Source organism: Musca vetustissima, unplaced genomic scaffold, assembly GCF_032173495.1.
Source record: "Musca vetustissima isolate MV318-11 ecotype Yass unplaced genomic scaffold, APGP_CSIRO_Mvet_v1 utg3185, whole genome shotgun sequence".
Classification (NCBI taxonomy): Eukaryota; Metazoa; Arthropoda; class Insecta; order Diptera; family Muscidae; genus Musca; species Musca vetustissima.
This window is the reverse complement of record NW_026880239.1, coordinates 133,607-187,659: the sequence shown is the minus strand read 5'-3', so window position 1 is coordinate 187,659 and position 54,053 is coordinate 133,607. Positions and strand designations below refer to the sequence as shown.

Sequence of the window (54,053 nt, the reverse complement as noted above, 5' to 3'; positions counted from 1 at the left end):
GCCGCCCTTCCGTCTGTTGAAATATTATAGAGATCAAAATTTAAAATCGAGCTTTGTAATTGTGTTAATATATTGCTACAACTACTACTAAAATAATATTTAGAATTGAAATAAAATTAATCGGCTTGGTTATACGCTCCCTATAACGGTACCACCTCATTATAAGAATTTTGAAGGTTTTAGACGCATATATCAACAGAAGCTGTAATTTGGATTTGCGTGTACTTAGACATAATGACAGAAATCACAGACCTTTGGACATAACACCCATAAAAATGACACCTTACATCAGTGTTGCCAAAACATTGTTGAGGAAAAATGCTAGATTTTGTTGGAAAAAATGCTAGAAAGTGCTAAAAATTAAAAAAAAGTGCCAGAAAAAAGTGCTAAAAATGTATAGAACAAAATTGTTAATATCACTGTGCTACAAAACAATAAAAAAATTTATTCTAATGTACCAATTCTGTTTAGTTGGAGACCCTGGAAAATACCTTTGGTTATTCTGGGTCACTTCGAAAATTTGTTTTACGGTAACGGTAAATGTAGAGATTTCCAATTTGAAACACGAATAACTTATTTACTTTATAACGGATTTATATTATTCTTTTTTTCTTTCGAAAAGTAGAATTTTCCCTTTCAAACAAGATATATACTTGGTAAATCGGTTACAGTGGTTGAAATATGAAAAAATACGCATAAAAAGACAAAATTTATTATTCTTTGGACTGTACGGTGAAATTATGATATCATGCCGTATAAGTTCTATTATATAACAAACCTGTTACAAACATATTATTTTTGTAACAGGCAAAAGGAAACGAGATAGACCCATAGTTTCAAACAAAAATGTGTATATGTCATCCATTTTTTAACAGATTTTTTTGATTTTTCTCATTTTCCAAAGCTTATTTAATTTTCTTCCTCTTCGAAAGAAAAAAGAATAATAAAAATCCGTTATAAAGTAAATAATTTGTTCGCGTTTCAAATTGAAAATCTATGAGACCACGTTTTTCTCTAAATTTACCATTATAAAACTGATTTTCGAAGTGACCCAAACAAAACCAAAGATATTTTCGTGGACCAGGGTCTCCAACTAAACAGAATTGGTACATTAGAACCCCTGAATAATTTAATAATGAAATATTCATCAGAAACCCCTTATTATTCTTAACGGCTATTCGTTGTCGATTTAGCCATGTCCGTCCGATTGAGGTCGCAATATTGAAGGCATAGCCTTGGAATTACGCACATACATTGCTACTACTCCTACGAGATTTGGTATTGGAAATGGAATATATCGGTCCTTTTTGGGTACATCATATAATAATACCCCAATATATGATTTTTTAAGCTTTTGGGCACATTTTCAACCTAACTTGCTGTAATTTTGTATTTTGGGTTCTCCCTGGATATATAGTCTTCTTACTAAAACTTATCAATATTGGTCCACTTTTAAGGGTAGCCTGTTCACAATTGCATTGTCTTTAATTTGATAATTTAAATTTCGGTGAGTAAAAAATCTCCTTATCAACAATTATTAATATGGGTCCATGTTTGGGGGTAGCCCTCAGAGAGCGGTACCCCCCCTTATTCGACATTTTGGGGACGTCGAAAATTGAAATCTTCCTACTAAAATATAAATACTAATAATGTCCAAATATGGTTAAGGTAAATAACTGTAATTTCACATTGCGTACAAATATGAAGACGATTATCAATTTCCGTCCCATTTGCGTACTTTTAAGGGTTTATAATCTCTTTCCCAACAGTGACTTTAATTTAAAAAAAAATATATGTTTGGCGGAAGGTACTTTCCACATGAAGTGGAAAGAAATTTGGAATGCACGGCACATGCTGGATAGCATTGATAAATCAAATTCACCGCGTGAAACATAGGGAAAATTCAATGTGTAAATATGAAATCGAAAAACGGGAATTTTTTGGATTGAAACAAATATTATAAAAAATTCCTAAGAAATAAAAAAATGCTAAAAAAAGTGCTAGGTGCTACATCAACTTTTTTGGTGCTAAACGAGTTCAAAAAGTGCTAAATCTAGCACTAAAAGTGCTAAATTGGCAACACTGCCTTACATTCATGTTGATAATTGTAGGCCGGTAGTGGCTGTAATTAGGCTTCCGAGTTCAATTTTTCAATGTAAAGTTCCTTTTCAAATTTGTGTATGTTTTAGAGCTCTTAGCTGAATTTTCCCACCAGAGTTTCTATAAGGTGTTGTTTCGTTTTCTCGAATATTGTTTTCAATTCAATTCTAAAATTCTTAATTTTAATTCTAAAATTCTTAAAAAAAATTGCTACTTTGTTGCAACTGAAATTCGCTTCTTTACCATAAATTCCCAGCTAGGAGGACTATTTTATACAAAACAAATTAATATTCCCCATGAATGCGGCAAATAAATTAAGACATACATGTGTCGCCAACCTACCGTTTTGTACGCATTAATAAATTTACTAAATAAAAACCAACAAATATGTACCCATAAATAAGGAGGAGACAAACGTGAATGGGAATTTGCGTGAATATTATTCTCCACGGAATACAAAAACAAAGCGAAAATATAGCAACTCCTATTGGACAAAATTGGCCACAATAAAAACCAGTAAGTGATAGCTGTCAGCCGTATGTCATGCTTTATTATATGTGGTTGTCCTCCTCCTACCCACCATTTTCTGCTTGGATGTTGTTTTATATTTTGCACTTATTTAAATTAATAAGTAGCATATTTATTATGTTTTATATTTCGAAAAAAATCATCAGTTTATCAGATAATAAATACGTTTGCTCAATGGAATATTTAATAATTTGGACAACAACAACGGCGATTTTTATAATATCAAACGTTGTATACGAAGCATATTAAATTTTTTTTCCAACGTGTGAAATATGATAGCAACAATCACGAAATGGAGAATCGTTTGGTAGCTTTTAAAAGCAATGGACTTCTTTAAATGACAACATAAAATTGTGAAGTTGTTGAACATTTAAGGAAATCATTTCTAAATATATTTTGATAGTGATACTTGAAGCGTATGTCTGAAATTTGACGTGCGTGTGGTGTCAACATTAAATTATGTTTCTATTAAATCTACAATTGCATGAGGGAAGCAATGGAATACAAAATATAATAAAATATTTTCAACCGAATTCGCTGAAATTTGGTACAATGGGTTCTTCTTGGATACATCAATCCATACACATGCTTCTCAGTAACCTATGCCAAAGTCCATTCCAAATTTCCAAAAATTCCAAATGCAATGGTACCGAATTATGTTAATCGATTGAAATCTAACTATTCATTATGCTACACAGAGCGCTGTTCAAAATTAAATCTAAATTGGACACCAGTCCATAGGTTAGGTTAGGGATGTACGGTTGTTGTAACAAGCGTCCACTCGGAAACTATGTCCATTGTGATCATCCTTTATGTATATACCTATAAAGAAAAGGAAAAATATTGTGGAAGATTAAAGAGAAAAATAGTGAGAAAAGGGGGGCGGAAGAGAGATTATTTTAGCCAAGTCAATTTTTTGACAAAGCCAAGAATTTGGTTAGGGTCTTTTCTTGGAGAAGAAGACTAGATTATCAATTTCATAACATCCAAACTGTTTATGTCTTTTGCTGATCAGCGATGGACATTTGCAGAGGATGTGCTCAATTTTTTCCAGTTCTTCTTCGTCCTCACATAGACGACAGTAATCCTCTCCACTGGAGTCCCACTTAGAACTGAGAGATCTAACTTTGCAGTGACCAGTAATAATCCCCACAACGATTTTGATCTCCCTCTTGCTGTGATCCAGCAGCGAAGACGTTCTTTTACGAGAGAATTGTGGCCAGATAGATTTAGAGATTCTGCAAGCAGGTTCCCTTAGCCATCTGTTACCGACTACCTCGCAATGGAACGCACGGATTCTGCCAACGAAATAGCTAATGGGGGGTTTCACAGATCTCTCAATCAGAAGTCTGGACGACTGTGACCTCCCTCGAGCAAGCTCGTCGGCTATCTCATTCCCTTCAATATCGTTATGTCCTGGAACCCAGCATAGCCCAACTATTTGTCGTATATTATTCAGAGCGGTCTTACAATCATGAACTGCTTTCAAGTTTATAGTATGCGACTTCACCGCTTTCAGGGCCGCCTGACTATCTACATAAATAGTCACCGGTCCCGTAATGTCGGCATTAAGTGATTTTACTATCTCGGCCGCTTTCGTGATTGCGAGAATCTCTGCTTGAAAAACGCTACAGTCATTGTTGAGTTTATATGAGTTCTGTATACCTACTTCCCTACAGTAGACGCCTGCGCCAGTGCCTTCCTCCATCTTGGACCTGTCTGTGAAGATTGACAGACCTGGCAGAGGTAGGGAGCCACTAGTCCAGGATTCCCTACTGAAAATTCAACTTTGATGTCATTAAAATCCCTAGGGGGTGGGAGGGCGTTGTGGAATATAATCACTGATATGACTATCCCCCCTAAAAAGGTCATAACCTGGCGTTATGTTTAGGATGCTGGCATGACCATAGTTCAGCGATTTAAAGACATCTGTTTCTCGGAGTCCTAGGGCACACCTGGCCGCCTGGAATTTGATCAGAATATCCAATGGTTGGAGATTCAAGACTGCATTCAAGGCTGCCTGTGGTGTACTTCTTAATGCTCCGGTGATCAGAATTGAAGCCGATCGCTGTACTAAGCTCAGTTTTGTCAGCAGCTTCTTTTTGTTCACCCCCTGCCACCAGACAAGACAACCATAAGTAAGTATGGGTAAGACAATCGTCGAATACAGCCAGTAAATAATTCCGGGTCTCAATCCCCAACTCTTGCCTATGGAGTTCTTGCATGAATAGAGTGCCAGCAATCCTTTTTTGGAGCGTTCCTCAACATTCCTACTTCACAGTAACTTGCGGTCTAGAATAGTGCCAAAATATTTAGCTTTTCATCTGAACCAATTTGTACAAAACACAATATTCTAGGCCTAACATAGCACACGTTAAGCTATACTAACTTTAGAAAATTGTGCAAAATTTGGTGTCAATCGAACAAACCGAAATATGGAAGCTATATCGAAATCACAACCGATTTAAATAAAACTTGGCACACCTTAGGACATTCTAACTTCAGTACGTTGTACAAAATTTCGTGCCAATCGGACTAAATTTGATTCTTTGGTGCACCATTTGCTAAAAACGGATAAAAATATATATGGGAGCTATATCTATATATCCGATTTTCCCCAATTTCAATAGAGTTCGTCCTTGGGGCAAATACATAATATGTGCCAAATTTCATGGGATAATAAATGCGGCCTGCACTTTGTTTACAATTTCACATGGATAGAGGGACGGACAGGCGGTCATGTATAAATGGACTTAGAATGTGATTCTATGCATATTCTCAAAAGGAACCATGGGTCTATCTCGTTTCCCTTTGTATGTTACAAACATAGGCACAAAGACATAATACCCTGTACCACAGTGTGGTATAGGGTATAACTATGATTGAGGGTCTAAAAATAGACGACACGCGTATCGGCATTATTATAGTTTACTTCGTAAGGTAACCTAAGGGAGAAGTGGCAACTTTTCCCAATTCTAAGGCATTTGAAAATATTCGAACTAGGAACTTGGATCCTAGTATTTTAGGATATGGTGTCTTTGGCAATATAACTGATATAAATGAGAGGAATATTTTTGTCTAATACGCTAACACTCTGTCGACACTCTGAAGTGGTATTTTCGGTCCAATTTTAATTATTTCTGGAAAATCGACAAAAATGCTATATGTTTCAGAATAGACAAAAAACTCTAAAATCAATCTAAAGTCAAACATCTTGAAAATCAATTTCCCTATACATATACGTATATTTAGGACAAAAAATTAAAAAAAGAAGATAGGAATGAAAGTAGTAAAGTCTTGCTTGGCCGACTATATGATACCCTTCAACACTTTGGGTATATTCCACATATGTATCCTAACAATTTCAAAGGAAAGCCAGGAGAATAACCTACGTACCCACCATTATGCGACGTGTTTCGCCTTTGGTTAAGCGGCTCATCTGGCATATTGGGCTATGTGGCTTTACAAAGGTCGTACGTTGATATCGAATTAAATTCAAATTTGTCACAGTTCGACATTTGTCTTCATTCTAGGAACAGTCCTTTTCAAAGCAGATTTTTGTTGTAGCGATCTATAAGTGAACCGACTAACATCAATCCATACACATGCCTTTCTGCAACCTATGCTAAAATTAATTTTATTCGGGCAGATTTAGATACGTTTGCGTACAATGGGACACATGTAAATCGATTTATAACACACTTGATTCACGTTATTCGGTATGTCGCACTGTTCAAATTTAATCTCAATCAATCTGCATCTGTCTATCATTCTAGTCTTAATTTGATACGCTGTGTAAAATTTCATGTCCGGACAAACATTAGGAGTTTGGTACACCATTTGCAAAAATCGGACGAAAATATATATGTGAGAGCTATATCTAAATCTGAATCGAATTCAACGAAAACGAAAATTGCCAGAGATTAATTTATATTATTTTAAGTACATTGTATAAAATTTGTGCCAATCGGAAAAACTTTGGGTCTTTGGTACACCATTAACATGAAATCGGACGAAAATATATATGGGAGCTATATCTAAACCTGAACCGATTTTCACGAAACATAACACACATCCCTTAGGCACAATTCAGTGCGCCACGCCAAATTTTGTGCAAATCTAAAAATATATAAGGAATTTGGTGCATGTATGGAAGCTATAATAAATATAAGTATATACACTCCATCCATATAATTAATATACAATCCATCTTATATTCATTACTGATGAAGATCGTTGAACCTAGACAATGTGACTTACAAAGGTCGTTAATTGTATTCATATCGATGTTATTGCGAAAAAGAATCTTCTACGTAAATTGAAACGTATCAAGTTCGACATTTGTCGTCACACCAGAAAATCACCTTTTCAGAGTATTTTTTTATAGTAACAACATTTTTCCATACGGAAGAAACTTGCTGTTCTTCCGAGCGTCTGAACTGGTTTAAAGCAATTTCGAGTACAAATAACGTTAACATCTCTTTACAAAGAATGTGAAATCAAGAACTGTGATTTATACAATGATCGAAATTAAATGATCGAATTGATGACGACATAATATTAATCTAACTTCTTCAGGCAATGTGTTCTATTTTCTCACTATGAATAATAAATGCTGTCTGTGGTGGGCTTTTTTTCAATTTATGATAAAAATCACATGACAGCGTCGTTTATCAATATAAACAAAAATTTGATTTTATTTATCAGTCCATACAAAACTTTAAAGTTCTAATGAAAGGAAATAAAACTGCTTTTAAAATCGTGTAAACTATATGACAATATTAATTATACTAATAGAATTTTAATAGGCAGTTTTCAAATACCAGGCCTAAATTTAGTACGACACTAACTAAATCAAGTTTAAGAATGAAATCATCTTTAGAAAAAAAATATTTGTTTTAATCACTGCCTGTAAACAATATGCAAACTTGAGTGTAAATTAAAGAATCCACACTTGGCGGTCAGATTTTGCTTGACAAATATTCTTTAAAAACCAGTTTGTTGTAACTAAAAAATCGTTTCCTTAAAAAAATGTTCTTTACGATTGGAGGCCGATTATTTCTTCCAAAAATTTTCATACAAATCCAAAAATGGAGTTCGATTATTCCTTGAGAAAAATGTTCTAAAATCCGGATATAGACGTATATTATTGAATAGAAAATGATCATACAATATCCACGCTTGAATGTCTAGTATTTAATAAAAAATCATAAATAAGCCACGTTAAGAGATAATTCACGTTTGCATGTTTGTAAGAAAAAATATTTTTACAAGTAAAAATGATATTATGTTCGGCCCGCTCGAACTTTTTACACCCACCACCGTGATGATGACAATCAAAATATCTAAAATTAAAGGGGGCCTGAACATAGCGAAAAACACACGAGAAAACGATGAATTCTGAAATAACTTTGAAAATATCTAATAAACAAATTCGGCCAAGTTTATTTGGAAACGTTTCCAAAATCCCCAAAATACCGAATACTAGGGGGCGGTACCGTTATATGGTGGCTACCCTGAAACTTGAGTCAATATTAATAATTTTTGGCACGGTAATGTGCTATACAACAAGAACCCAAAATACTAATTTACAACCAATTTGACAAAAAAGGCCTGTCTAAAATCCCTGAAATACCGAGCGTTGGGGAGTACCGTTATATGGTGGCTACCCTGAAACTTAACCTAAGTATAGAAATGTGTTATAAAGTGAGTACCCAAAATACTAAATTACAACCAATACCGTTGGAAAACCTGTCTAAAATCCCTAAAATATAGAGTGTTGGGGACTACCGTTTTATTTTTGTAACAGGCAAAAAGAATCGATGTAGAACCATGGTTCCTTTCGAAAATATGCATAGATTCACTTTCTGAGTCGAATTACGCATGTCCGTCTGTTCGTCCGTCCATGTATTTTTGTGAACAAAGTACAGGTCGCATTTATAATCCAATTTGGATGAAATTTGGCACAGTTCACTTACTTGACCCAAGGACGAACCCTATTGAAATTGGAGAAAATCGGTTCAGATTTAGATATAGCTCTCATATAGTTTCGTCCGATTTTAGGCAAATGTTGCACCAAACTCCCAATATTTGTCCGATTGGGGCAAAAAATTGCACAGCGCACTGAATCAGGTCCGTACTTATGTATGCGAAGTTTTGTAAAAAACCGGTTCAGATTTAGATATAGCTCCCATATATAGTTTCGTCCGATTTTATGTGAATGATGCACCAAAACCCAATATTTGTCCGATTGGGGCAAAACAGGGACCGAAAATAACAGTTATTTTTTAAAATGCGAACAAAAAAATCTTCATGTTAGAGACATGGGACACTAATAGTGTCATATACCAATAGATTCGTACTGAGGAGCCCATTGAGGATATTGAGTGATCTTGAGAAAACACTCTCAGTTCCCATGTTAAGGATTATTTTTTAACGGAAAAAATAAACGTTGATTTTTAACTGTTAAAAATGATTTTTATTTTTTCCGTCAAAAATAAAAGTCTTTTTGCGATTTTTATTTTTTCCGTCAAAAATAAAAGTCTTTTTGGGACTTTTATTTTTTCCGTCAAAAATAACAGTCTTTTTGGGACTTTTATTTTTTCCGTCAAAAATAAAAGTCCTTTTGGGATTTTTATTTTTTCCGTCAGGAAATAAAACTCTTTTTACGTAAAGAAGTTTATAAAACTTGTAATCAGTTATAAAATTACAATTTATAAATCTCTGTCCTTATTACAATAAGTGTACACATAAGTAATCAAGATCAAAGGTAAAAAATATTTGTTATAAATTTTTAAAAAATAGTCTAGTGTACCAAATCATGAATATAAATTAAAGAATCATTCCCCTGACTATTAGGTCAAAGGTTATATAACTGGTACCAAACTCTATATGTTTATTTACGTAAAAAGACTTTTATTTTCTGACGGAAAAAATAAAAATCACAAAAAGACTTTTATTTTTGACGGAAAAAATAAAAGTCCCAAAAAGACTTTTATTTTTGACGGAAAAAATAAAAGTCCCAAAAAGACTGTTATTTTTGACGGAAAAAATAAAAGTCCCAAAAAGACTTTTATTTTTGACAGAAAAAATAAAAATCCCAAAAAGACTTTTATTTTTGACGGAAAAAATAAAAATCCCAAAAAGACTTTTATTTTTGACGGAAAAAATAAAAATCATTTTTAACAGTTAAAAAACAACGTTTATTTTTTCCGTTAAAAAATAATTAATTAAAGTGGATTTTTTTTATTTAGGTCACATAATAACAGTTATTTTTTACCTGATTTGATATAAGTTATAACCGTTACGGTCCCTGGGGCAAAATTTTGCACATAGTACTGAATTAGGTCCAGACTGATGTCTGCGAAGTTTTTTTTTAAAATCGGTTCCGATTTAGATATGGCTCCCATATATAGTTTCGTCCGATTTTTTGTGAATGATGCACCAAACTCTCAATATTTCTCAGATTGAGACAACATTTTGCACAGAGTACTGAATTATGTCCAGATTGATGTCAGCGAAGTTTTGTTAAAATCGGTTCAGATTTAGATAGCTCCCAAACATAGTTTCGTCCAATTTTATGGGACAAAATTTTGCACAGAATACTGAATTAGGTCCAGACTGATGTCTGCGAAGTTTTGTTAAAATCGGTTCGGATTTAGATATAGCTCCCATACATAGTTTCTTCCGATTTTTTGTGAATGATACACCAAATATTTGCAATTGAAGAAAAACTGATGTGTGATAAGGTTTGTTGAAATCGGTTCAGATTTTGATATAGCTCTTATATACATTCTCCGTGTTTTTTTAATTTGCTCGAAATTTGACAGAGGGTATTGAACTGAATATAGAGTGATTACAAAAAACAAATGGTGTATGCAACGGTTGCTCAATTAGGTCCTTGTGTTTATATATAGCTCCCATATATAATTTTACCCGATTTCATACAAATCAAACATCAAAGAATCCAAGACAGCCCGTTTCACATGCAATTTTTCGTTGATTGCAGAATAGTATGTGTATGGGTTTTTTTTCAGCTGGTTCAAATATCTATCTAGATAGCACATTTAATTTCGCTCGATTCCAACTCAATGGTCCTCCAAAGAGTCTATGTCTGTTCTATCTACAGGATATTGTAGATATTAACATCTCTTGTATGTACCCAAAGTAGTGAAGGGTATCATATACTCGACCCTGTCCGACTTTTGATCTTTCCTTACTGGTTTTTAAATATTGTTTAAAAAATCCCGGAAAAAAAATTGAAATGTTTATTTATGACGTATAGTTTTATAATTGTGACTCATTTATTCACAGTGTCATCAATGAAAGTGCTCTACATTGTGGTCAATGTAAACTTGGTAATTAAGCTAGATATGCAATTTTCCCATGTTCATTATATTTTGCGTACATATATAGATATGGCTGTTTATATGTATATTTCCGAATGTTCTTAATGATAGTATTAATGCTGACACGGTGGTATGTTGTCAGAACGTAAGGCGATTTACCAACACTGTAAACTAAGACGCCTCCGACAGAGCAGCTTGGCAAAAAAAAAAAGAACAAGCAAATGCAGCACATTCTAAATTAAACAGAGCTTAACTTGACAGGTAAATGAAATAATTTTTTATTCTTGCTGTTGTTGTTGCTTTTTGCACACAAAACAAATTGCAATCTTATTTTAAATCGCATTTATTCAATGCAAATTACAATGAATTCTAAAAACAAATTCTCATAGCGTTTGTTTCAATTCAGTAAAACAAAAAATGGCAACACAAATATTTCATCAAACTGAAGCGACAACAACAAGCTGTCCAACAAACGACAAAGCAACAACAACAACAACAGAACTCAGCAACATTTACGAGAAGTTAAAATGTGCGCATGCGTAACATCTTCGCGCTTCAACCAACACCAACAATGCTGGTGTGGTGTTGATGTTTACAGCAAAAACCGACAAAAAATCTGAAAAGAAACGAGGAATTGCGAGCACTCACCAACACTAGCAGAGAACATCGTACAACACCAAACACACACACACTTACGATAAAAGAGTAACCGAAAACGACGGCAGATAAAATAACAGCAACAACGACAAGAGGAAAATGTTCGTTCGTAAAGCATCATCAAGAAGCTTTTGCTGTCGATTTGGGGAGAATACCAACCGCAAAGTAACTGCTCCACAAAAGAAATAAATACAGCAACAACGTGTGTCAAGACTGTTATTTGGTGTGATCAGACGGACGAGTGAACGTCGTCGTTGACTCCCGAACAAAATAAGAACCGAAACGGTTTAAGAAAATTTGAAAATTTTAAAAATATTTGAAAACGAATAAAGTGGGTTCTAAGTGCATATTAGTGGCAAAAAAATTGAAATAAAAATTAAAAAAAAACATAATTTGAAAATAAATTTAAAAATTTCAAAATTAAATAAAAAATTTTCATTTCCAGGTGTGAAAATAGGCAATTAAGTGTTTCAAGAAAATTCAAAAGTTCAAGGCCGTGAAAACGTTTAAAAAAAAATATTTAAAATGGTGAGTGTGAAAAAACGAATATCGAACTGAATTGTGTTAAAAATCAGAACATTTAAACAATTATAAAATAAAAAAAAAACGCTTGGCCTCAAGGTCTCACTACCAGGGTTCTTTTATTTACAATAAAAGTAACATAATTTTGGATTATAACCACAATGTCCTCGCTTTCGCTGTATAAACAAATACTTCAGCAGACCAGCCGTCTGATTAAACAGCAGCCTTGCATCAACGAATGTGTTAATGAAAAAAATTGTTGTGTTGTTTTTGTTGTTTTTTTTCGTATAATTTCATTACAAAATCCAGTGCATCGAACTGACATTGAATATTGACTTATAAACGTGAAAATAAAATTACATGACAGCACACCAATATTGTTAATCGATGGTTTGGTTATATTCGAAACTTTTGTCAAGAGAAATCGTCTTCAATTTTTTGAATTTTTTGTGGTGGTGTTGTACTAGATATTAATTAAGTGGTAGTGACAGAACTGGTGTGATCTCAGCGATTATTTTATCATAATTCAAATTCACATGAATATCAACTTTCCAATTTTGGATGGTATTAAAATGTAATGACAGTGGGCGATTCGAGAAAAATAAAAGTAAATAAAGTAATAAAAATTGACTAAAAATATTCTGAATGCGAAGAGCGCTTAAAAAGCATCGCAAATAGTCAAATTAAAGTGGATATTTAGAGAAATTATTATAATTGGTGAAGATAGTGCCAAAATAATAACATTAAAATAATTTAAAGACAGAGACTATTCTACAAGAGGATTACTTTATTAAAAAATCCTGAAATTCCAGATATCATAATTAAATTGTGTTTAAAGTATGCCAACTATCAAACAATGCCAAAAAAAAAGTACAAACATTGTTAAGTTTGGATTTATAAACTATGCCAAAACATGAAAATTTTCTAGCAGGAAGTTTTTTATCCCCTGAGAAAACAAACGAGCACCTTGGCAGGACCTTTGGATAATATGTTTCAAGAGGTATCTTATCCTCGGAAAACCCTACCGAGCACTGACAGTCCGCTGTTACAAGGTGCCTTTTTGACCTATGTAGGGGATATGTAAAAAAAAATATTTTTTTTCGAAGACGTTTTTTGTTCCTTAAGAACACGGAATAACAAACTTTCCGGTTCTATTGGAAAATGACAATGAAAGTACCTGAGACTGGAGATTTAAAATGGCGTCTATTTTAAAATAGGAAAATTTTTCCAGAGACTATGTTTACCCTTCGCTTCTATTGGAATACCCGGTTCAACCCTTTAAATGAGACGGAATTCTCATATAGTGAGCTGAACTAAGACGTGGACCGATATATGTAATCTTCAATACCAAAAATAATAAAAAAAAAATAAATAACTACATATGTACCCAATTTCAGGGGTCTAAACTAAATATAATGACGCAAAGTGTCACGATCGCTGCCAAAAATGGTCAAAACCAACTTTCTCGGAGGACAAATTTATTGATGAGAATTGATAGAAAATACTCCAAGTAGAATAAATATGAAATTTGGTATTGATACGTCAAGTAGTTTTGTCTATACAGGGGTTCAAATCTGATAATTGTTGGCAAACTGTTTTTTTCACTTTTTTTTTCAAAAATATGTTGCCAGTGTATTATAGCTTAGGGCAGTCCCAAAAGTTTGTAACGCCGCGAAATATTGGTCATAGACCCACCATTAAGTATACCGATCGTCATATCTCGACTAGATGAGTCGATCTAGACATGTGTGTCCGTCCGTCCGTCTGTCCATTATAATTTGTAAACACGATACAGGCCAGTTATGGACCAATCTTCACGAAATTTTGCATGTAGGATGGGTTCTGGCCAATGAAGACCCCTAATGTTTTTGGAAAGGATCGGTTAAATAGGGGATGGAATGGACCAACAACTTTATTTTTGTCGGTTTTTCTGGTCGCTCCAGAAGAAGGGGATCGGGCCAAAGAATAATCGTGCCTGTTTTGATAGAGATCGGTTAATATTTAGCGGGTCAAATGGACCTTAAGTTTTGTGTGACAAATAAAGAAATTGTATTCAATAACGTATATATTTACCACTAAAGGACATAGAAATTGATAGCATATCCAAAAGGAGTGGATCACCTTTAAATTGATACCAATTATATTGTCGTAGTACTCGGATGTGGGAGTTACACTTAAATATTTACAGGTGCTTACGTATTCATATATTATTTGGTAACCTATTACCACAAAGCGCTGATCGCTTTGAAAAGTTCCATGGGGTTCCAGTTATGGTCAAGGACAACGACTAAAATTTTAGGTGATGGTCAGATACTAATTTTTCAGTTGAAACTTAATTATTTGTACTTTTCGAGTCGAAAGCCGAACATCACAACACAACTCACGGTGAATGGAATCTGGACAAGTAATTAGAGGGGCTGTACTGATTATTAATAACATTTGCTGACGCCTAGCCAGTCAAAAGTGTGCAAATATCGCGAAATATTGCCCAATCTGAGAATATAGAACCACAGAAAGCTAGATTTTCATGGAAGTTGTGTAGGGTATCGTATGGTTGGCACCGTCAGACTATACTGCTCTGCTCACTGGTTCATGCTTGCTTTTGACTTAGATTTGGTCAGCTTGAAAATTATACTAATTTAGCGCATTATTTAGTCCTTCCTTAGGAAAATTATAATCTAAATTTAGGCAACGCACTTGCATTACCATTATGGAAAGTTCATACTGAAACATGTCATTGGAGATGTATAGTACAATACTTTATCTTTGGAGTGACATTCACAAGATGCTATCAAGCCATGCCACAAAATAATTAGGAACAACCCGAATATTTGGAAGAGCCGAGTCAAATACAAATTTTATTCATTATTTTATATAACAAACAACAATAAATTAATAAGAATAAGAATACAAATATAGTGGTGAATAGTGAAATAGTGATTTTATGGTATAGAATAGTTACTTATTCAGAAATATAATTACTTATTCAGGGTCCTTTGTATGGTAAGCGTTCTGAAATGTCTACCAACCAGAGATGGCCTGTCAGAAACAGTGACGTAAATGACATACATTTCCGACGTATAATACATATGTCAGAAACGTCGGAAATCTACCCAAATCTATTAGGTTTTTGACAAAATAGCTATTTCCATTAATCAATTTGGAAATTACGCATGCTTTACTCAAATCCATAAAAAATTTGAAAATGTTTTTAAAAATAATATATATTCTTAAAAAGAACTATATATGCTGATAATATTGAAATAAATGACGTTATTTATTACATTTTATACAGGTATATGACGTTTTCGACGTTTACACCTTTTTGACAGTCGAAAACCTAAAAATTCGTCACACGGACCATCCCTGTTACCAACAACTAAATTGCAGAATTTGGTTTAAAATTACACATTTTATAGGCCAAAAAGTGTGAAATTCTCAAGACCCACCAAAATTGAGGTCCGATTTATCAAATTTATTGTCTGTTGCTTTCCAGACATAGGTAGATAAAAATTGCCAATTTTAATTGAATTTAGTTGAAAATTTAAGATTTTATAGGCCAAAAAGGGTAAAATTCTCAAGACCGACTATATAGGAGGTATACCAAATCTTGGTCCGAAACATGGCACACGTCATTCTAGACTCATTTTAGTACACTGTGCAAAATTTCGTGCAAATAGAAAGATATATAGGGACTTTGGTGCACCATATTCCTAAAATCGGACGAAAATATATATGGGAGCTATATCTAAATCGGGACCGATTTTCTCGAAACTTTGCAGACATCATTCTAGACTCAACTTAGTACACTGTGTTAAATTTCGTACAAATCTAAAGACATGTAGGGACTTTGGTGCACCATTTACCTAAAATCGGAAGAAGATATATATGGAAGTTATATATAAATCTGACCCGATTTTCTTGAAACTTGCCACAAGTCATTCTAGACTCAACTTAGTACACTTTGTCAAATTTCGTACAAATCGAAAGATATATAGTGACTGGAGCCCCATTTACCTTAAATCGGAAGAAGATATATATGGAAGCTATATATAAATCTGACGCGATTTTCTTGAAACTTGGCACACGTTATTCTAGATTCAATTCAGTATCCTATGTCAAATTTCGTGCTAATTGAAAGGTACATAAGGACTTTGGTGCCCCATTTACCTTAAATCGGAAGAAGATATATATGGGAGCTATATTTAAATCTAACCCGATTTTCTTGAAACTTTACACATACCATTTTAGACCTAACTGATTAGGCTGTACCAAATTTTAAATCGGACAAATATATATATGGGAGCTATATCTAAATCTGAACCGATTTCAATAGGGTTCGTCCTTGGGCCGAATAAGTGACCTATGCCAAATTTCATCCAATTCGGATCATAAGTGCGACCTGTACTTTGTTTACAATTTAACGCGGACAGACAGACGGACGGACGGACATGCACAAATCGACTTAGAAAGTGATTCTATGCATATTTTCAAAAGGAACCATGTGTCTATCTCGTTTCCTTTTGTCTGTTACAAACATATACACGAAAACATAATACCCTGTACCGCAGTGTGGTGAAGGGTATAAAAATGATCACTGTATATAAATTACAGTTTTTGTAGGATTGGAAAGAGTTCTTATTTTGGAATTTTCCCATAATATTTTACTAATATTACTAACACTAACATAAATTGTATTCTTCCATTAAAAGTGGCATGCTTTATAGAAAAAAATAAATATTACTAACCGATCAATCAATTGCAATTAATAAAACACAACTCCCCCACAGTGTCGAACAAAAATAACTTAAAAAAAATCATATTAAAAAATATTTCAATTTTTAATAACAATTTATGAATGACATTGATTTTGGCATTTTAATACATACACCCAACAAAAAACAGACGTCATTGTACTTGCTGGAATTTAAGTCAATGTTGATTGATTAATACCTTCCGTATTCTGAATGGATTAAGTAGAAACAAAACATCAGATGAGTTGTATCTCCATCTCCTTCAAACATTTGGTTGAATTTATTACTTGTAAATTCCAAAAATTCCCCATATTAAATGAGAAGCATTTATATTTAATACAAAGGCAACTTTCATCTAATTAAATGTGCAAATATTTGTGAAAAATTAAATTCCAACAATATGACATAGTCAAGAAAATATTTGACATTTTGATGATGCTCAGAGTTACATTTATGGAGATGATGATATCTCAGATGACAATGGCTAATTAAAGTTAATATTCTTCGTTATAGAGGTAGGTGTTTTTTATGTTGTTGTATTGAATCACTATATCGTTTAATATCGATTTATAGAAAGTCAAACCACAATTTGCTAAACAATCACTGAGAAAGCCAAATATGACTTTTTTTATTAAATATGCAAATGAATGCAAATTTCTCCATATTTCTTGATCTCAACACATAAGGTAAAAATAATAAAATTGAATTGCCTAAAATTCCATTAATATTAGCACAGCCAATATTCATCTCTTAATTTTAAGTAAATTCTTCATTTGGCCAAAAATCTGAATAATCCAAGCGATTATAAACGTCATACGGTTGTTTATTCATTTTGAACTAATAAATTAATTCATGACACACACCATTATCTTGTGAGACCGTTGAATTTGATATATACACGACATACCACCCTTTCATGGGTTTGATTATATTGACCAGCATGTGTTAATTAATATGTGGGTATTTTGTATTCAAATTTTTTGTTGTCTATTGTAATTCCCATAAATAACTGGTTTTCGCCCAGTTTAGCACACGTTTGTTGGTATTTTCAATTTAATACTTTGTTTTATTAAACCAAAAAGTTATGTTAAGCTGATTTGACAGCTTGTCAAAAACTTTGTTATAGAATTTTTTTTAAACCGTTTTTTTTGCTGTATTTAATCTTTGCGATATTTATAGTTGAACGATTAATAATGTTGGCATATTGAAATTGATGATAAGAATAATTTGATGAGATCAAAACAAAAATATTTAGGTGAGAATGAGAGAAGATTTAGAGTATTCAATTTCAACTACAGTGGTCGGCACATTTATTTTAGTGAAATATTTATTTTAGCGGCATATGTGTTAAAGTGAAATAAGAAAAAATAAAATTGAAATTGTGGAAATTCAGTAATTGCTAACAATTTGTAAATAGTATACGATAAAAATAAAATTCCAATTAAGGGGACCCCCCCTTCTCGGGGTCAAAAATTTTGTTGATATAATTCGAATCTACACTAATTAAAGAATGTCCCTACAAAATTTCAAATGAAAATCTCAAGAACTCTTGAAGATATAGCCGATTTATTGTGTCAGCATCAAGTGACGGCTGAAGGGCTTCTCAAACTTTAAACGCGTTTTTCTCTAAACATTTTTTTGCGAATGGCGGGCACGATAACTCAAAAACTAATAACCCAATCGATTTCAAATTTTTACACTTTTCTCTGTGAGTGTATAGCTTTCGTATGAACTAGGATAAAGCCAATCGGTGAAGATCTTCCTTATATTTTGACTTGGGCTTTGGTAAAATATCTCCGATTTTCCAAAAATATTTTTTCAAAGGTCCACCATTTTGTTATTTTTAGAGCGAAGTCAATAATCCTAGTTCATACGAGAGCCAGACATGTACTCTTTCCAACACCGTTGGAATTTTCGGATTCCGATGTTCCAGTGAGGAGTTATCATGCCCGCCATCAAAAATAAGGACTTTTCTTTAATTACAAAAAACAACAACAAAACAATAACAAAATTTTTTTGTAAATTATTTTTCTTCTATTTTAAATCTTCCGTTACATATGTGTAAAGTTACAAACCTTAACAAGCATTGGTATTGATTTACCAGCCCATTGAAAATCTTGAAAAATTAAAATCGAGAATGGGTGGGGTTCCCTTAAGAGACACTCAGAAGAAAGGAAAAATTTATAAAATCCGAAGAAGGTAGGACCAAAAGCTTCAAAATAGCAAATATTAAAGGGTACCGTTCAATGTGAATTCCAAATGTCAGATTAAATTCGATTCGGGTTAAAATCGTATCACAAATCTCCACAATAAATTCGCATTCTGGATATTTGGGTGGAAAAACAGTACCATGTAGAAAAGTATCAATATAGATTTACATTTTTATCTAACCCGTAGTTGGCCCCATTCTAAGCACTTTTATGGTCTAAGGTTCATTTTACAAGCAATATAACGGTTCTTTTGTCGGTAATTGTTCTACATAGATCAATGTTTTTACATGCATCTGTGCAGAAAATTTTCCCTATAGATCCATGTTTTGACATGGCCGTCCGCCCATTTTGTGAGTATTTTGATGGTTTTAGCTGCATTTTGATGAGGCATTTTGGAAAAGCAAATACATATCGTTTCATGGTCCTAATTTGGAGGCTGATATACTTCTATGCAGTTAATAATCTATATAGAACTAAATATTGATATGGGACCTCTGCCCGATATTTTTAAGGGTTTAGAGGCATTTTTCCACCGTTGTCTGAATATTTATATTCCATATTCCTGGTGATTTCAATATAGGACCTTCTTTTTGTTTTTACACCCTCTATGTTGTCAGGGTATTATAGCTATGTGCAGCCCCAAGAGTTTGTAAAGCCGCGAAATATTGGTTCTAGGCCCACCTTTAATTATACCGATCGTAATATCTCAACTGGACGAGTCGACCTAGACATGTGTGTCCGTTCGTCCGCCCGTCTGTGCATTATAATTTGTAAACACGATAAAGACCCCAGTTATACCAATCACCATGAATGTAGGATCGGTGTTGGTCCAAGAAGACCCCTATGGTTTTTGGTAATGATCGGTTAATTGTAAATTTGTCTGTTTTTCTGATCGCTCTAGAGGGCACAATTATCACCCGAACATCACGAAATTTTGCATGGATCAGGCAAACCAATAAACGTAAATAACTCTTGTATGAAAATTGGCAAAGTTTACATAATATGGGGTATATTATTACTCATGAAGAACACGCCTAAAGGATAGGTGTTAATCAGATGATATTCAGGGGATTAAACTGTATCTTTTTCTGGTCGCTCTAGGGCCACAATTATAAGTCGAACTAATTAGAAAGGCTGTTTTGATAATATTCAGTAATATTCGGAAAATATGCCAGGACAAGAAAGATGAGCTTATGACCACTTATCTATCAAGAGGGTGCGAATATATTCAGGCTCAGAATATTGATCCAAAGAAAGTTAGTTAGCGGTAATTGGGTCGGGTATCATATGATCGGCCATAGCCGCTCACTGTTTTTTAAATAAATATATATCCTTTTCTTCGCTTCAAACATTTTTTTGAATTTTTGACAGTAGCTTACGAAGAAGTTGCATTCATCACTTTTACTTATTTATTCAGGTTACTGACTCTCCTTTTACAAAAACTTTAATACTGTGCACATTTTTTACATTTTACATAAATTAGGGAACGTCGTGTGTTCTTAAATTGTCGTACCTCAAAATTTTAATTGCTTGTAATGAGTTTGTGCGAAAAAAATCAAATTTCTGGGTGTGATGAAACAAATGTTGTGTATGACAAAATATACAATATTTTTGGGCTTAACATTTCATCATAATAAGACAACCTCATTATTGTCTCACATGTCTTCAGTACGATAATCAAATTATATTCTGTAATTAATTCATAACAAATGTCATAAATATAATTTGGAAAATACATGCTTCGGGAGTTTGTTGACATAATATTTTAATGAATACATTGAATTTGATTTTTAAAAAATGTTTCACGAAATCTTTGTTCGATTTTATATTTCCCACTACTAAGTCGTCAGTCAGTCAACAAATATTTTATTTAGAATCACGTAAGTGTGAAAATATTGATTTAGTTTTTAAATATATTAGACATATTTACAAAGTTGAATGTTTCCTCATTTAACCTGAAAAAATCGGTTTGTAGTTATTTTTTACTGATTTTCAAGTTTAACCTATTCCAAATATAAGCAAATAATAAACCAAAAACGATTTAAAATTATTTACAACAAATAAACCATAAATTAAAAAGCCTATTGAAAAAACAAAACATCTTTGTAAATTACCTTATTAGGCTACCACATTTGATTTAGTTGTCCAACCCCCCACACACAAAATTTTTTTTTTGAATTGCCTTGTAAGATCTTAAAAATAAAAAAATAACCGGATTTCTTGTTCATACTGTCATCATGATTGTATGTCAACATTTGTGCCTCAACAGTAGTCTTGTAAGTCATTTATTATCTATTGTCTTACATTAGATTTAGAGCAATGACTGGATATTTACAATTAAAACAAAGAAAAAATAAAGAATGACAAAAGCTATGTAATCTTGTCAAAGCATGACTTTAACTACAATTGATGAGTCAACAAAAATTTATCAATATTGTTTTAATTTTGTTTTTCAATTTCAATGTCATTGAATATAGAATACTTTTGCTTTTAATCAGCAAAAATAAAAATTATGGCTATTGTTTTGTTTTTAATTTGTTTTTATCTTGACATTATTACGCTTTCTTGGGAGTTAATTGATTTAGGGTTCCTGTTTATTGCAGTGATTGGATTTCTCATCGGTTGCTTTGTTTTTGTCTTTTTTTTCTTTTCTGAGATATATATTTTGTGTGCCCAATATGGCATGACACGACTTGTTTATAGATTACGACTAAAATAAATTAGATTGTCGTGGTTTTTAATGGAGGGTATTGATTTTATTGTCTTTTTTGTCAACATTTGATGTTGGTTGTGGATTTTGTTTTTGAAAAAAAAAAATCATAACGCCAATCCAATAATTGCTAATTACTCAATTTATAAAACAATTGCATTCCATATGCACCAAAATAATTGAAATCAATTTATAATTATAGCGATTCGTTAGGGTGCAATAGAATGGTGGACCAATTAAATCAAAAGACTTAAGACACAAACTTGTTGCTGTAAATTCATATTTTATTACCTATTCATTATCAAATTGTCCGATGAAATTTAATAAATTTTAATTTGTCTTTATTTTTAATCGCTTTTAAATGGCCTGGTTTAAAAAGTCTTAATATTTATCGCAAATGTGGGACACGTTTCTTCAATATTTGAATATAAATAAGCATATGTGGTTGATCCCAGAGCAAAAAGATTTATGTACATTTGTATAACAATGAACGAGGTCTAATAAAATGAACCATTTATTTATTCATCTTTATGCCATCCTTTATTATTTAATCCTAAAAATACTTATGAAACGCTCTTTTTGGAGTAGCCGTAAGCTACTGCTTTCCGAAGAAAGGAAAACAGACCGCTTTCCTTTCCTCGGTGTTTCGGTAAGAGGAAAAAGTCAGCAAGTTTATAAAAATTGATATTTTGGACAAAAATTCACACAAAAGCATCGGTGCGTGAGCTGGTGCGTTATCAAATTCACAAATGACCGAGCTTAACCTGATTTTGATTCTTCAAAATCACATACAGCAGAGTTATATCCCTTGTAAAAATAGGCAATTACCGCACAAATACCTAAAATATGTTTTTATCCACTAAAAGGAGGTTGATATTTTATTAACATATTTATAATACAAATGTGGGCTATTTCAAAACATGGTTCATCTAGAAAATGTTCGGCCAAAAATCAATAAAAACGAACAAGGAAAATAGTAAAGTCGGATGGGGTCGACTATATGATTCACTTTACCACTTTCGCTATATTCAAGAGATGCATCCTAACAGACCTCGCATTATTTAGGGCAACCTTTAATTCTTTGGTGCACAATTTGCTCAAATTGGAAATCTGAACCGATTTCAATAAAACTTGGAAAACTTTAGGCTATCATAACTTCAGTTTGTTGTGCTAAAATTCATGCCAATCGGACTAAATGTGACTCTTTGGTGTCCCATTTGCTAATAATCGGACGAAAATATATATAGGAGCTATATCTAAATCTGAACCGATTTCAATAAAACTTTGCAAAGGTTAGGCCACCCTAACATCAATACGTTTTGCAAAATGTTTATGCCAATCGGCCTAAATTTGACTCTTTAGTGCCTCATTTGCTAAAAGTCGGACGAAAATGTACATGGGAGCTATATCTAAATCTGAACCGATTTCAATAAAATTTGGCACACGTTAGGCTACACCAACTTCAGTACGTTGTGCAAAATTTTGTGCCAATCGGACTAAATTTGACTCTTTGGTGCAAAATTTACTAAATATCGGACGAAAATATATATGGGACCTATATCTAAATCTGAACCGATTTTTCCCAATTTCAATAGGGTTCGTCCCTGGCCCAAAGCTGAGCTTTGCCAAATTTCATTCAATTCGGATAATAAATGCGACGTGCACTTTGTTTACAATTTAACATGAATTGACACCTTTTGCCTGTTATGTACATATGCACAAAGACATATGCATCACAGTGTGGTAAAAGGTATAAAAAGGAAATGTCAAAGTACAGCGAAATATGTTGACAAATTCGACTAGGATAAAACATTAAGGCCCTTTAGTTAGGCAATCGAAATACCTAAAATAGGGGACACCCTTATAATTTACTGCTGGGAAAATATGATCTTATATTGAAAATATATTGAGAAGAAATGTTTTACTCACCAACAGCAGAATGTCAAATTAAAGCCATTTCGTTTGGAAAACCCCTCAAAAACCATGAAAATGCCGAAAATGTGGCAGGGCGTTTATATGGATGATTTGTCAAAAAATTTACACATATAGAATAATTTCTGACAATAGGAAATAGGAATATACTTAAAAATAGAATAGGCCATAAAAATGCATAAAGCGTTTAAAACAGGCAGACCTGGCAAAATTTACTTCGAATTTTACTCTAATCAACACTATGTGGGTTTCCGATTATTATTTCCATATTGTGGAGGCACAACGAAACATAAATACAGACCACCATTCTGATATGCTATAATCTTAAAAAAAGGGTTGTCACTCTCTCTAAAACTAAATTATTTTTTGCATCTTTTCCTTCTGAAATTGTACTAATCTATTAGTAAGAAGTACCATGGAGTCAAGATTCCATTCCATTTATATAAAATATTTACTTCCTATATCATTTATTACATTTTAAATATCATATATATTTCTATAATTAATCTAAATTTTCCAGAGCCATCATACTTCCTCTTAAAATTAACAAATTTCTTAGTAAATTGTGAAAATACAAAATAAAAAACCCAAAACCTTTTGTTTTTGTTTTGGAATTTTGGTAGCGGGTGGGGAGAAGCCAAAGGTTTAATGTCTGAGTCACGCAAACAGTGTGAATGCGTGTTACCCATCATCGGTCAGCATCAGCGTTTTAAATTATAACACAAAACAGTTATGTTAATTATATTATTAACTAAGACATTAAATGAGTCGTTTATTTTGAAAGCGGCTTAAGTCCATTTTAGATTTTAATACAAATCATGGATGTTTTCTAACATGTTTAAGGGCACAAAATTAACACCACTTAACAAAACTTTTGAAGCAACTCAAACACAAACCCTTAAAAGTCTCAATATAAGAAAAAACGGACTTACACCACTTTCAAAATAAACGACTCAAATATCAACACAGACACACAAATTTACTCGGCAATTTTTATTAGCATGTGTCATAAAAATTACCCAATTAAAATGTGTAAATAAAATACACGCAAAAAACAAAATACTAAAAACAAATCACAATAAAATTTATACTCCACAACACATATGTTTTTGAGACATATATTTTTGGTTGACAATATCCGCTTTACAATTTATTTTAATATTCGTCAAAACAACATCAACAAAATCTGGAAGTGGAAAGAACAACAAAAATGACTCCCATAACTTATTATCTGTCGTGTAGGCTAACATTTCCTTATATGTGTGTATATGAAGATATGTTAATTATTTATTGCCATAAGAATATTAAAATGTATTTTAATATCATGAAGTGGAGTGTTAATACACACTCCACTCCTCATTTCGGTTGTAAACGTCGAAATATTCGTCGGAGATTCCATAAAGTATATATGAGTTGTTTATTTTAAATGTGGTTTAAGCCCATTTTAGGTTCTGATACAAATTTCGGTTTTCGAGAAAAGTTTACAAAACAAAATACGTTATATATTCTATAATGTTTAAGCTCACAATGCCACAAACAAAATGAATACTACTTGACAATATTTGTGTAACAAATCAAACCAAAACCATTTCGACGCCTCCGAACCATAGTATGCTAAGTCTGAAAAGTGAGTTTTTCAGTAGAAGCTTTCAAAGTATGGAAGTTTCTTTAATCGTACGTGTCATGCTAAGTACATTTTTGCTTATAACTTTGGTTTGGATTGGCCGATGATTACCAAAATTTCAGAGATTATAAATTAAGGACCGTAGTATCTAAAAACATAAAGAACTTTTAAACATGCTAAGTCGACTTATGGTTCGGAGGCGTCAATTTAATATCTCAATATAAGAAAATATTAACTTAAACCACTTTCAAAATAAACTACTCATATTTTCGTGATCAGAATGTTGTACGCATATTTATACTACTTCTAGGATGTTTGGTATTGAAATGGGATATATCGATCTAGGTTTTTATATAGCTTCCATATCACGAAACCGCCTCATTTTCGGTATATAAAAGGTTTAAATCATGTTTGTAATTCGGAAGTATTGTCATTTGGCATTACATGATTTTGGGGGCTGACGTATAAATCTCTATGATGAAAATAATCAATTAAGGACCAAGTTATGAAATAGCATCCATATGAAGGTTTGAAGCCTTTTCTCCCCTTTTCCTCATTTCGGAATTCTGAAGGCTAATATAAATCTATGCAAAAAATTATCTATATGATAATAATGAAAATAACATTTTAACAAAGCACCCATACAACGTTATTACCGCGTTGGCATTTCGAGTTTTTGGAGACTGACAACCCCCATTGCAGAAAAAGATCCAAATAGGTACATGCTTTGGCGTTACCCCCATATGAGACTGACGATCATTTCCAGTTTTTTGGATAATTATTTAGATATAGATCCATATTATGAAATAGCCCCACATAAAGATCCACGTCCGATTTTTATACCCTTAACTACACTGTGCTAAAGGGTATTATGTCTTTGTGCATATGTTTGGAACAGGCAAGAGGAAACGACATAGACAGATGGTTCCTTTTGAGAAGATGCATAGAATCACTTTCTGAGTCGATTTACGCATGTCCGTCTGTCCTTCCGTCCGTCCATGTATTTTTGTGAACAAAGTACAGGTCGCATTTATCATCCGATTTCGATGACATTTGACAAAGGTCACTTATTTGGTCTGAGGACGAACCCTATTGAAATTGGGACATATCGGAAAATTTCGATTTCCACGAAATTTGGCACAGCGTAATGAATTAGTTATAGAATGATGTGTGTTAAGTTTGCTGAAAATCGGTTCAGATTTAGATATAGCCCCCATATATATTTTCGTCCTATTAAATGTAAATGGTGCACCAAAGTCCTTGTATATCTTTCGATTTCCGCGAAATTTGGCACAATGTAATGAACTAGGTCTAGAATGATGTTTGTCAAGTTTACTGAAATTCGGTTCAGATTTTGATATAGCTCCCATATATATATTTTTGTCCGATTTAATGTAAATGGTGCACCAAAGTCCCTTAATATCTTTCGGTTGAATATACCCAAAGTTATGAAGGGTATCATATAGTCGGCCCCGTCCGACTTTACTACTTTCCTGGTTAGTAGTATTAAAGTTGAATTTCTCCATATAAATTGTTGTAATCTGGTGTTCTAAGTTCTTGTATAGTAAACAAATATATTTGGCAAGAGTAAGAGTGATTTTTAAGATCTGTAGGAAATTTTGGATAGCATACATAACATTCCATAGTATTCCCCATGCAATTTAATAATACAAGATTATTTAATGTAGATGTTGACATCGGCTGCGCCTCAAATGATCCATACGCTTAGACAAATTTTTTTATATATTCCAAGTGCCAATTCACCAAAAGTTCTTTGTTGGGGCAGGTCGTAGCTTCAATTCTAAACTCTTCACACCTAAATCTTTCAATAAAGTTTTCGACGGTGTTGAGTTGCAGAGACCCAATTCCTTCGAACGGCGACGATTCGATATTGGATGATCAGCAGAAAAACATCCAAAAAATCTTCTTTTTCTTCCTTACATTTGCATGATCCCAAAGATCACGCAGCCTGAGTGTCCATAATGTTCTTGCATGTTCTTGTTTTATATTCCCATCGTATGGAGGCTTAATTTTCTGTATGTTGATGTTCCTAGACCTGTTACTCTACTTGAGTGTTGGTAATTTGTTCAGATTAGAAAGAAAAAAACTTCTAGATGATTATTTACAATTACATAGTCGTCATAGAAGGTTTCCACCGATTTATGGAATTATCAATGTACCTGTTTCGGATTTATGGGTTCTTATTTCAAAATTGCATGAACTATGCGTAAGATCGGACATACATTTCGTGTACTTATTACATTTTGAATAATTAAATTTAATGAGATTACATTTTTCACGTATTGAAGATGTCATAAAATGTTTGTGCTTGTTTCTTAAATCTTTTGTTTTTCAATAGTTTTTTTATTTAATTTTTTCCATTTTTCATTAACAGATTCTTAACAATTTAGTAAAAAAACTTCTAAAAATGTATAATCAATTCTAAAAAAAAATAAATTAATATTTACATAATTTTCCTTAGAACGTAACATAAACCGCGTGTTTCTGTCTTAAGTCTTTTGTTTTCGACAATTATTTTAATTATAATATTTTTACTAACTCATCATAATTGCACACACATAACCCGTACAATTTACAAGAATATTAAGAATTCATGAATAATTTATGAATATTTAAAGAAAAACCAGCAAATACTTTTCTTTGCCAAATTTATAATTACAAACACCCCCATTGACTAAATATGATAGGCTCATATTTAGTCACACACCAGCCAACAGTTGCTGCAATAAAATCATGTGGGTACTAATTTATACAAATTCATGCAAAACAGAAATTAACAAAACATAAGCGAATGTCAGTACAACTTATGGCCTGTGATGTGTATATTCACAAGCATAGGTGATGAAAATGAAAAAATAAAAAAAAAATTTCAAAAATAAAGCAAGTCATGAAACACCCACAACAAAATTTTCCAAACGGAATAACATCCAAACATAAAACAATAACACACTTTACGGCACAACAGCGTCACTTCAAGGTATTGCCATTGTTCTGTAACGTGGCAAAGAACACCTGTCAGCCGACAAAAACCGGCAAAATACGCACAGAACTTCATGCGTTGCTGTTAGCACAAAAAAAAAATACAAATATCGAAGGAAAATGTCTGTTGAAAACATAAATATAATGGAGCTGTACAACATGAACCAGTTTTGAAATTTTACTTGTGAAGTTTGTCACTTATAAGCAAATTGAGTCAGTTCAGCTGTGTTGGTTATTATTTTTCCCGCCATTGTATCACCATTAGTACACACAGACCTTGAGATTATGGCATAATGTGTGGAAATAAAACAAACAACCAAAAAATAAAATATTTTGCAAACTAAACAATGACAAATATCATTTGTTATAAATATTTGAAATTATGATATGTTATGAATTCGAACGAATTGTTTTTGGGAACCAGATTTGAATCCAATGTTATCATAGACAAAATTTTGGCCTGTATTTAGAATGTCATGTCTGTCATCTGACAGACCTAGCAATTTTGTTGGGCCATTTACTGGAAATATGGACACGTTAGCTGTACAATGGACATCAAAACATTTACACACATTTAAAATTTTCTGTCAGATGTTTTCAATTTTTGGAGAAACCATACACATGGGTTGAAAAATTTGCCGAGAATCGGCTAAGTCGGCTAAGGCTAAGGATTATGGCAAAACATTTTCTGTCCTATTTTTTTGTTTTTTGTTCTGTTTTGAGAAGCTAACACATGAGTTCGTAGCTGGGCCTACATAAAGTTAGGGGCTATGTCACAACATTGACTGTACTGGAAAATATTTTTTAAAATTTTTACTAGGAAGTTTTTACTCTAAAAATTCCATTTGAAATACAGCTAAAACCTAATAAATGCCGAAAATAGGGCGAGAGCCATATCAAAATTAGAACCCCTGTTGAGAATCGTGGGGAGAATACCGAAAATCGATTCATTGTTATATGGGGGCTATACCAAACCATATACAAAACCAGGGTATCATATGGTCGGCCCCGTCCGAAACTCAAATTTTCTACGGATGTTTAATTCGAGCCTGGGCAATATTTCGTGATATTTGCACCCTCTTGCCCGATTTGAGGTGAACAGCACCTCTTCCTCACACTGACATATTTTCTGAATATTACGAGTATTCAGTACAGCTATTGTCCAGATTCCCTTCACCGTGGGTTGTGTTGTGATGTTCGGCTTTCATTTGTGGTCTATAGATCGCCTCGAAAATAACACAAAAAATTATGTTTTCGGTCCACTTCATTCCAAAATTATTATCTGATCATCACCGCAAATTATAGGCGTAATGTGTAACTCCCACATCCGAGCACATACAACAATATAATTGATATTAATTTAAAGGTCAACCACTCCTCTTGGATATAATATCAACTTCTCGCGTCTATGTCATTCAGGGGTAAATCTATACGCTATAGAATACAAATCTTGTCATTTTTCACACAAAAGTCAGGGTCCATTTGACCCGCTAAATATTGGCCGGTCTTTTTCAAAACAGGCATGCTTATTCTTTGGATTCCCTTCTCCATGCAAAGTTTCACGATGTTCGGGCCATTATTGCGATGTTCTGGAGCGACCAGAAAAACCTACAAAAATTTAGTATTTGGTCCATTTTATCCCCTAAATATTAACCGATCTTTCCCAAAAACAATAGGGGTCTTCATTGGCCAGAACCCATCCTATACGCAAAATTCCGTGAAGATTGGTCCATAACTGTGGCCTGTATCGTGTTTACACACGGACGGACACACACATGTCTAGATCGACTCAGCTAGTCGAGATATGACGATCGGTATACTTAAAGGTGGGTCTAGGACCAATATTTCGCGGCGTTACAAACTCTTGCGGCTGCACAAAGCTATAATACCCTGACAACATAGTTGTGTAGGGTATAAAAATTCTTTGGGTAGTAAGAAATTTTAAAGAGGCTTTATTGTGATTTCTATTGAGAAATGCCCATGTCTAATTTGGCATAGAAATTTATTCTGATTTCTCATAATTTATGGGGTCTTTCACGAAAAATTCAATAAAGGTTTAAGGAATTTCTAAAAGAAGTCTTGAAGATCGAAGAGGTGTACAAGACATACACATTCGACCGAAGAGTCTATGTACCACTTATATCACAGCTTTTGATTCCTCTGCCTATATGCAACTAAACCTTAGAGCATGTTTCCCCTAAACACAAATAGTCTACCTCCCTGATGAGTAAGTCACAAAAATGTTGTTATAATATGCCATATTACTGATTTTAATACCCTGTGAGACTAAACCGAATAGGCTAAAGGCGAACATGAAAATATTATACTTAGAGCGTGAATATCACAAAAGACAAAAACAATACAAAACTAAACCTCAGCAGACATAACTTTGCGGTCAGTCATCATTATAGGTGCATAAGTCAAATAAAATGAATATCCGGTACAAAAACAAAACAAACAACTGACCATAAGATGTAGACAAGAAAACAAAATAAATAACAACAACGTTTGTATATATTTTTTTTCCTCATTCATTGTATCAGACATTGAGTGCATGTGCCACACTTTTTATGTCAAAATCGAAAAGTTCAATGTATGAAAAAACAACGGGAAAAACCACTAAAGGTTGCAATGATCTAAAAGCGAGAGAAGAAAAACTAAACAACATAAAAATATGTTATGTTAATTTTTCATCTAAAATCATCACAAATCATTATTCAAATTTATTCATAATTTTTTTGTTTTTTTTTTCTTATTTTTTCAGAAATTGTTTGTTGTTCCTTTGTTGCTGCTGGGCGTAAGCTGTTTAAGTACCGCCCAAAATATACCAAATGGTTATTATGGTCCTGTCTCAAACTACTTGGTAGCCGATACCAAGCAAGGCTATACCTATCCCACACCAGATATACCATTCAATGAAATCACCACCAGTAAACCCAGTCCACCACCAAGCAAATCTGGTTATATCTACCCAACTCCGGCCAATAAACTGACATTGCCCACAAAATCACCATATAATCCTCCAACAAAACCCGCCAAACAAGGCTATACCTATCCCACACCAGCTATACCATTCAATGAAATCACCACCAGAAAACCCAGTCCACCACCAAGCAAATCAGGTTATACCTATCCCACACCAGCTATACCATTCAATGAAATCACCACCAGAAAACCCAGTCCACCACCAAGCAAATCAGGTTATACCTATCCCACACCAGCCAAACCATTCAATGAAATCACCACCAGAAAACCCAGTCCACCACCAAGCAAATCAGGTTATACCTATCCCACACCAGCTATACCATTCAATGAAATCACCACCAGAAAACCCAGTCCACCACCAAGCAAATCAGGTTATACCTATCCCACACCAGCTATACCATTCAATGAAATCACCACCAGAAAACCCAGTCCACCACCAAGCAAATCAGGTTATACCTATCCCACACCAGCTATACCATTCAATGAAATCACCACCAGAAAACCCAGTCCACCACCAAGCAAATCAGGTTATACCTATCCCACACCAGCTATACCATTCAATGAAATCACCACCAGAAAACCCAGTCCACCACCAAGCAAATCAGGTTATACCTATCCCACACCAGCTATACCATTCAATGAAATCACCACCAGAAAACCCAGTCCACCACCAAGCAAATCTGGTTATATCTACCCAACTCCCGCCAACAAAATTAAATTGCCCACAAAATCACCAAAATCCACCAAGCAAGGCTATACCTATCCCACACCAGCTATACCATTCAATGAAATCACCACCAGAAAACCCAGTCCACCACCAAGCAAATCAGGTTATACCTATCCCACACCAGCTATACCATTCAATGAAATCACCACCAGAAAACCCAGTCCACCACCAAGCAAATCAGGTTATACCTATCCCACACCAGCTATACCATTCAATGAAATCACCACCAGAAAACCCAGTCCACCACCAAGCAAATCTGGTTATATCTACCCAACTCCCGCCAACAAAATTAAATTGCCCACAAAATCGCCAAAATCCACCAAGCAAGGCTATACCTATCCAACACCTGCTGTACCATTCGATGAAACCACCAAAAGTCCTCCCACAAAAGGTGGTTACTCGTATCCCCGACCTGCCGTACCGTTCTATTTCTAAATCCACTGCCGAGGAGAAACGATCAGGACCACATTAAAAACTTGTGATTATTTAGCCAATTAAGTTGGATGCTCGAATTAATTGGTTAAAACTGTAATTCAAACTTAGTTTAAGGTTTTGTTATTTGTTTACCTAACCATTAGTGTTGTACAATATTTGGCGAGTATCGTTTTTATCCTTTGCTCGAATATTGGAAACGAACCAGCAGTAATACTCGTAGAACACTTGAACGAATAAATGAAAAAGAAAATAGTCATTAAATATAAATTAATTAATAAATTAAATTAAATTACAAACAAATATTTTGCTAAAGTTAGCTATAGATATTGAAATGTTTGAAGTTGTGTTCGATATGTTTTTTTTTAGAACGTAAATGAATTACAAAAAAATTGACTCATTTCACATGTAAGCTAAGTTTAGTTCCTAAGACGAAAACGAATAAATGCATTTTTTTTTTTAATTTTTGATTTATTTATTTGTGGGAAAGGGTAATAAAAATCTGGCGAGTAAATTGGGTCTAATGTTTGAACCAATACGACTACTTAATATATGTTTGTCATAATTAGAAAAAAATGCGAATATTTAGCATTAAAAATGGTTTTATTGCCTTTAAAAATATTCTCCAGTCTGATTTATTCATTTTTCGTGCGAATCACTCTGATTGGACCTCTGTAAAACATTGGACATCTTCGGCAGCATCTATGGGCAATAAAAATCGTCGATGGCGGATTTTCTTCTTGATGTGTGGAAATAAAAATAATTCATTGGGTTCCAAGTCAGAGCTGTGTGGCGAATTGACAATCAATTTCACTTTTTGATTCTCCAAATAGGCTTTATTTTGAGAAATTGTGTAAGAGCTCGCGTTGTCAGGATATGAAATGATTCGTCTTATGTTGTCCCTTTTTTATACCCTTCACCATAGTATGGAGGGTATATTAATTTTGTTTTTCCGTTTTTAACACATCGAGATAATCATTTCCGATCCTATAAAGTATATATATATACTTGATCAGCGTAAAATTCTATGACGATATAGCCATGTCCGACTGTCCGTCTGTCTGTTTTAATCACTCTAGCGTCTAAACGAATGGAGATAGATCGCCAAAATTTTGCATAGAGTCGTCTTTTGTCTGCAGGCAGGTCAAGTTCGAAGATGGGCTTTATCGGTCCACGTTTAGGCATAGCTCCCATGTAAGGGTACACCCAAATTTTCGGTATTTTGGGGTTCTTGAGTGCGTTTTTCAACCGAATTCGCTGAAATTTGCTACATTGGGTTCTTATTGGGTACTTAATATCTCCACAAAAAATTATAAATATAGGTCCACTTTTTCTGGTAGCCCCCATATAACGGTACCACCTATTCGCAGTATTTTGGGGGGTTTTGCTCGTATTTTTCCGCCGAATTAACTGTAATTTAGTGTTTTGAGTTCTTAATAGGTACAAAATATCTCCACAAAAAATTATGAATATAGGTCCATATTTTCGGATAGCCCCCAATTTTCGGTATTTTAGGATTCTTGAGCGCGTTTTTCAATCGAATTCGCTGCAATTTGGTATTTTATGGTAACATAAACAAATCTCCCTACCAAAAATTATGAATATTCGCCCCCTTTTTGGGGTAGTCCCCATATAACCCCATTTTTTATATTAAAATAGTTATCTGATTTGTTCCGCGATTTGAATTTGGTTCTAAGACTCTGTTGTAATCATTTCACCTGTGGAGGATAGCAAGATTAAAAATTAGAACGTAAGGCTCGATTATGAACTATAGCCGCATTTATATCTAGCCCCTGTGTGGAGGTACCAGAAGGAGTGAACCGATATTCCCCATCTACGAATTTGAACTAAGTTTGGAAGAAATTATAAGATGGGCAAAGTTTGGATGAAATCTAAATTTTCTGAAACGGATTTTGTCCAAAGAAACATGGGGTCTAGAACCAACATTTGTATTATGGTTTACATAATCCACTTTTTGGTATGTTCCCTATATTTTCATTTCTAGTACCTGTCAGTATATCTATGGTGGAGGGTATCCAAAGTTCGGCCCGGCCGAACTTAACGCTTTTTCACTTGTTTTTTTAATTTAGACTTAGACTTCGGGAAAACAAATTATAGTGAGTCACTCAAAATTGACCTTCTGAACATCTAAACCCTTTAACAATTTAAAAATAAAAATAACTTAAGAATATTGGAATCCATTCCGCATGTTATGCAGGACATACTGTTTATTCACGAGGAGTCTATAGAGAGACCTATATCCTCTGGGGATCCCGGTGGGAAAATGCGATTGAAACCTTCAAAATTCCGAAAATATAGTGGGAACTATACTTGGGGACTATGCCAGAACATGGACCTATAATGCTCCAAAATATATTTTGCACACGCCAAGAACCTGGAATGTCAAATCAACGCCGCAATGACGAAATTGGATCGGGGTTTTTATATAGAGATGCTTAGAGTGCTTGGGTGCCTACCTTGTGTTCTTACCCTAAGTTGTTATAAACACCAGTCATTACAAAGCGTCAACCAACGTCCCCATACAAAAGTACAGGTATCTATCGATTACACGTATTTGGACACAATCACCTCCTTGTAAGAGAATCGGAGCCCATCTAAAACTCCTGCCTACCTATGGGGCGATTTGGGAGTAAACCAACTCAAGAACGATGCTATTCAAAGGTCCAACACCAACATACCAGGCTAGAAAACCTTCAGTCAGGTTTATAGCTGAAGATATTTCCGGTAGAACTACAAACTGATCGGGACTCATCACCCATAGACTATAGCCTTTGCCCGGCTTCTTAGCCAAAACAAATACGATTAGAACTAATATTTACATGCTCTCTACAATGGAACAATTATGCATTACATCTATTGCCTGCTTTTTCGGGAATGGTCCCCATCAGACTACTACCATTTGAACTAATAGCTGTAAGCTTTCCACAATGGAGCAACTATTGTCAATTTCGTCAGGTTCATAGTCTAAGCTATTTCCAGTAGAACTTCAGTTTGGGAGTGGTTCTCGACATAGTATAGACTCTGCCGGTTTAATAGCCGAAACTACTACCATCAGAACTAATATTTGTAGGCTCTCTATAATGGAAAAATAGTGATAACCAGCAGAAGTGACCCTCAAGAGAATTTCTAGCCACCACGCATTAAATCTATTGCCTGCATGTTCAGGAATGGTCCCCATCAGACAACTACCATTTGAACAAATAGCTATAAGCTTTCCGCAATGGAGGAACTATTATCATTGTAATCAGGTTCATAGTCTAAGCTATTTCCAATAAAACTTCAGTTTGGGAGTGGTTATCGACATAATATAGACTCTACCGGCTTAATAGCCGAAACTACTACCATCAGAACTAATATTTGTAGGCTCTCTACAGTGGAAAAACAGTGATAACCAGCAGAAGTGAACCTCAACAGAATTTCTAGCCACCACGCATTAAATCTATTGCCTGCCTGTTCGGGAATGGTCCCCATCAGACTGCTACCATTTGAACTAATAGCTGTAAGCTTGCCACAATGGGTTCATAGTTCATAGTCTAAGCTATTTCCAATAGAACTTCAGTTTGGGAGTGGTTATCGACATAGTATAGACTCTGCCGGCTTAATAGCCGAAACTACTACCATTAGAACTAATATTTGTAGGCTCCCTGCAATAGAACAATCGATGAACATAGACAAAAAACTGAAGTGACCACCAACATCTTTCTGTATTGGAGCATGATGGTTTCCATTACACCAATTGCTACATAAGCCTTCTTCTTCGGGAAAAGTCCCCACCGGACTAGCCTCTGCACGCTTTCGTAGCCAAAACTACCACTACCATTATAACTAATAGCTGCAGTCTCTCCACAATGGAGCAACCGCTAAATTAAGATGAAAAGCAGATGCAAAAACCTGTAATAGCACAAATTTCCTCCGGTTGCTGGGATGAGCTCACGAAGGCCAAGGTCTATTACAGAAATTATCCTGGATGAACACTTCCTTGTACTTGGCTTTGTAGGAGATCTGGATAAATTCTGAGATACAGAATCCGGAGACCTAGATAAGTATTCCTTGTGTCTTAAGCGAAGGGCCTGGACTTCGATTACATCTTATAATGGACCAACGGATGGACACGATTCTAAAATTAAAAGCTGGATCTAGAAATAATATTCCTTGGCATTACAATCTTTTGAGGACGCATAAAACTATCCTCGCACAATATGGTTGTGTGGGTATAAAAATGTAGCTAAACTTTTTGCACTAACTGTATCCAATTGAAAGTCTTACCCATTGCGGAGATTTGATATGAACACTTCGCTCCTAAAGGTATGCTATATAAAATTGTTTTCCGTCAGCTTAACAATTTGTCATTTAATTACTTTATGCAAATAAAACCAGATTTTTATGTTCTGTTCTTTCATAAAAAAAAAATTTAACAAAAGAAGGAGGAACAAAATTATTCTCTTTATTATTGATTTTTATAAAACCCAAATGTCATAAATTTTAATGTTTAATACCCTAACATCCAACACAAGTTATGCCTTTAGCATTTTTATTGTTTATTGAATGCCGTCGAAAATTAGATCTCCAAACGTAAAGGTAGAAATTAAACAAGTCTGGTTGGTGGTGAGCAAGCCGTGGATAGCTATGGCAACATCGCAACAGACGAAAAGTCTAAAAAATCCAATGGATTGGAATATATTAATGATTGGGGGTACATGTGCAAACATAAAATTAAATAAATAAAAAATACATAGCAGAAAAAAGACGAAGGGAAACCCCAAAGTTCCAGTCAAACCAGAATATGCTCTTGGTAGCATCTTAAAAATACATAGGACAGTCTATTTTTATTAGATATTCCATATTTGGATTGATATACATATGTCATGATTCTAGGTATATAAACATCTTGTATTGCTAGATTCGATATCAATTATCGATTGGACTCTTCTGCAAGTAGGAGATCAGCACGCTTACGATGGTTAGTATTTTTGAAGGCGATTATATAAAAATGAAACTCGCTCTAACGTTTGTAATTTTTAAATTGTTCTATTACAGAAACTCTTTATTGCTTTGTTTGCCTTGGTAGCTGTCGCAAGCGCCGATGTCAGCCATTTGGTTAATACCCAATATTTGCCTCCCCAACAAGGTTCTTATTCCGCCCCTGCTGCTACCTACCATGTTGCTGCTTCAGCACCCGCTGTAAGCTATAGCGCTCCTGCCGTAAGCTACAGCGCCCCTGCAACTACCTATCACGCAGCTGCTTCCGCACCTGCTGTAAGCTATAGCGCTCCCGCAGTCACCTATCAATCAGCTCCCGCTGTTTCTTACTCTGCCCCTGCTGTCGCTCAAACCTACTCAGCTCCCGCTGCCACTTATTCCGCTCCAGCTGCCACTTACTCTGTTGCCCAATCAGCTCCAGCTGTTTCATACTCCGCCCCAGCTGTCACTTCATACTCAGCTCCCGCTGTATCCTACAGTGCTCCAGCTGCATCTTATCAAACTTATGAAGCTGCTGCTCCTACTGCTACCTTCTCTGCCAGTGAAGGTTACCGTTACAAGACCAACAAGCGCAGCCGTCGCCATCGTCGTGATGTCAGCACTGAATATTTGCCACCTGTAGCTGCCCAATCTGCCCCAGCTGTCACCTACTCTGCTCCTGCTGCCACCTACTCTGCTCCTGCTGTCACTTACTCTGCTCCAGCTGTCTCCTACTCTGCTCCTGCAGCCACCACCTACTCCGCCCCTGCTGTCTCCTACTCTGCTCCAGCAGCCACCACCTACTCCGCCCCTGCTGTCTCCTACTCCGCCCCAGCTGCCACCACCTACTCCGCCCCTGCTGTCTCCTACTCCGCCCCAGCTGCCACCTACTCCGCTCCAGCTTATGAATCCTATGAATCTGCCGGTTCTGCTCCAGCTCATTCTTACTCTGCAGCTGAAGGTTATCGTTACAAGACGCAACGTCGTCGTGTCGTTAAGACTTCCCGTCGTCACCGTAACTAAACGGAAGATGTTCAGAAAACTTTATTTGAAGTTGTAACAACTCCATTTATAAAAAGTGATATTTAGATATATTCTAAAAACGATAATCAAATAAATAAAAGATTATTTGATCAAAAAAAAAATACTTACTATTGTTTTTTTTTATTAATTTTCATTTGATAGCAGGTCTAAGCAACGATTTATAATGTTTCAGTTTCTTCAAACACATTCAGAAGTCAAGAAGTTATTTTTTTGGAAATTAAAAGTTTATTTTTTATGGAAGGCCAAAAAGTTTTTATATCATTATGGCGTTTTATTATAAAATATAATCATATAGAACACTAAACCTTCTAATATGTAGAATCGGAAAATATCTACTGATAGAAACACAATGCCTTATTGCATCAAATTAAGAAAGCTCCTTACAGTAAAGTCGCAAAACTAAAAGTTGGCTGGCGTCATCTGACATTTCCATTGGACGATCGAGTTTTTTTAGAATAAATAAAAAACGGTTTGACCTAAAGTGGAATCACGGCAAGAGACGAATTCTACATATTTTCTATGACGACTCAAATCGAATTAAGTACAGGTATCTAATTTTGAATTGAGTGTATTTCTTAGTAAGGAATGTTAGCCTTTCTACATTTTCATAATTATAGAATACCCCTTTGAGTTCTGTTATAGTAACTATCCCTTCACATTCAAATTTTACCTTAGGATTTTTTAATACCCTCCACCATACTATGGAGGGTATATTAATTTTGCCATTTCGTCTGTAACTCATCGAAATATTCATTTCCGACCCTATAAAGTATATATATTCTTGATCAGGGTAAAATTCTAAAACGATCTAGCCATGTCCGTCCGTCTGTTGTAATCACGTTATCTTCTGAAGGAATTGAGATAGGGTGCTGAAATTTTGCATAGGTTTGTCTTTCGTCTGAAGGCAGGTCAAGTTCGTAGATGGGATATATCGGTCCACGTCTAGGCATGGCTCCTATACCCCCAAATTTATTTTGGGATTCTTGAGCGTGTTTTTCAACCGAATACGCTGAAATTTGGTACATTGGGTTCTTATTGGGTACTAAATGTCTCCACGAAAAATTATAAATATAGGTTCACTTTTTCTGGTAGTCCCCATATAACGGTACCTCCTAATTTTCAGTATTTTGAGGGTTTTGATCGAATTTTTTCACTGAATTGGCTGTAATTTAGTATTTAGTATTCTTAATAGGTACCAAATCTCTCCACCAAAAATTATAAATATAGGTCCATTTTTTCGGATAGCCCCCCATACAAGGGTACCCCCAATTTTCGGTATTTTGGGGTTCTTGAGCGCGTTTTTCAACCAAATTCGCTGCCATTTGGTATTTTGTAGTCGTATATGGTAACAAATCTCCCTACCAAAAATGTTTAATATACACCCCCTTTTTGTGGTCGTCCCCATATAACCCCCTTTTTATACCCTTCACCACACTGTGTGTGGTACAGGGTATTATGTCTTTGTGCATATGTTTGTAACAGGCAAAAATAATCGAGATAGACCCATGGTTCCTTTTGAGAATATGCATAGAATCACTTTCTGAGTCGATTTATGCATGTCCGTCTGTCCATGTATTTTTGTTAACAAAGTACAGGTCGCATTTATGATCCCATTTGGATGAAATTTGGCACAGGTCATTTAATTGGCCCAAGGAAATTGAATTGAAATTGGAGAAAATCGGTCCACGTTTAGGCATTGCTCCCATATAAGGGTACCCCCAATTTTTCGGTATTTTGAGGTTCTTGAGCGCGTTTTTTAACTGAATTCTTTGAAATGTTGTACATTGGGTTCTTATTGGGTACCAAATTACTCCACAAAAAATTATAAATATAGGTCCAGTTTTTCTGGTAGTCCTAATATAACGGTACCCCCAAATTTTTGGTATTTTGGGGGCTCTGATCGTATTTTTCGACCAAATTGACTGTAATTTAGTACGTCGAGTTCTTATTAGGTAGTTTATCTCTTCACTATCAATTATAAACATTGGTCAATTTTTTCTGGTAGCCCCCCAGGTTTTGAGGTTCTTGAACCAAATTCTTTTTTCTGGTACAGGGTATTATGTCTTTGTGCATATGTTTGTAAGAGACAAAAGGAAACGAGACAGACACATGGCACAGCGAAATTTGGCACAGCGTAACAAATTAGGTCTTGAATGATGTGTGTTAAGTTACCTGAATCCTGAAGATCTGACCAAATGAACAATTTAGTATCGGTAGCTGAATGACCTGTTTATGGTTCCAATTTCATTTTACTGGTCCTTTAAAAATGCGACGTCTGTTAGGATTCATCTGTTGAATATACCCAAAGTGGTGAATGGTATCATATAGTCGGCCCCTTCCGACTTTACTACTTTCCTTACTGGTTTATATTAAAATAGTTATGTTATTGTTCCCGTGTTTGCGTTTGATTCTAAGACTCTGTTCTAATCATTTCATCTGTGGAAGATACGAAAAAAACTAGAACATAAGGTTCGATAATTACCCTCATATATATTCATATGTATGAACTGTAGCCCGCATTTAGCCCTAGCCCCTGTGTGGGAGGTACCAGAAGAAGTGGACCGATATTCTCCATGTTCTAACTTGAACTAATTTTGGAAGAAATAATAAGATGGGATGAAATCTGTCATTATATGTATGGTGGAGGGTATCCAAAGTTCGGCCTGGCCGAACTTAACGCTTTTCCACTTGTTTTTACTGAAACCACATTTATGACCGGTAATATTAAATAAAATTTATAATATAAACTGCATGCAGTAGGGTCGCAACAGGAGTTGACTGGTATCATCAGACATTTCCATTGAAATGGTCCCCTTAATACCACATCATGCACTTTGGCTACAATTTCGGTTCTTGCTGTTGTTTATGGACGTTACGTGGACATCTTTAATGCTTATATGACCACGTTTTTTTACTGTTGCATATGAAGGAGCACATTCGCCTAACACATTCACCATATCATTATGAATTTCTTGTCCCGATAAACCTTTTTTATGTAAATATTTAATGACAGCACGCATTTCTAATTTTTCCATTGTAAAACAAAATGCGAATGAGTCTTTTTTGAACACCTGTTTCTGTATGAAGGAGTTGCCAAATAGAAATCTAAGAAGTTTCCGAACTGCCGTCGTTTTTATGTAGAATTCCCCTTTGGGTTCTGTTATAGCAACTATCCCTTCCATTAAAATTTCACCGTATGTTTATACCCTTCACCACACTGTGGTACAGGGTGTTATGTCTTTGTGCATATGTTTGTAACAGGCAAAAATAATCGAGATAGGCCGACCCATGGTTGCTTTTGAGAATATGCATAGGATCACTTTCTGAGTCGATTTATGCATGTCCGTCTGTCCGTCCGTCCATGTATTTTTGTTAACAAAGTACAGGTCGCATTTATTATCCGAATTGGATGAAATTTGGCATACGTCACTTATTTGTAACAACCCTATTGAAATTGGGAAAAATCGGTTCAGATTTAGATATAGCTCCCATATATATTTTCATCCGATTTAAGGTATATAGTGCACCAAAGTCCCTATATATCTTTTGATTTGCACGAAATTTGGCACAGCGTACTTAATTAAGCCTAGAATGATGTGTGCTAAGTTTCATAAAAATCGGTTCAGATTTATATATAGCGCACATATAAATTTTCGTCCGATTTAAGGTAAATGGTGCACCAATGTCCCTAAATATCTTTCGATTTGCACGAAATTTGGCACAGCGTACTCCCATATATATTTTCGTCCGATTTAAGGAAAATGGTGTACCAAAGTATCTGTATACCTATCGATTTCCACGAAATTTTGTACAGCGTACTGAATAAAGTCTAGAATGATGTGTGTTAAGTTTCGTGAAAATCAAAAATGCGACGCCTGTTAAGATTCATCTGTTGAATTTACCCAAAGCGGTGAAGGGTATCATATAGTCGGCCCCGTCCGACTTTACCACTTTCCTTACTGGTTTTTTTTACAGAAACCACATAAGTCTACGGTATATACATATTGTCACCATAAATAAAACCATTTATAAGTACCTGTCAGCAAAATTGAATCATTGATCGTTTTGTGTCCATAAAAACGAAAACCCTCAACTAAAAATATTTCAATATTTAAAAGTGAATGGAGAACCATGTTATTCAAGAAGAGCATTTCTATCGAGGCCCAGCTTGAATGCCATCAAGAAGAGACATTATGATAATTGTTGAAACACAGCTGGGTAATTGGAGTCGCATGCCCTTGAAGTTACATGTCATTGGACGCCTTCAAATTAAGTTGATTACGCTCAAAATGAAAGATGGGAAAACGCAAAAAATCGGTGTGATATGTTCAACCTATGGGGATCAATTGCGATGATTGTTGTCGATATAACAATTCAGAATTGCGAACCAAAAATTAGTTCAGTTAATATTAGAACACAATAATCTAATACGGAAAACCACTGAACGAAATAAAAATAAATACAAAATGTGTATTATAGTCATCAATTCATGCTAAATAAGTGTATTATTTTATATAGATTAGATTTGAAACAAATCATCGACTATTGTTTGACATTTTATTTAATCTTTTTTATGTGAATTTATACAATAAAAATAAATATTTTAATCAAATAATAAAAAGAATTGAAAGTAAATAAAACAGGTTTTTCGCTAGATGCGAAAGGGAAATTGTTGTTGTCATGCCAAAAATGAAAAAAAAAAAATCTGGCTTCTAAAAATTGGATTTCAGTGAAAGGAAAATTCAGAATAAACAATTGAACTAGATATCATTGTTATCCGAAACAATAGAACTGATAATATTATTAGCGGATTATGTGCTATGCTCTAGCGATCAGCTTCCTATGTGCGAACATAATTGATCTGCTGATTTATGCAAATTTTGTGACGCTGCAAATGGGAATTCATCACTTGAGAATCATCAAAATCAAATCTTTGCTATAAAATAGTGCAGATTTGACGATAGTAGCATCATAACCAACTGTACACTAGCATTTGTAGCAAATAACGGCATCAGCAATGGTGAGTAGGGATTTAAAATTCCCAGAATAGTTATAGATTTAAAAACAATATATTATTTTCATTACAGAAATTGTTCATTATCTTCGCCTTGGTGGCTGCTGCTGCCGCTCAACTCAGCAGTGAATATTTGCCACCCGTGGCTGAAACCAACACTTATGAAATTGCTGCCGCCGAACCCGTAACATCCTACTTGGCCCCTGCTGCTACTTTCCAAAATGTGGAGGTTGCTGCCCCCGCTCACAGCTACTCCAATGCCGAAGGTTATCGTTACAAGACCCAAAAGCGCCGTGTGGTTAAAACTGCCCGTCGTCATCGTCGTGATGTTTCCACTGAATATTTGCCACCTGTAGCTGCCACCACCACTTATGAAGTTGCTGCTGCTGCCCCTTCAACCTACGAAGTTGCCGCTGCTGCCCCATCCACTTCCTACTTGGCCCCTGCTGCCACTTTCCAAAGTGTTGAGGTTGCTGCCCCCGCTCACAGCTACTCCGATGCCGAAGGTTATCGTTACAAGACCCAAAAGCGCCGTGTGGTTAAAACTGCCCGGCGTCATCGTCGTGATGTTTCCACTGAATACTTGCCACCTGTAGCTGCCACCACCACCTATGAAGTTGCTGCTGCTGCCCCTTCAACCTACGAAGTTGCCGCCGCTGCCCCATCCACTTCCTACTTGGCCCCTGCTGCCACTTTCCAAAGTGTTGAGATTGCCGCCCCCGCTCACAGCTACTCCGATGCCGAAGGTTATCGTTACAAGGCCCAAAAGCGTCGTGTTGTCAAAACTGCCCGTCGTCATCGTCGTGATGTCTCCACTGAATATTTGCCACCTGTAGCTGCCACCACCACTTATGAAGTTGCTGCTGCTGTTCCATCTACATCCTACTTGGCTCCAGCTGCCACTTTCCAAAGTGTTGAGGTTGCCGCCCCAGCTCACAGTTTCTCCGATGCCGAGGGTTATCGTTATAAGACCCAACGTAGCCGCGTTCTCCGCCGCCACCGCAATTAAACGTAGAGAATATTGCGAAGTTCGATATTGTTAAAACTTTGTTGTGATTCTCCCTTAAAATGAGGCTTACGTTAAATAAATTTTAAAATTTTATAGAAAATAACGTGTTTCACTTTTGACCGCAAAGAATAACTTCAGATCTAAATTCAATATTACAAGCAATTGGCGTTCAATATCGAGGCCGAAACTTTAAAATCAGACCAATAAAGTTGAAGACAAATAATATACGGATATCGTGCATTTTTTGACATTGAAAATGAATGGAAGCAGAAAAGTGATTTACGAAAGATCTTCCATGAAGCCGTTTTTGTAATTCCCGATGTGACGAATATAGTTCCTTTACTCCATATAGTTCCTTTGATCCATATAGTTCCTTTGATCCATATAGTAAAAAAAAATATTTAAAACAAAAAAACTAATTTAAAACAAGTGAAATAGCGTTAAGTTCGGCCGGGCCGAACTTTGGATACCCTCCGCCATAGATACACTGACAGGTACTTGAAATGAAAATATAGGGAAAATACCAAAAAGTGGACCTATATCGACATTTTCACAAACCGTCTATGTAAACCGCAATGTTAACTATAAAACAAATTTCAGAAATTTTTAAATGGACAATTGAGGGTATAATTGTCCATTAAAAATGTATGGATAATGTATGGCACGGTTAAAATGGTTCTAGACCCATGTTTCTTTGGACCAAATTTGTTCCAGAAAATATTGATTTCATCCAAACTTTAGCCATCTTATTATTTCTTGCAAACTTAGTTCAAGTTCGAAGATGGGAATTATCGGTACACTCCTTCTGGTACCTCCCACACAGGGGCTAGGTCTAAATACGGGTTATAGTTCATATATAGTTCATTATCGAACCTTACGTTCTAGTTTTTTATCTCGATATCCTCCGCAGGTGATATGATTACAACAGAGTCTTAGAACCAAATCCAACACGCGGAACAAATTGCATAACTATTTTAATATAAAAAGGGGGTTATATGGGGACTACCCAAAAAAGGGGGTGCATATTAATAATTTTTTGTAGGGAAAATTGTTACCATATACGACTACAAAATACCAAATTTCAGCGAATTCGGTTGAAAAACGTGCTCAAGAACCTCAAAATAGCGAAAATTGGGGATACCCTTATAGAAAAAACTAGAAAAATTGGACCTATATTTATAATTTTGGTGGAGATATTTGTCACCCAATAAGAACCAAATGTACCAAATTTCAGCGAATTCGGTTGAAAAACGCTTTGAAGAACCCCAAAATACCGACATTTGGGGGGTACCCTTATATTTGGGCCACCAGGAAAAATGGACCTATGTTTATAATTTTTAGTGGAGAGATTTGCTACCCAATAAGAACTCAATGTACTAAATTACATCCAATTCGGTTGAAAACTACGATCAAAACCATCAAAATACTGAAAATTAGAGTGTATCGTTATATGGGGGCTACCAGAAAAAATGGTCCTATATGTGTAATTTTTGGTGGAGAAATTGGGTACCCAATAGCAACTCAATATACCAAATTTCAGCGAATTTGGTTGAAAAACGCGCTGATGAACCCCAAAATACGGAAAATTGGGGGGTACCCTTATATGGGAGCTATGCCTAAACGTGGACTGATATATCCCATCTTCGAACTTGACCTGCCTGCAGACAAAAGACGACTCTATGCAAAATTTTAGACGCTAGAGTGATTACAACAGACGGACAGACGGACATGCTTAGATCGTCGTAGAATTTTACGCTGATCAAGAATATATATACTTTATAGGGTTGGAAATGATTATTTCGATGAGTTACAAACGGAAAAACAAAATTAATATACCCTCCATACTATGGTGGAGGGTATAAAAAGACCTCAAGCTCAAATAATCTCATTACTGGAATAAAAAAAAAATAACTATTTACACAATTCGAAATACGAACGAATGAAGAATATGTGAATAAAGGAACGATATCAGAAAAAGGAACTGTATTAATAAAAGAGCTAGAACTAGTTCCGATCGTTCCTTTCTCGGAATAGTTGCAATGAACTAGTTCGTTCCGGAACTACCCAACTCTAATCAATCCATGCAAGTTATACTCCATGTGCATCATCGCGGGAAGAAGTTTAAGTTCAGCGGTAATGGTGTTGGTATTGATCCGCTCAATGTATTTTTATTTGTTCAAAGGGCATATCCTTATCAATGCCCTATTTAGGGCTGAACGATCCGGCGGTGGTAATGCGCATCTCAAAACTTTAAATAGGGTTTATGTCAAAAAAGGATTTCGTGACTGTCGCATGAATTTACTATTTGACAATTAAAACAATCGCATTTAAATGTTTTATTCCATAGTAAATTATAGGATAAGAATGACTCTATATTTATTTGCATGGTTTGTGATCACAAAAGCATTTAGTTCGTTCTATTTTAATGATATCAAAAAATAACTTAACTTTTTGACTGATTTATTCTTGGCTGCTGATACAGTCCACTTGATGGTATCCTATATACAACATGTGATGGCGACATTTGATGATAAATTGGATGATGGAAAATTAATGTTGGACTTGGGGCTCCATTGTTGATATATTTTACTGGAAGTACAGATGGATGTTGGAATATAGTTGCCGGCCCATATGTGTTGTAATTAAATTGTTGTGAAGGAATTCCATGAATGTAGTGTTGGGTATTGGATAGAATAACAGCTGCATTTGAAGGTGTGCCAATATAGTTTGAAATAACGCCGAATGGTTGTGACGCTGCATATCCTCCTGGAGAATTTGTGTTGACTACAATTTGAGCAGGCTGATTTGGAACGAAATGTGGTTGAATATAATCTACACCATTGCCTGCAACAAAGGGTGTTATTACAGCATTTCTATTAGAAATATCAACGAGATTAATTGGTTCCCCAGTTGAGTAGGGCATTGATGGTGCATATACTGTTGACGCATACTGGAGACCAACTAGGGCATTATATTGCAATGGAGAAATCAAAGGATGTTGAGATATAATTTGATTGTTTGGAATTGGTATGCCATATCTAATGTGAAGTAAATTTACAGCTGCAGGTGTGTTGATAGCAGTTGGTGTTAAAATTTGTGGATTGGTATGAATTACTGGATTAACACCATTTCCTTGTGATAGATGTGGTACATATGATATGTAGTTAGGTATATTATTTCCTATTGCGATTTCATTTGGATTATTTTCAACAACTGAATACCATGCTAAGTAAGCAGTCACAATTCTCTGTAAAAGCCTAAAGAGAAAGAAAAACTAACAAATAATTATATAAATAATTATTTTAATTTATTTATTATAGAGAATACTAACCATTCTAAATTATCAAAGCAGCCACAGCCTGCATTGAAATTTAATTATATAATTTATACTTTATAGTTCACAAAACTATTTGTACTGAATTGATTTGACTTATTGATGAGACCTTATGTTTGCTGTACACACACGAAAACATATTTCACATTCGTGCGATTGAAGGCAAAATCCTGTTTTTCAACATTTTCTCGTGTATCGTTCAAATATATGCTTTTCTATTGCGACGGATTATAATTCATTCAAGTTTAATGAAATATTTCAAAAAATCAAGTTTGCAAATAGTTTCAAACGCTTCACTGCACCTATCGGCAGAACTAAAGATCAATGCAAAATTGATTAGTTAGTCATCATCTTTAAAATGGGTTCGTATAAGTTTGATATCCGTCGGATCAAAAGCAGCAAGGAAAGTTTAAAAGTTGGACGGGGCCGACTATATGATACCCTTCACCACTTTGGATATATACAAGAGATGCTCATATGTACAATATCCTTTAGATAGAATTAACATAGCATCTTTCGAGGATCATTGAAATGGAATAGGAAGAAATTAACTGCGTGGAGTTCACAGATATTTTAACTAAATTAAAACAATCCATAAACATACCAATCTGAAATTTATGAAAAATTGAGTGTCAATCATCGAACAAAATATGTATAAGATCGTTATTTGAATTTTGCCTTGTAAGGGCAGTCATTTGAAAGTAATTTTTTAAGTGATTGATGATCTAAGTTTTGCAATAAAAAGGAAAGCCAGGAGAAGAACCTACGTACCCACCATTATGCGACGCGTTTCGCCGTTGGTTAAGCGTCTCATCAGGCATATTGGGCTATGTGGCTTTACAGAGGTCGTATGTTGATAACTTGTATTTTTTCCTCCCTGATGAGAAACTTGCATATGCGAATTAAATTCAAATTTTGTCAAAGTTCGACATTTGTCTTCATTCTAGGAACAGTACTTTTCAAAGCTGATTTTTGTTGTAGCGATGGATAAATTATCAAAACAATTTCTTCCATGGTATACACATGTTTTTTGCGCAACCGTTTTGGAAGTGTGTTGATGGCTCACACATGGTTTTTGTGTTGCTCCGAGGACCGTTTTGGAAATTAATTTTTGTTATTTGAATTTTCCCTTTTAAGGGCAGTGATCATTTGAAAGTAATTTTTTAAGTGATTATTTATAGTCTTTCGAGTTGATGATCTAAGTTTTGCAATGAAAAGGAAAGCCAGATCTATATATAAAAGGACGTATTTGAGCAATCCAAAATATATCTCGACACAAAATCCAACACACGTTGATCTACGTTGTGCACTAATTCGTCCTAAGCAGACAAACTTTAGTTACTTGGTACATCGTTTTGATGAAATCGGATGAAGTTATATGTGGAAGCTACATCTACACCTGAAACGTCTTCAATCCAATACACAATTGGTCTGTTCCCGTATTGCAAGAATCTGCTACTTTTTACTACGATAACACCTTTTTCCTTTATGATATCGAAGAAAATAGTAAAATCATAAAATCGGGAACAAAAATATATGTAAAGTGAACAGACATAGGATCTTCAATTTGCACCATTTACATAAATCGGACAAAAATATATGAGGGAGCTGAACTGATTTTAACAACAAAATATCGTGCAAATGGTGCACCATAGATCCTGGTGCACCATTTACATAAAATAGGACTAAAGTATATATGTGAGCTACATTTAAATGTGAACCGATTTCAAACTTAAACAAAACATTCTATAGTAAATTCCTTACCCGCTGCTAAATTTCGTGAATATAGAACAAATATAGACTCCTCGGTGGTCATTTACATAAAATCAGAGGAAACTGTATATGGGACCTATATCTAAATCCGAACCGATTCCAACAAAACATCACGGATGTTAACCTGCAGTAATTTCAGGACGCTGTGCATAATGTGTCAATCGGACAAACATTGACAGTACGGTTCACAATTTAAATAAAATCGGAAGACCCTATATATAGAAGCTATATCTAAATCTGAACCCATTCCAACAAAACTTCGCATATATAAATTTGAACCCAATTCAGTGGACTGTGTAAAATTTTTGTGCCAATCAGACAAAAATTTGTGTAAAATTTTGTCTTAATCGTACCAATATTGGGAGTTTGGTGCACCATTTAGATAAAATCAGTCGAAACTATATATGGGAGCTATATCTAATTCTGAACCGATTTCAACAAAACTTGGCATACATCAATCTGGACCTAATTCAGTACTCTGTGCAACATTTTCTCTCAATCGGACCAATATTGGCAGTATGGTGCTCCATTTACATAAAATCGGGTGAAACTATATATGGGAGCTTTATCCAACTCTGAACCAATTTCAACGAAACTTTGTATATATTAACCTAGACGTAATTCAGTGCTCTTTGCAAAATTTTGTCTCAATTGGACCAATATTGGGATTTTGGTGCACCATTTACATAAAATCGGACTAAACTATATATGGGAGCTATATCTGAAACTGAACCGATTTTCTCCAATTTCAATAGGGTTCGTCCATGGGCTAAATAAGTGACATGAGCCAAATTTCATACAAATCGGATCATAAATGCGACTTGTACTTTGTTCACAAAAATACATTGACGGACAGACAGACGGACATACATAAATCGACTCAGAAAGTGATTCAATGCATATTCTCAAAAGGAACCATGGGTCTATCTAATCATCATCTATATAGACAATTTTTAGAAAAAAATGTGTTTTACACTCCATATCACGGAATTTTCAATACAATGGGTAAATGCAAACAATCCTTCAACATAGTCATATTAGGACATTACCACTACATAGGGGCTATGTAAAAACATGCACCTATATTTTACATTTTTATACCCTACACAACTATGTTGTCAGGGTATTATAGCTTTGTGCAGCCATAAAAGTTTGTAACGCAGCGAAATATTGGACCCACCTTTAAGTATACACGTATCTCGACTAGCTGAGTCGATCTGACATGTGTGTCCGTAAATCCGTCTGTCCATTATAATTTGTAAACACGATACAGGCCACAGTTTTGGACCAATCTTCACGAATTTTTGCATGTAAGACGGGTTCTGGCCAATGAAGACCCCTATAGCTTTTGGTAAAGATCGGTTAATATTTAGGGGATGAAATGTACCAAATACTTAATTTTTGTCACACAAGAGGCCGCAATAATGGACCGAACATTTTTTTTTACAAAGATTGGTCAATATTTAGCTGGTCAAATGGACCCTGACTTTTGTGTGAAAAATTACAAAATTTGTATTCTATAGCGTATATATTTACCCCTGAAGGACATAGACCCGAGAAGTTGATTTATATCCAAGAGGAGTGGTTGACCTTTAAGGTAATACCAATTATATTGTTGTATGTGCTCGCATGTGGGAGTTACACCTAAATATTTAAAGTTATCTCCGTATTCGTATATTATTTAGTAACCCATTATCACTCTAGAGAGCGGAACTATAGCGCTGATCGCTTTGAAATGTTCCATGAGGTTCCAATTATGGTCAAGGATAACGCCTATAATTGTCAGTGGTGATCAGATAATAATTTTGGAATGAAGTGGACCGAAAACTTAATTTTTTGTGGTATTTTCGAGTCGATCTATAGACCACAAATGAAAGCCGAACATTACAACACAACCCACGGTGAAAGGAATCTGGACAATAGCTGTACTGAATACTCGTAATATTCGGAAGATATGTCAGTGTATGGAAGAGGTGCTGTTTACCTCTAATCGCAAGAGGGTGCAAATATCACGAAATATTGCCCAGGCTCGGAATAAACATCCACAGAAACTTCGATTTCCGTGGTAGCTGTGTAGGGTATCGTATGGTCGGCCCCGTCCGACTATACTGCTCCGTCACTGGTTTTTTATATATGAATGTCAGCCTTTCAGAACGGCTGATTATGTTGAAAAACGTGAGCAAAAGCGTTAAAATGCCGAATATTTGTGGTTCCCATTTTCAATATCAAACATATGTCCGTCTTTATTCAAGCAGACGGTCATAGCTAAATGACATAGACTTATTCTGGTCAAGAATATATAAACTTTCACACACGATGCCCCTGAGGATAGCCTGATATTTATATTGGGGATTTATTTGCATAAATGTTTTTGTATGGCAACATTTTCATAATATTAAATAATTAAATAAAAATGCAAGTATGCCACCCATGTGAAACTCAAAAATAAAGTGGTCCATATGAAATGGACCCTAGTCGTTAAAGATGTTTATTTCATATTCATATGTTGGCATATAATATATTACATAAACCAATGCTTCTCTCTCAATATTTTTGAACCATACCAACAATCTGCAGAACTGCAAATCAAACAGCCTGTTCTCAATTGCTGATGTAGGATAAAACTGCATGCATTTACAGCGTGATTAAAATCCAGCTCCTTGTTGTAAAGTACCAGCATTCTACCTCAAAACCATCATCAAAGTAACCAAGAGAATCATTATAGGTTGTAAGTAACAAGAACTAGCTGTAGATTGTGTATCATAGGATGCAAACGGAATTGTCCCATACTGCTGCAAACCAACTCCCACACTTTGAACTGGATAATTGACATGATGTATTTGATATGTGACCGGAGGGGGCAGTAGCTGTATGTCATAGCTGGTATCTCTGTAAATAGGCGGACTGTCAGCATATGGCGGCAAATATGCATTATTGACACGGAATTCTTCTGCGGTGGCAGTCATTATTAAAATTATGCAAAACACTATGAGCTTCTGTAATATTAGAGCGACAAAATATGGACATTTAATAATTTATTAACAAACTTAGCGCCATACTAACCATGTGGTCTGATATAAATGTTCGAATAGTTTTAAACAAAATGTCATTTGTCTTCATGCGAATGCTTTTATATTTCAAACTAAGAGAACTTGTCATTTGGAATGTCGTCGGTTTGCAGACGACAGCTGCTGCAGACTTGAAACATATAAATCTTTGTGAAATAGTTTGAAACTGGTATGTGTACATAAAACTATACTTGATTTTATATGCGATCGCATATTTAAGATTTATTTATCAATAGACATAATGTGCTTATGCATGCATATTAATTTTGGCGTGTCTTCATTTGATCACCAACCTGCTTAGTTGTCTGTAGTTTAATCTATACAGCGTAGGAATTATTTTTCTGTTCAGAATGAAAAGTACCAACGAAATCTTTTAACATTTCTAACTTTCGTTTTCAATAATTTTGTGTAGAGAAAAAGAGAATTTTTTATCTATTGTGGGTGTTCAAAATAACGATAAATTATTACTTTCTTTGTTTCCATTTTAGTAATGGAATAATATTTATATTATTGTCATAATTCTATTGTGACTAAAATTGTCATACGGCTAAATGGTGGAACTAGTTTTAGACATATGAGCAATTCCACAGTTTTGGCGAAAATGTTAAAAAAGTAAAAATGTCATTTAGTTCGGCTGGTCCGAACTTGTTATACCCTCCACCACGTGGTGTGTATTAAAACATTAACTTTTATTCATTAATTTCTGCAAAGAAGTTTTCTATTCACCAGGAATACGATATGCCAAATTATAACCACTTTGATGAGAATATTCGGTTAGAAATTAATAATATTATAATTAATATTAATAATATTGATACTTTTTGGAAGGAAGATTTTTTTACTCAAAGAGCAGTATAGTCGGACGGGCTAAACATATTATACCCCACACAACTACCACTGAACTACAACTTTCTGTGGATGCATATAACGACCCAGTGCAATATTTCGCGATTCTAGCACAGTCTTGACCGTTTATAAGTCAACAGCTCCTATTTTTTTACTGTGACATCTTTTCTCAATCATGTTTGGGAGTGAACATTTACTCAATAAGATCATTTACGTCCATTTACAGGAAAAAAAAAACAGTAAGGTCGGTGGGGGCCGACTATATGATACCCTTCACCACTTTGGGTATATTCATCAGATGGAATCCTAAAAGACGTTGCATTTTTGAAGGACCATTAACATGAAATTAAACATGTCATTCTGCAACATATACTAAATTTTGATCAGATATAGAGTTGCTTCTTACAATGGGACAAAATTATGTAAATAATTTTAAATCAAAATATCGAAATCTAA

The 54,053-nt window shown here is 34.7% G+C and overlaps 2 protein-coding genes across 2 annotated transcripts; both read left to right on the top strand.

The window, feature by feature from the left end:
• The first annotated feature begins 21,356 nt into the window (after positions 1 to 21,356).
• On the top strand, positions 21,357 to 32,532 carry LOC133325721 (uncharacterized). Its single transcript, XM_061534443.1, has 2 exons — positions 21,357 to 21,395; positions 31,150 to 32,532. The coding sequence occupies exons 1-2, from the start codon at positions 21,357 to 21,359 to the stop codon at positions 32,530 to 32,532; spliced, it is 1,422 nt and encodes a 473-aa protein (XP_061390427.1).
• A 4,925-nt stretch (positions 32,533 to 37,457) lies between these two features.
• Positions 37,458 to 44,576, top strand: LOC133325720 (RNA-binding protein 14-like). Its single transcript, XM_061534442.1, has 4 exons — positions 37,458 to 37,510; positions 37,588 to 38,234; positions 38,313 to 38,470; positions 43,834 to 44,576. The coding sequence occupies exons 1-4, from the start codon at positions 37,508 to 37,510 to the stop codon at positions 44,574 to 44,576; spliced, it is 1,551 nt and encodes a 516-aa protein (XP_061390426.1). The 5' UTR covers positions 37,458 to 37,507.
• The last annotated feature ends 9,477 nt before the right edge of the window (positions 44,577 to 54,053 follow it).

Bases quoted from the DNA above. Each gene is read 5' to 3' on its own strand.
- LOC133325721 (XM_061534443.1), top strand. From the start codon at position 21,357: ATGATTGTATGTCAACATTTGTGCCTCAACAGTAGTCTT. The intron at 21,396-31,149 runs GTAAGTCATTTA...TTATTTTTTCAG, and splicing joins TGTGCCTCAACAGTAGTCTT to AAATTGTTTGTTGTTCCTTT.
- LOC133325720 (XM_061534442.1), top strand. The intron at 38,235-38,312 runs TGTCTCCTACTC...AGCCACCACCTA, and splicing joins GTCACTTACTCTGCTCCAGC to CTCCGCCCCTGCTGTCTCCT. The intron at 38,471-43,833 runs GTTATCGTTACA...CCAATGCCGAAG, and splicing joins TTCTTACTCTGCAGCTGAAG to GTTATCGTTACAAGACCCAA.